Source organism: Protopterus annectens, chromosome 3.part0 (assembly GCF_019279795.1).
Source record: "Protopterus annectens isolate FY-2018-M chromosome 3.part0, PAN1.0, whole genome shotgun sequence".
Classification (NCBI taxonomy): domain Eukaryota; kingdom Metazoa; phylum Chordata; order Ceratodontiformes; family Protopteridae; genus Protopterus; species Protopterus annectens.
The window spans coordinates 1,482,135,265-1,482,207,353 of record NC_056731.1 but is presented as its reverse complement, the minus strand read 5'-3'; positions in this window follow the sequence as shown (position 1 = coordinate 1,482,207,353).

Sequence of the window (72,089 nt, the reverse complement as noted above, 5' to 3'; positions counted from 1 at the left end):
TCCTCCCTTGTTATATCTGAACACAAATTAATCACATTTGGAAATCCACAGCCCTCCCACCCCCCTGCACATGTAACCACCATGAAAAGCCTTTCCAAAGCTAACTATGGCCTCATAAAAACAGAGGTGGCTAACCTCACAGCAGCCATGCAAATGGACACTAGTTGCATGGCAGCTGAATCAAACAACAATGCACTATGAATATGTACACAAATGCATGGATACCACCATACCCAATACAACCAGGACCCTCACCTCCAAAAACAGGAAGCTGATCTTGTGGTCCTCTGCCATAAAGATACTGTACAACAGAAGGAGGGAGCTAATATGGAATAAGGTGAAGTCCCAAGTCTGGAAATAAACCCTTATCAGCCTCAATTAAAAGTTGAGATCCCTCATCAAATACTACAAAGTTAGCTATAAAAACAGAATTAGAGCACATAGTAAAAACAACCACAATGCCTCATACATTTATGTAAAGAATCTCCTTTGCAATCCCATGATTTGTTCTCAGCTACTAGAAAATGGTACCTCCCAGACTTAGCCAACAAATAATGCCAATATACTGGATGACATATTGAGTGCAAACTTTAACCCTCCCTTCCCCAAAGGACCAATCACAATACCGGTACACTGCCAGGCACACAGTATTATTGCGGCACAGGTTAAAACACCACTGTCCAAGGCCAAGAATACAGGTTCTATGGGACCTGACAATATCCTTGGCTGTGTTCTACATGAACTACAGGGTGACCTGGCACCTCACCTGTGTGCCCTGTTCAAACACAGCCTCACCTCAGGCTTTGTCCCTACTGAATTGTGCTCTGCTACTGTCACCCATCTCTACAAATGAGGTGCGACTACAGACCCTGGGAAATACCACCCCAACTGCCTAAGTCTGTTATGTGAAGCTATGGAATGCATCACCATGCACCTAATAAACAGGAATATGGGAATCTGCAGACTTAGGATCCCACACAGTTTACTTTTGTGAAGGGTAGGTCACACCTGCTCAATCAACCTGGTCAACTTCTTGGCATCTGTCACCTGAGCTGTGGATGAAGGCAAGGTGGAATATACAGCCTACCTTTATCTGGCCAAAGCCTTTGATAATATTCCCCACTCAGGAATCATGCAAAAACATATTAAGCTAAGTATTGACCCCTATATCACTAGGTGGGAACAGAGGCACAAACACAGAGTAGATTGGACATACTACTGTCATATATCGAGACAGTTGCATATGTCACTGCATTTGTTGTAACATCCTTTATGAGGAATATGATGTTGGTAATACCAATAGATGTGAGTATTTACTGACTGCATTCCCGAGAATCCACGACTGATTTACCAAGGATACCAACTGTCTGGGGAACAGACAAAACATAACAGGCAGACATGTGGCCAGTCTGTGGACAGCGTGCCAGTGGATAGGTATGTTAGAGACATATCACTGTGAGTTGTGATGTCACACACTAAATGCATGTTCACACAAACCCTGTCAATCTATGAATCCACCATGTGTATAATAGCACTGATGACATAGAATCTATTTGGAAATCTGGGGATATGTCCCCTATGTTGGTTGGCTGTCTCTACATGTCCTGTCATGTGACGTATTGCCACCTACTGTATGTGATTCTGTAGGTCACCACCTCTGTAATGTCCCTCATACAGGCAAGGAAAAGGGGTAAGGCCCACATTAAGGAATGTCCCATATGTTGCAACTACCAACAGTGTCCAGGCCTACAGCACAATACAATGTGGGCACCTACATACTGGTATGGCCGTAGCAATACCTGACATCTGCACATCTGTATAGAGGACAGACAGAAAGTAGATAGCCAACAGGTTATGCAGTAGGATGAATGTTTTGAAAGATAGACATCTGAAACTGAAAGGTATGCCATTACTACATGACAGCTGTCCTCAATGACATGTCCAAAATACATAGTAGTCTACAGTTAATGTCAACATATCAGATCAATATCCAATAGGAGATACATATAAACATACAGCTCAAACACCAAGAACAAGATAGTCAGTACTCAGAGCCCAACTTTGCATGCAGGGGAGTATGGTTCCAGTATTACAATCTGCAATCTACTCTTACTTGGAAAAGCACTGTTAAAAGTACTAACATCATGATACAATATGTGTTAAACTATTTTTGTCAACCAGTGCACTGTAGCTGGTGTAACATGCAAGTGTGACTGCATATAACCTGGGATACTACCCATGTATGAAACAAATACAAAGAAAAAAGATTGTGGTACTACCCATGTATATTCTGGTGTCCTGTACAGTATATTCACACCCCTTGCTACTGTAACAACAGCACATTGAAGCATGCTATGTACAGGGAATTAAATACACTTATTAAAAATGTCATTACCTTGTTATTTTATCAGACTGGAATGTGATTACTGGTTACCAGGGCTAAGCTATGATTAGCAGGTTTAAACATTGCTTAAATGTAAATGCTAAGCAGATTTGCGCACTGGTAAGTGAAGCCTACATGGTGAAAGTGCCTATTCATTTAACCGTATGTTAGCACCACTTGCTGTCAAACAAACCCACACAGACATGCCCAAAGCTGCTTAAAACTGCCTTAACCCCTCTGTATCCAACAGTCCTTTTTCTGCCTCGCAACAAAACAAACAGCCCTTGTAGTTCTTGAACCTAGGATCCTGCACATCATAGCCAATGCAATCTACCAGTGAACCACCTCCACTGTACAGCTTTAGGATGTCTTCTCAAACATACCCTTCTTTACAGCCAGTTTACAATAGGGAAGAGACTGTGCAATTAGGAGGGAAATGGTATCTATAAATATATATGAATAGAAACATACATAGAGAGAGAGAGAGAGAGTGTGAGATGTAGGGAGATCCATATATGTGTACAACAATATATAGATATATTACCAATAAATACTGAGGTGTACATGGATTCTGCAGTCATAACTGTATTGTCCCATCTGCATGGGTGTCATGAAGTTCACCACTACTGCCTTAACAAGCATGAATTTGGAGAAATGTTTTACCATGGTTTCCTTAATGGGGGGTGGGATGTGGATATCTAGGGTGATTAGCTTATAGTCGGATCGCACCAATTAGGAGTTGACTTCAGGTGTGGAACACCGGTCACTCATGTTGGTAATGACTAGCTCTAGGATATTGTTGCCCCTGGTGGTGTTGTGGATAAGTTGATCCAGGGCATTGGAATTTATGAATTCCAGAAAGTGCTGAGTGAAGGAGTTGGTACATGAGTAGTTTTCCCAGTTAATGGTGGGGTAGTTGAAATCGTCCATTATTAGGGTGTTTGGTTGAACCCTAATATTTTCCAGTATATCAAGAAAAGAGGAGTGGGAATTCTGGGGCATGGTGGGGTATCTGTAGCAAGCTATAATTTGGATTGCAGTTTTGCCCAGAGTTAGTTGCACTAGGATAACCTTGGATACATTATGCTGACCAACTAGCCTGGAAGTGTGGATATCCTTAATGAATATGGACACACCTCCGCCTTTGGTGTTCCAGTCCAGGTTACATGGACGAAAAGTATGGTATGAGTTATAGCCTGGTAGTGCAGGGGTGCTCTCTGGAGCCTTGAACTAAGTCTCAGGCACTGCACAGATATCGATGTTCTCCATTTTAAGGAGTGCCTCAAGTGAGTGCATTTTGAGATTTAGACTTCTAGCATTAAGTAGCATTACCGTCAGTTTTTGCTTGCCTGTTCCTGTTACAGTGGTGAATTTGTAATATATATATAAATATATATATATATATATATATATATATATATATATATATATATATATGCATACATGTCCCAAAATGTCCATACAAACATATGCTGCTGATAGACCACCCACAACTCGGGCAGCATGCATGCACAGTTGGATACAAAAGCAGCCATGACACTCACATCTGCCCCCCACCCCCACAGTCCAAATAAATGAGTGAACAGTACACTGCTGCAAAATCATGATAGGTCATACGCAATGGCCAGATATACAACAGCCTCTTAGCAAAACAAATACAGTGTCTGAATATAGCAAAAAAAAATACAACTAACCAGTAATTCACACATGTTTACTATACTCTGATGTCTTGGGTAAAACCTTCAAGGAGTAAAGCATTACCAGAAATACATGCCTTAATTACAAGAAGCAATTGACACTTAATTACATAACTGAATACACAGCCTCCAATTACACTCCTCATTTAACCCCCTACGAGATAAAGTATCACAGTTAATATTAATACATTAAGAGTCTGCTCATAACAATTATTTATGAATGTTTCATCAAACTGAGGAACAGATTTTTTTCAAACCCACAGTACCTTGGGACCCACTACTGTCACCATGTAGAGATTTATTCAACTGCACGGCTATAGAACTGTAATATTTCTTATCAGTAATATGTCTCACTTGTTCTAACAGTCTAGTTTTAAAACATGTGTTACTGTCCTCCACATAAAATATGTTACAAGGGCATCTAACAACATTCTCTATACACCAACCTCTTGAATGTAGAGACTTCAACATGTTTCCCAGCCATTCCCCTCAGCAGGAATTACAACACTATATAATGACAGACCAGTATGCCTATCCACCTACTACTGTATGACATCTTGACAAAGCTTGACATAATTGGTGGACAGAGTCCCAAATACATGGCCGTACTTGAAATATTGCTGTTATACACTGAGAAAGTTGCTGGTGTTACAGGGTTCATTGCATCATATATTTTCTGAGGGATATAAAGTCAGAAAAACAAATGGATGTTACCATCTACACAATGTAATCACCAGAGTATGCTACTGATTTGTCAAGGACAACACCTGTCTGGGGAACAGCCCATACATAACAGGTTAACCTGTGGCCATTATGTGGATGGCCCTACAGTTGAGAACTATGCAGACAGAACTTTATCAGACTGAAACCCATGCAGAAATAGCATGTATAGACAATCCCTGTTAAACTAGCAGTATTCCAAACATATAACAGCAATACTCACATTCTGCCCCAATTCTTCAACCTTCTCCACCATTTAGTTGGCTTGTCTCCACAAGTCTTGCTGTAAAAGGTAGTAGCTCACACAACTCCAGGATGTCTTCCTCACAAGTAAGGGAAGGGGCCAATGCCCACATGGAGTACTCATTTATAGGAGTGTGTTACCATGACATTGGCTATTGGAAGAACTACACAGCTGCTCTGCATGCAATTAGCAAGTGGGAACCCCAATAGGTGCACAGGCCTTTACCTGTTCATGAGAATCACCTACAAAAGCCATGCTGTCACCTATTCAAACCAGCGCTATCCCTGTAGAGCACAGGGAGAGAGAGAGAAAAATAGACGAAACGTAAAGTATAAAAGAATAGAAAGAAAAATGTGGTTGGAACATGTAAGCAAGTAATTGAATGTAGCACTTGATCTGTAATAATGGGAACTATGATTTGGAAGAATATATGTCCCAACAGGATTTGCTGTACTAATGTCCTGCTAAACAGCTGCTATGGCCATAGCAACTGGCCCTCTCTGCAGTGGGAAATATCACAGACATACCTCTCAACTGTACAGATCTTCATAGAATGTCCACATTTTACTATCATATATTTTTGTCTGTTCCTCTTGAAATCTGTACTTTTTTGGCAAATAGCTGGGGATTGAAGTCATCAAGTAATGACAAACACTTGAATTTAAGACTCCACATCCTTAAAAAATATTCACTGTAATGCAAAATGTGTAATTTTATGAACTTCCCATGTTTGTAACAGGAATATTTAAAGTCTGTCCCTATTTATCCCCCATCATTTTAGGCTTTCTCCAGATGTGATGCTCTGAGAGGTTGTGAGGTAGGATCACAGCTCAAGAGCCTGACTCACCCTGGGAAAGGACAGCTCATGTATGACAACTGAAGGGGTGTCTGTCAAACAGTTGTGACTGTGCCACTGCTAGGCCAGTTAATGAGATGTTTTCCATATCCATGTTACCTGTGATTATGAGTATGACATGTTTGCCTTGTAAAGCTGAGAGACATGTAGAGGGCATGTGCATAGTAAAGTACTATTGCAGACATGTGTGTTGAACTGCATGTGATATATTGAATTAATAACATTCAACTGTACAGTGTTCTGCTAGACAATAAGCACATTTGTGACTGATATCTGTAGTTACATACACATATATCTGTGTGATGTCAGCCAAACCATTGGCAGGTCTGTGAGCAATGACATTGTAACATAATAGCCTACTTATGACAGTTGGACATCCTCCAGGTTATCACAGTGATTTCAAACCCTACTGTGCAATCAACATACTAATGTATGTTGCAGCTATATTAATACAGTATCAATACTGATGTCCCTTTTGACACTCATTTATGTGTGCCATTGTCCAGACATACTGCTGTAACAGGTTGAGAAGTAAGATTAAGCAGCATGACTGTAAATACAGTGTGCCATACTAACATATGACATAAAATGTATACCAGGTATCCCGTGAGCACATGTATGTATGCATATGTTCAGCTGGAAGGCAGAAAACTAATCACATGGGTTTCAAGCAGTCAGGTAAACAGGTTGTGCATGTTGCACGTGTGTAATATCAGTGTCAGTGCATACAACAGATATAAATGTGTACAGCTACTGGTTGTTGCATTGCCTTGACACTGATATGGGTACTAGAGTTGGCATGACTATCAAGTATTAATCAGAGAAGTGTCCACCTGTTATATGACCCTCTGTCCATGCCTACCACTACCAGCTATATCAACACCTATATACAGTTGATATCACAAGTGTACACACCCCTGTTGGAATGCCAGGTATCTATGCTGTATGACAATCAGGCCACAGAAGATCATTTCATAATGTTTCTCATCTCGAATGTGACCCCTAACCTGTACAATTCCATTGAAATACAATCAAAGGTGTTTCAAGGAAGGTGAGAAACTATTGCCAAGTGAAGATGTGCTATGATTTTAGAGTCCAGACCAAGACGGATGAATGCTGTAACCATCTCGAGAGGTACATACACAACATATCAGTTTAAGGGTGTGCACACTCATTCAACTGGCTTATTGTACTGAGTATTATTTCCATATATTTTCACAGACCAGATTGTTATGTTTACAATTGAATTGTACAGGCTATAAGTCACACTACAGGTGGGAATTGGTATGAAATGAGTTATTGTGGTGTCATGTTCCAATTGCACAAATACCAGGCAGTGTATCGGGGTGTGTACCCTTTATATCCACTGTAGCTATATGGACACAGCAGTACCTGACCTGTATATCCAGCCTCCACCAAGGTAGAGTAATCCCCTTTGAAGGACATCAACCATACACAGACCACGTGAAAGGTTGCCACATTGGCTGTAAAGGGACACATAGGTGCAGGCAACAGCTTGGAAGCAAGTCCACCTATATCTGAGCAAGCATGTAAGCTAACAGGTGACTTCCTCTAAGGCTGACTATGACTATATATCCAACATATCCACATCACCAAGGACTATTGCAACTGTGTCTCCACATATGCTGTAAGTCTCAGTGGAAACAACACAATTCACCCTGTACTAGATGTAAAGAACACCTCATACACACATGCCATGGATATAGGCAACCTGCATCAGACAGGTTAGGTGGGAACATCACCACCCTGTCCACCCCAGTTGTACAGGGGGATATGCACATCAACCACATTCCTCCCCTCAGCAATGGTGAGCATGTACATATTGCCTACTGATGGTAACAACAGCATATCTCCATGGGACATAATAACATCACTGTCTGCCTCCTACATGAACCCAGGCATGTGCTCACAGCTCCATCACACACCACAGTCAAACACAGACCTGCCACCATCCACAAACCATCCACATGGATGACACCCACTGTCAACCCTCTACACAGAAATGAATGGAGAAGGATTATGCAATCAAGTGTCCAACATTGGGGGGAATAAGATAGCTCAGGGACAGGCGTGTAATACAAGCTGCTATAACCACGATAGCTTGGAGGGTTTTGGTGTAGTGTGGATTATTTAGGTTCATAGGTTTATAGGTTCATACTAGGCTATCTGCCCTAGGGCATTTATAAGCCTAGCCAGAGTGTGTTTGGCTTTCACCACCCATTTTAAATTAATTTTGCTATGCCTTTTTTTGAGGTTAGTATACTGTGCCTCTGTCTAACAGTGACACAGAAGTGATAGCCGGGGTAAACCTACGATCTCCCATCCAATTATCAAGATTCCTCTTGAAGAGAGTCAGTGTGGGACTCTGCCTAACCTGGACTGGGATTTTATTCCAGAGTGAAGGGAGCCTATGGGTTATGAATCTGTCCCTCCAGCATGTCCTATTTATTTCAGTGCTGAGGTTCAAGTCTCTCGAGCGCGTAGCTCGATGGGATTTGGATTTTCTGAGGTGCAGCATGTCCATTAATTCCGGCTTGGACATGGCTTTATACGTCAGGCACAGATCGCCTCTGAGCAGGCGGTATGCCACTGAGTAGAGCTGGAGTTTCTTTAATCGGGCAGCATATGGCATCGGTTTGAGCCCTTTGATCCTCTTGGTGAGGTACTTTTGGGGTCTTTCCAGTTGCTGCAGGTGTCTGGTAAGGTACATCCCAAAAGGGGCATTGTACTCAATTATGGGACTGATGAGGGATGAGTAAAGAGGCACGATGACCTCCCCTGATCTAGATGTGAATCCCTTCATGATTAGGTAGGCTATATAAAATGTTTTTCTAACCACTTTGGCCATGTGGTTGTCAAATGAGAGATTGCTATCAACTTGGGTCCCCAGGTCCCTAATGACTTCTTCTGTACTTAATGGATTACCACCTATGTAGTAATTTGTGGGCACTTTGTTTTTGCCAAAGGGGATGACTATACACTTTTTGGCGTTTAGCTTGAGGCCATGGCTCTGGCACCAGTTGTCTGTTTCTATGAGGCCCTTTTGGAGGATGCTTGTTTTGGCGGGAGATTTGATTATGGCGCCCAGTTTGCAGTCATCTGCAAACTTGGTCAGCCACAGTCCTTCCGTGTTGGCCTGTACCACCGAGAAATATATACCGAACAAGAGAGGTCCCAGGACTGAGCCTTGTGGGATGCCACTTGTAACTGGTTTGGAGTCTGACATGGCTCCAGCAATTCTAACCATGTGAGTTCTGTCCTTGAGCCAGTTTGCAACCCATCTAGTGACATGGGGTTTATATTTAAGCTGGTGAGCTTATCTATAATGACCGAGTGGGGTATTGTATCGAAGGCTTTTGTGAGGTCCAGGTAGGCTGTGTGGACCACCTTCCCCTCGTCAATGGCCTTGGTGACTGTTTCAAAGAAATCAACCAGGTTTAAGAGGCAGGATCTGCCCTTAACAAAGCCAAACTGGGTAGGATCTAGTGCCTGTAGGTCCCCAATATCTTTATTTATGAGGTCCATGATGATCCTTTCCATAGCTTTGCAGACCAAGCTAGTCAGGCTTATGGGGCGATAGTTTCCAGGATCCGTTGAGGCACCACCTTTGTGGAGAGGGACCACTGTTGCTGTACGCCACTCTTTGGGTACATATCCTGTAGTAAGGCTAAGATTGAACAGTAGTTTTATGTTTGGGTTTAGCTCTTCTTGGAGTTCATGTAGGGGCAGCCGGGACACCATCTGGTCCCATTGATGCTGTGTTTTTGCTTTGGAGAGGGCGGCTCTTACCTGAGCATCTGAGATGTCAGGGGCAGCACTCTGTTGGGATAGATATTTGCCTTTTGGTGGGGGGGGGGGGGAGTTTGCACTGAACCTGTCAGCTAGGATGTGGAGAGGGGGGGGGGAGAAGTTTGCACTGAACCTGTCAGCTAGGATGTTGGCAATGTCTGTGGGCTCGGTGTATTTTTTGTCATTTTGGACTAATTCTGAGCATATCTGGGAATTCCCACCCAGGTTCCTAACATAACTAAAGAAAGCCTTGTGACTATCCCTAGTGTCCTGTGCAATTTTTCTCTCGAAGCTAGCCTTAGACGATTTTATGAGTGTCCGTAGTTTTTTGCTAATACTGATCAGAGATGCCTTACCTTTTTGGGATTTTGCTCTATCATGTAGTAGCTTCCTCCTTCTATTGTATAGTTTGTTTATGGCTGGGGTCCACCAGACAGGACGTCCGCCTTTGGAGGATTGGGTCTTGGTTTTATTTGGGATTGCATGATCCATGCATTCCTGAAGGTGTTCATAGAATGCGTTTATAAAGGATTCTGCTGTCTGGGCCGTATTTTCCACAGGCCTTGGGGCTTTGAAGGATTCCGCCTCAGTTTTGAGGCATGTGAAATTTGCTTTAGAGAAGTTTTTCACTGTGGTTTTCTGGGCAGGGGGTGGGGTCGGGATGTGAATATCCAGTGAGATTAGTTTATGGTCTGATCTTACCAGTGAGGGATACACTTCTGGTCTGGAGCATAGTGTCCCCATGTTGGTGATGATCAGGTCCAGTATGTTTTCCCCTCTTGTGGGAGTGGTAACAAGTTGTTCCATAGCATTTGAGTTTATAAATTCTAGGAACCTTTGGGCTAGGGTGTTGGAGCTAGAGTAATGCTCCCAGTCTATGTTTGGGTAGTTGAAGTCACCCAATATAATGGTGTTTGGAGAGCCCTTCATATTTTCCAGTATTTTCAGGAAGGCCGACTGGGGTTCCTGTATTTGGGAGGGTGGTCTGTAGCAGGCTATAAACTGGAAGGCAGTTTTACCCACTGTTAGTTGCACATGGATAGTCTCTGATGCTTCGTGCTGTGCCACCAACCTGGAGGTGTGGGTATCTTTGATGAATATTGATACTCCCCCTCCTTTTGTGGTTCGGTCCAAGTTTTGGGGCCGAAAAGCATGGTATGAGGTATAACCTGGTAGTGCTGGGGTGCTCTCGGGAGCCTTGAACCAGGTTTCTGTTACTGCACAGATATCGATGTTCTCCTTGCTAAGGAGAGTTTTGAGTGCATGCATCTTGAGGTTTAGACTTCTGGCGTTGAGTAGCATTACTCTAAGTTTCTTATCCCTTGTGATACCTATGGAGGTGGGTTTGTCTTTTGAGCCTTGCCTAAAAAAGGCACTATGGGGATAGCAAGAGCATTTGCCAATATCCAAAAGCCCAGGGGTGACAGGTGCAAGCTGTCCCTAGCGAAGCATCGTGGCTTGTCGAGCATGTCATCCCAGGCTGACAGGCATTGGATCCCCTTTGAATGACACAAATACTTAAGCCTATTGTTGAAATTGATCATCTTGTCTTCATATTGTGGCATCATTTTTGGTGAGGATAAGATGCTACTCAAGGTCAGGGTCATACCGGCCTGGGCTACATGCTCAGAGAGCTCCTCTATGTCTCTTTTCATGTAGTCTAGGGAGGTAGGTCTCAGGTCATTCACACCAGCATGGACAATGACTGAGTCATATTTGTACTTGCCTTGGAGTGACCTGAGTGCTTGTGTTATGTGGTGGATCCTAGCGCCCAACAGGCAGCTCACCGTGACCTTCTCCTTGTTCAGCCTGGTGAGCGGGACATCAGTGTGCCTGACGATAGAGTCACCTATTACAAGTGTATCAGGTGTGTTGTTTAGCCTTAAGGGCTGTGACTGTTCGGCACACTGGCTTTGTGAGCTATGTGTTGCACGTGTTTTGTTTTGGGTAGCGGTTGCTTGGGTGTCTGCTTTGGAGGTCTCTGCTGCTTAGGCAGATTTTTATTTAGAGCCTCTGAGTATGTTTTTGTGTGTTTATATGTTTGGTTTGTTGTCATGGTAGGTCTATGTGAGACTGGAATTGTAGTGAGTGTGGTTTCCTTCTTCTTCTGACTGGTTATGCCAGTATTGAGTTGAGAGAGCTTAGCCTCCAGTTTGGCTATATGGTTGCATCTCTCACATGTGTTGGAATTTGTTGGGAGGAGGAGAGGGTTGTCTGTGTACATGAGGCAGTTGTAACATTGCCTCAAGATTCCCAGATTCACCAGCTGGACCGGAGAAGAGATTGACAAGTGACCTTTGGACATGCTAGAATAGTACTGGGAATTCCTTTATAATTGAAAAAAAGGGCCAATGGGCAACAAGGTACTCAAGGGGAGTTTGTGAGGGTGTAGTGCTTTTAATTTTTTTAGAGCTGACTTATATAATTGCTTTAGTGAGCAAGTGCCAGGTAACTTAAATGCAATGTGTTACAGGTAACTTAAATGCAAAAATGACAAACAGTAACTTTCTTTCAAGTGAAACAAGGAAATAAGTACAGTAAGCAATGCAGATATCACTAGGGATCCACAGAAGTGCTAAAAGGCCGCGTTTTAGGTGGAATTAGCGTTTCAGGGAAATAAACAAACAACAAGCATTTGCAAGTAATAACTAGTGTTAATGTGCATTTTGACAACCGTATGAGGTCCTGTGACCTTTTTCCTGTTTATGACTTCCAGGTAACATGCAGAGTGCTTGCCTACCAGCATTCTCTGTTGGGGAAACTGACATCATCACCCAATATGTGATTGGACATTATGCCATGTTATTTGTTCGGAGAGCAGAAGATTTGTGGAAGAGGACCACCCTGTGGAACAGTGTGGTCCACAGGTTAAATGATGCCGGTCTGCACAGCAGAACTTATAAGCATGTACAGCATCGGGCCACCGACCTCATCTGCCATGCCCATCAATGGGCTGCTGCTGTAGCAAGGGACCTGCAAGCCCCCACTGACACCCGTTGAGGAGCTCCTCACCAAACTTGAGGCACATGCTCAACACACAAGCCATGATGCTGAGGGAAGCATTGTGGAGGTAGGTTGCACAAACACACACACACACACACACACACACACACACACACACACACACACACACACACACACACACACACACACACACACACACACACACACACACATGATGAGAAGCATGCAGGTAAGGGCCCAGTGGGGATTAGTACACTAATGTATTAGACATACATGTATCTGTATTGTATCTACATGCATGTGTCATACCCGATTGCAGTTGTGGATGGGGTTTTCTAATGCACAGAGGTGCACATCTATGATGAAAACAGGACATTGTGTATCATTGTATTATTTTTATTTTATTTTATTTCCAGTTTGATTACCGGGGAAGTCCACTGGGCTGAAATGACCCATTTTCAGTTGAGGCCTGGGGAGAAAATCTACAAGATGCATAATATAGTTAATATACAAGTGATACATATGTATAAAATATAAAATACAAAAAACAAGTTACAAATGAAAACATTTGGTGTCATGCTATTTAACAGAGTTCATTGAGAATGAAGTTGAGGGTTATACAATTCCATTTGAGGAACACTCTAATGTATAGAGTTTGACAACAATGTATGTATGAAAATGAATAAAAAGAGAAGACAGAATAAAGAAATAGTGAATACACTCTATTTATGCACATTGAAACAGGGTTGCTATTTACAATATTTACAAGGTTGAATCGATCAGAGTATCTATAGGAATTGTTGAGAGCATAGAGAGCCCAGGAAATAGAGAGAGAACACACTGGGAGCAGAAAGCTTAGCTTGGATTAGGTAGGGTAAAGGCAGGTACATTTCCACTTAGAGGACAGGTGTTTGAAAAGCAGGCTTTGAAAGTTTTCAGAGTTTGGTATAGATCTTAGAGTAGATGGAAGGGAATTCCATTTTTTGCCAAGTGAGTAAGAGAGAAGTTGGCCAGAAGGACATTTAGGTTTGTGGATAGCAATTAGATTCTGATGTTCAGATCTTAGAGTTCTGTTGGGTATGTAGGGGGAAGGAGATTAGTTAGAACAGGACATTCTGTTGGGCGAAATATGAGTCTATGAGCAGTGGTAAGTTGGAGGTAGTCTAGTTAGTTAGGGAGTTCAAGCCAAATCAGGGATTGTAGGGTAAGTCAATGATGGGTATAGTTTTTGGAGTTAGTGACGAATCTGGAGATTTTGTTATAGCATTTTACTAGTCTGGAGGTGATAGTGGAGGACAGATTGGTTAGGAGAGGGGCTCCCTATAATAAGGAAGGAAGGAAGAAGATAGGTTGTGGCCAGAGTATGCCTAATAGAGTTGGAGAGAAAGTGATTGTTCCTGTACAGCATGCCTAGCTTTTGGTGGGTTTTCTTGATATTTTGTTGAATATGGATATCAAATTTGAGGTGTTCATCAATGGTAATGCCAAGTAGTTTAGTGGAAGGAACTATTTCTATAGGTGAATTGGTATGGCTGTAGACTTTGAAGTTGTTTTTGTCATAGGAGAGGATCTTTGTAGGAGGGAATAGTAGAATCTTTGATTTATTTGCATTTAGAGGTGGTTTTGGCGCATCCAGTTTTCAGTTGTTGAGAATGCAATTTGGGTTTTATTTAGCAGTTCAGAGAGGTTTGAGACAGAGCAGACTAAGGTTGAATCATCTGCGTTTTGAATGATTTTGGCATCAGGAATAGCAGAGTGAAAGTTATTGATGAAGATATTAAAAAGCATGGGGCCAAGAATAGATCCCTGTGGTACTCCAGTTGTGGTAGGCAGAAAGGAAGAGATGGAGTTCTTCCATTTGACTGCCTGTGATCTATCTGATAGATAATTGGAGAACCAGGATAAAGTGTTAGGTGAGAGATTGGTGGTAGAGAGACGACAGATACGTTGCTTGTGGGACACAGTATCAAAAGCTTTAGACAGATCAAGTAAAATGGTAGAAACTAAATGTCCTGAATCTCGGGCTTGATTGACAGTTTCAAGTAAAGAGAGTAGAGTGGTTATAGTGCTATGGCCTGGGTGGAAGCCATGTTGGGTGAGAGTGAGAAGGTTGTTTAGGGTCAGAAAAGGCATAAGTTGGAGGTGGATGCATTTTTCTACGATTTTGGAGATTGGTAAGAGCAGTGCAATAGGGCAAAAGTTTGAGATGCTGGTGTTTTTGCCTCCTTTGTGAAGTTGGGTTATTGTTAGGAAATGTCTTGGTGAGGTTAGAAATAGTTTTTATGAAGAATGAATTAAATACAGAGCTTAGTTCAAGGTCAGATTTACTTGGGTCAGGACGGGGGTTATTCTTGGAGCCTGGATTGAGAAGAGAATTTATTGAATTCCAGAATAGTTTGGAGGTTTTATTAGTATTGGACTGGAGTTTGATGTAGCAGGATTTTTTTTTTTGTCCTTGGTAATTAGTTTTTTTGCAAGGCCAAGCAGCTGTTTATATTGGAGCAGTGTAGTGGGCAGTTTATTGTTTTGGTAAAGTTACCATATTTTATCTCTTTGGTGCATGATCTTTTTTGTCTCTTCGGATAGCCAAGGAACTGTTTTAGTTTTTATCCTTTTGTTTCTTAGACGAACAACGGCATTTAGGGTATCTAAGAAGACAGAGTTGAAGTAATCTATAGACCTGTCGAGAGGAAGGGTGTTTAGAATTTGCCAGTTCATCTGTTTGAAATTGTTTGAGAAAGTAGTGCGGTTGAAGTTAGTGAGGTTACGAGTGTGGATGTATCGATGCTTGCGTGGGGAAGAGCTGGTTGAGTAAATTATGAAGGCTGGGAGGTGTTCACTAATGGTATCAGGAATAGTGCCAAACTTGGTTATTTTTTGGGGATCGGAGACTAGGATGCAGTCTAAGGTGGATCCAGGTGGATTTATTTTGTTTGGTTGGGTGATGGGGAAGATTAACTGAGAGAAGTTATAGAGGTTAATGGTTAGGGAGGGAGAGTGGCAATTGATTTTGCTCCAGTCAATATTTACATCTCCTAGGATGTATGTTTCATAGTTAATTCTAGTTGAGGCCCATTGGAGAATTTTTTCAAGTGTAGAGATATTATTACCAGGTGAGATATATAGGGCAATAATACAGATATTTTAGTGTTTATTTAGTTTTAGTAGTCCAGCGGTTTGTTCAGTATTCTGGAATTGGGGAATTTGAATTTGTAGGGGAATTATGGTAAGGAGATTAGAGTAGACTAGGGCAGAGCTGTTACCTTTTTTGTTTAGTCGGTAATTTCTGAGACTATGAAATCCTGGGGTAAGATCTCAGAGTCAGAGATGGGGGGTTTGAGCCAGGTGTCAGAGATGGCTAAGATGCCAGGTTGGTTATGGCTTAACCAAGCTTGAAATTGGTGAACTTTGTTGTTAAGACTTTGTGCATTTATATTGAAAATCTTTAGGGTGTTGTGGTAGGAGGGGGATGATAGATGGTGGGTGTTGGCAATGGAATGAGTGGGACCAGGGTTAGGATGAATATCACCAGCTTGGACTAGGTTATTAAAGGTAATATCCTTTAGCCAGTCAAGTTTACTAGGAATGAAATTTGGTGGTTTTAAGGTTAGAGTAGGTGACAGTGTCCTAACTTTAAAGGAGAGGATTTTAGGGTGGAATAAGTGAAGAGTGTTGGGCTGAATTAGATATGAGGAGATAGAGTGGAAATGGAAGTAGGATTGAGTGTGAATGTGTGTATGTATGGTAGTTGTCTTAGTAGGTAATTTTGGGCAAGCATTAGAGGTATATGAGCTATCAAAGTATAGGGGAATTAGGAGAAGGGAGAGGAGGCAAGGGACCTGGAAGGTGTGATGACTTAAAAAGAGCATGTTGAAGAAGAAATGGAGAGAGATATATGTAGGTTTGTGGAAAAGGGAAGGCTGACTAGGAAGAGAGGTTTTAGAAAGTGATGAAGGTTTTTATAGAAATTTAATTAAAGGAGGAGGGGACTGTAATTATATGGGTGGTGTGCAGATGAAAGAGAGTGAGAAGGACCAGCAGATGGGAGGGATTAGGTGGAGGGGCAGCTATTGGGTAATTAGGCTGGGAGGGAGGGGTCAAGGAGGAATAAAGCTAGGTGTGCTGGGGGTGAGTGAAAATTGGGAGCAGGGTAGGGGAGTGGAGTGAGCCCGAAGGGCGAACGGAGTGGGAAGAAGCAGAAGAGGTAAGTACAGCATAAAAAGAATCAGTGAATGGCAGTTAAATGGCTGTGGTAAGAGGATTTGTTCTAATGTTTTGGGGAAGGTAATGCACACTGACCATTACTGAGGGAGGTTAACATGGAGGGAGATGATATATGCAGTTGTAGAATATTAAATTCAACAGACTTTTCCGTAGAAAAATAACTTAACATGATTAAAGAGTATGAGTAGGGTTTACTTTGGTAGATGCTGCCACTTAGTGGTAGAGGGAGGAAGCAAGCAGCAAGGGTAGTCTAAACCCATCTGTAAATATAGTCTTAGTTATGGAGAACAGGAGGGGAGAGGGCATATGTTCTATGGTAGGCTGCTAGAACGCATGCACGGGAGGGCAGACTAGCACAATAGGTAGTACAACAAGTACATGTGTAATTAGTAGTGAGCAACATACATTTAACACAATCTTGTTGGGAGGGTCCTCTCAGCAGTAGCGTTCTGAGTACCAGGCAGGCTGGCAAAGTTAGGGTGTCTTCTGGAGGTGGCTGGAGGTATTCCTTTTGCTGTGAGGCAGGGAGGGACACCCGGGACGGATTACTGTAGAAGAGAGAGAGAGACAACACTTAGATAGGTAAAGTTGTAGGTAGTTAGAAAGGGGAGGGAGGAAGGCAGTTGGAGAGCAATATATATAGAGAGAAGGTTGGTATTAGGAAGCACAGAAAGTAGATAGAGGTTAGAGTTAGATGTAGCTAGAGCTAGGATGTAGAGGGAGAGTGGCTTTAAGGGAATATCAGTATAAAGAAGCAGGTAAAGACTAGAAGCAATACAGCTTAGGCAATATAGGTTTCAATCTTTAAAGACAACATTCACTATCAGTTCAGCTTTGTGTCAGATACCTTATTCTTTTAGCAGGAAAGGGCTAAACAGCAGTAATGCAAAAATACATTCAACAATGAGCAAGGAGAAAGTAACACAGTCACTACCTAAATATTCAAGTTAGTACAATATAATATGCAGAACAATATCCAGGACAAAGTGTAATACTTATAAACTCAAATGGAGGGAGAAAATCAGCTATGCCGATAATTGAGCTGTAAAGCTTGCAGTAGGACCTTATGTCCACCTTAAGAAAAAGCAGGCATCCAATTATGCATATTAGTTAGCATTCTTTTAGCAAAATATTATTTAGAGTGGGTATCTGGACATAATTTAGCAGACATGCTGCATCCATCTTGTAACAAGGCCACATGTGAGTCTGCTGACAATAACTCCCTCTCACAACAACCTAGGACCCTCTGGTCTGCATATGGGACAGAAACCTGAAGCTGTTGAGTATGACATTGTTTGGTTGTTGCCTGGCAATACCCCAGGCATGTGAAGTGCATGCAATTTACCATGCAAACAACCATCAGTAATAGCAGTATTGCTTTATGTACTAGCTACATTGCTTGTTGTGCATGTTCACACAGTGATCATCACTGGGGCCTATCTGATGTGAATTCAACATTCCTGTAGCATACCTCACAACTTGTCAGTGCCAAGACATCTGGATAGAGGCCAGCAAAATGGGCAGGACAAATGGCCTAAGGTAGGGTCATGCGTGATACATTAGTGGTATACAGTGGATATAAATTGTGTACACACTCCTCTTAAGATGCAAGGTGTTCCTGTTACATACTAATTAGGACCACAATATGACAGTCCACACCTCTTCCAGTCCTTAAGTTGACCCATAACAGTAACAGTTCACTTGTAAAACCAAGCTTCTGGACTCATGTATTGCACCTACAAGGCTGGCCACCAGTGATGGCAGCAGATGTTGTATCAGCATGATGTTGTAGTCAGGTATGATACCTCATTCTTCCATATGTGTCAGTACACTCACTGTGGCCTATTTGGCTATAGTATCACATACGTAGGCATTGTTAAGGCATACAGATCACTTCTGACCATGGATAGGTTGCAAACATATGGATATTCCAGACACATCTGTACAGAGGACTGTACAATGGTTTAACCTGCTGCATGTGAGATAGATGCTGTTACCACACTATATAAAGTGAAGGCAGTGGGAGGTGGTCACCAGCCATGTATGGTATACACATCAAAATGGTATGAGCCACACAAGATATGATCTTCACACACACACACACACACACACACACACACACACACACACACACACACACGCGTGCACACATGCACACACACACACACACACACACACACACACACACACACACACACACACACACACACACACACACACACACACACACACACACACACACACACACACACAAGCAGTTGCTACCATTAGGATTTCAGCTCCTGCCTATCGAGCTATTCTTATCATAGTGCTATGCAGTGATCAGCTGCACCAAAGAGCTTATACATTTCCACCTGTTCCAAAGGTACTTATACGGTGGATGACATCACCAGGACTACTAAATTGGAGTGAAGGGAAGTGTAAAGAGTATTACACAGGTAAAAAATGGTATAAGCCAGACAGTACAAGATTCACGCACACATACATACATACATACACACACACACACGCACACACACACACACACACACACACACACACACACACACACACACACACACACACACACACATACACACACACTTGCAGGCATTGGGACTAGAACTCCTGCCTATCTACGTATTTTTACTATAGTGTTATGCAGTTACCGCACATGCTAAAGAGCTTACTGAACTTTCACCTGGCCAAAGCTACTGATAACATCATGCTAGTTCTTCCTGTCTTGCACTTTAACTTGCATTATGACTTGGCACTTCACCAGGTTATTGTATCAAGAAGTGTGGCACACCTGGGGGCCACCAGCAGTACTCGTTCATCACAGATGTAGCCCCAGTACTTACTAGTTATGTCCACCCCTCCTGGCATGTTTGAAGGGCAGTTATCTGTGCTCTCACCCATTAACCTGGAGCACTTGTCCATTCCGAGGCACTGTTGCAATTGCCTCATGTACACAGACAACCCTCTCCTCTGAACTCCAAACACTCAGACCTGTGAGGGTTACCTATATATCACCCAATGTGGACATATGCACTCTCCAGCAAAGACTGGGCTAGCAGGTCAAGAGGATAAAATCAACACCTGCACCTTACCATATGGAATATGTAGCTCTCCATGACACCCGCTTTGACAGCCATGGCATATAGTGAAAAGCCACACACCACCTTTCCAGAGGCACTCAATGGACATTTACTCAAACAGCACAGGCCAGCAAGACAGACACCCACTCAGACACCATGACATGGCACATGCCAAGGGACACATATTTAACCTACACAGTGTTCACCTCAACCTAAGCTCCTAAGACTAACCACCTTGCACAATACAGTGATCATGGGTAACTCACTACTGAGATTACACGCATATCCCACTCACTAAGTTGAATATGGAGCAGGTGACAGGAAAATATCTACACATGTCAGCATCCAACACATGACACAGCCAGTCATGGCATTCCACAACAGCTACGAGTATCACTCTGTATCCATGTGGGTGTGAATGACTTGGGACACACCTCCCTGGACTACATGACAAGAGTCATAGTTGAACTCTCTGATTAAGTGGTCCAAGCAGGTGTGACAGTAGCCCTGGGCACTGTACTGCTGTCACCCAGAATGATGTTGCGGTACTATCAACAGATGATTGATTGCAACATTGGCTTACATGTTATGGGTCATTCTCAGGGGATCCAGTACCTCTCTGCTTGGGATGACATGATTGACAGAACCTAATGACTTGCCACAGATGTCCTACATCTGTCACTGCTGGGTTTCCAGGTACTGGCTAAGTGTCTTGCCACCCCCATGATGCCTTATTAGGCAGCGTTCCTAATGTTATTAGCACCATAACAGTTACACATGTTTGCAGTCTGAGGGTCATGCTGCTTAACAGTAGACATCTAACTGTCAGGATGCAGTCGTTGGACTGGAGGACACATGTCTGCTGTAATGGAGAGGTGGTTCACAGCAGCAGACAGCAGACCTGCAGTATCAGGCTATGACGCATTTCACAGCTGTCAGCCCCCAAACATGGACCACACTACACCTCCACAGGTGGTGTTGTCTCCATATTCATTATGGCTAGTAACACCTCCAGACTAGGATCCCATCATAATGCATTGGAGATAGTGCCAGTACAACAACCTTGACCTGTGTTGGATACTTAAATATGGGACTGTTGCCCATCCCCAGATGTCAATCCCTGCATGGTGAGATTCACACAGGTTGTAATCAATATGGAACTCAACATGTCAGCCACACCCCCCCCCCACAAAGGGAACCACCTTGCAAAACATCTCCAAAGCTGACTTTGCAGTCATGAAAACAGGGGTGGATGTCTTTACTGCACCCAGGGCAATGGAAAATAGCTGCATGACTGTGGAATCATACACATAGACACTGTACAAACAGGTACATGAATGCATGGTACTAGCCAGAGCCCACAGAACCCAGTCACAGTCCTCCAAACACTGGGAGACAATGTAATGGTCCGCTGCCATTACTAAAGTGTACATCAGAAAGAGGACAGCATTGCAGAGAAAGGTGGTGTCCCATGACTGTTGAACTCCCTTATTAGCCTCAGACACAACTTTGGATCCCTCATGGAATCCCCTACAGGCATCTATGATGGCAGACATGCAGCAGGCATTGACAACAGTCACAAAAGCCTTTGATAGTTACATCAACAAACACCACAGCATTAAACACAGGTGCTGCGAGTTACTGCACAATGCTAATACCTATCTTGAGACAACAGATATTGGCCACAGTCTTGGCAACACATTCAGCGCCAGTTTTACAGCTCTCTCCCCCACAAGTGAAGTGATGACTGAATGTGTTCTCATATGCTGTATCCCATTTCCATTCTAGGTGTCTGTTTGTCACCAGGATGTGGCCCTTCAGCAAGACCATGGGTTATGGCAGTGTGGTAACACATCCACCATGTCATAGGAAGGGTACAGTATGTGCACGGAAGTCCCCGGTCTGTAACACAGTGATTGCATCTGCCTCACAGATTGTAGGGCTGAGGGTTGTATGTAGGTATATGTTGATTTACAACCTCTGTTGTAGAATGGAGAATGGTATGTGTTGTGGTTTGGACACGCCTCCAATTGCTAATAACCACAGCCACAGGGGATATTCATCAACCAAACACACTGAGATTACTGTTAACACACACACACACACACACACACACACACACACACACACACACACACACACACACACACACACACATACTTGCCAGTACTGAGAGCCATAGGTTCATTGCTTTATAGGTGTGTAGTAGCTGAATGGGCCTGAAGGATCACCAAGGCTAGCCCAAGGGAATACCCTGGCATCGGGCCACATTAAATTAGTCCCCAGTGTGGCTCAGGAGTATAGTCACTGTAGTGGTCTCCAGGGTGGGTATCGTATTCCCCATCCACTGATCCAGATTTTTATTGTGCATGGCCAGTGATGTGCACTGCTTCACATGTATGTGATTTATATTCCATAACATGGACAGTGTCTGGGTTGTGCACATGTCCCACATGCATGTTCCTTGCAGTGTGGAAGTGTGCTTGAGGTCTCTGGGGCATGTTGTGTGGACAGATTGGCATCTTCAGAAGTAGCATTCCTTACCTTGTTTGCTGAGACCTGGCTATGTAACTGAGGTAGCGATTGCACCTACATAGTCAGTATGATAAGGGGATTCATTATAGTTATTGGCATCTGTCCATAAAGGGCATGTGTATAAGGCATGGTATTCCCTTTGTGGGGTACATTTGCAGACTCTACAGTTGTTGCAGGCATCCACTGTGGAACATGGCAAAAGGGCCACTGTATACATTGATTGGGCTACTGAGGGGATGGAACAGGGTGCCATGTCCTTTTACTTGTTGGATAACACACATTCAATCAGGAGATGTAACACATCAAAGTACTTTATGATGTCAGTGGCACTTGTTGTCAACAGGTATGTAGTCCACTGTAATCACACCATGGGTACTCTCTGTGAGGCAATTTGCAGGAAAACTACCAATATAGTGGTTGCTGCCTAGCCAAGTGTGTTTGTGTATGATTTGTGGGTGGAGAGTGGTCTCTGAGTATTAGAAGGGTTGGCTATATTGTTCATTAACCCATACTGTCACATAGTCATTGCACATGGAACTAGACATTTAGGGCTATGGATTGTCTACACCAACCTATATGGTGTTTGACAACTGTTGGCCTTGTAATGTGGACATTGGGACATATACTCGGTCCTCAATATAATAATTTAGCAAAACCCACCTCCCAAAGGATCCTGTTATTACACAATAACACCAACACCCATACAGGATATGGATGACACATACACACACACTTGCCAGTACTGATTTTCAGACCTCTATCAAACTATATATTGCTGCTACAGTGTTACACATTTATCGCTCGTGCCACAGAGCTTACAGCATGTTTTTTTTCCCAAGGTACTTCTAAGATGAGGAACATCACCAGCCCTTGTAAAAAATGGCATTAACTGATGTAGTGGGTGAGAGATTTCACAAAATGCTTGGCAGGAGTGACGTTTAAACCTCTATCTAACTATGTTTTCAGACCATTAAGTTACACATTTACCACACGCACCACTGACCTTATATAGTTTAGGGTTGCCAACTGGTACTTCTAAGGTGAATGATATCTGCAAAACTGCTAAAGTCAGGCACTGAGAAGTGTACTGGGTGTAAATGGGGCCAAAATATATGTACTCACACAAACTATTGCCAGGAATAACATTCAAACCCCTACCTATGCAGTTATTGCTACTACATTGTTCCACATTTATCGCACATGCCACAGAACTTACATGCTGGAGAAATGTACAAAGGTATCTTTAAAGGTAAGTGACATCAGCAGCAGTGCTAAAGGAGTGGTAAGGTATGTGTGATTTACCACAAAATCAAGTCTCTACAAAGACACTCTCTCACACAAACACTCACTTGCCAGGACTAGAATTAGAACTCCTACCTAACTAGTTTGCTACACTATAGCATTACATAGCTATTGCAAGCACCACAGAGCTTACATGTTGGAGAACTGTCCAAAGGTATCTTTGAAGGTGAATGACATCAGCAGCAGTGCTGAAAGAGGGACAAGGATAGTTTAGTGAGTGTGAATGACCTCAACCACATTCATCTAGAAACACACACACTCACACACAACTTTACACGTGACAGGACTGAGATTACAACTGCTACATGGATACTTATTTGTACTGTAGTGTTACACAATTATCACAAGCACCACTGAGACTATAGGGCTAAGGGCGAACCAAAGGTATTTCTTAAGTGAATGACATCAGCACATCATGTGATATAGGCCAATGGGATGTGTACTCAGTGGGAAAGGCCTCATAATGGGATTCTTTCTGTCGCTGTCTGTCTTTCTCTTCCCCATGTCTCTATGTGTGTATGTTTGACATATATTATGTTGGCCTTAGATATGTGTGAGTATTCCTATACAGTGTGTGTGTGTGTGTGTGTGTGTGTGTGTGTGTGTGTGTGTGTGTGTGTGTGTGTGTGTGAAGTATCAGTGGTGTACAATTTGGTGTGTGTGCACAGACAGCTGCGAATAACCAATATCTGTAGTCCTCTGTGTTGTGAGACATGGGCTTTATTTCTCTAAGTGTAGGAGCATGCTCAGTATGACCTTCTATACTGAGTGTGTGCATCCATTCCAGGGAGGGTTGGACTCCAGTTCAGAGTTCTGTGTGCTACAGCTACACCTAGCAAACTATTTCTGCAGGATATCTGTATATAGGTTGCCAATATGAAGAGATAATGGGCATAACATATGGGGGATACTGTAACTATTGCTGTCTGTGCTGCTTGTGTGACATGCTTGGTTGCAGCATAGAGTTTCTGACATATGTACTGTTTTACACTGTGATGTGTCATGTCATCAACTACTGGCAATTATCATTCTTTGCTCACAGTTATTTACCAGGGAAATAAAAGATGAATGAAGCTGACACCAATATTCTGAGGCATATAGACTACACATTCTGGCACACAACTGCAATTGTGGAAGGGTAGCCACAGATAATAGATTGTTAGTTCTGTGTAAATGGTCAAGTACCTTGTTAGTATTCTGGCTGAGGATCCCCTCCTTGTGCTTTTCTTAACTGTACGGAATGGCCATATCCTGCTGGGGCCATAGCTCTCAGCTGTACAGATACATGCAGCTTATGCAGAGACAGAATTTGTATAGCTGGTCAGTTTACCTTCACATTGTGGTTTACAAGCAGTTTTGTGGCTATTCATTCATGGGTTTGCAATCAGGGAGTAGTATGGGCGGACATTAGAGTTTCAGACTTCACACACTCCATGACATCCATGCTTCTACACTCCCCCTATGTTATCCTCTCCTCTTCCTAACATTATTTAAGCAGTATCTCAGAGGTATTCCTATAGTTGGGTCTTTATCCTAGTAGTATTTATGGCCTGGTCCACAGTCCTTGCAGTAGGACATCACATGGGGAGCCACGCTATTGGCATTTGTCAACATGGCCTTGCATTTTTTTCTGTTTACTGTGTTAGATTGTTAGTTGGGACCTCCTGACATTCCATACAATGGCACTATGGGTGAGGCATGGGCCTTTGCCAAAGGACTGTAGACCATTTGAGAGTGCTGCAGGCATCTGTTACTCCATTTCTATGTGGAATTGTGGTGGGGGGGTGCACACCTGCAGACTTTAAACATTTGCAATGACTGCACTGGTATTTTGATTATTCTGTTGATTTCCATTTCATATTGTATTGTGACCTATCATGCAGAAAGGAGGCATATCAGTAGCGTACACATGTTAGATCTTAATGGCATAAATTTCAGTTTCAGATATCTTGAACTAGAATGCAACTGCCAGACCTGTTGCAGTATGTCTGTATAGGTCTGGCAAGGGGCTGCTCACCATTGCCATCATTTGGGGGCCTTAGCCCAGCCTTTCATTTATGGTCATCTACACCTGTCCTGCTGGGTGAGGCTGGTGGTGGGTAAGTGACCCTCATTGCCATCCATGTGTGTGACCTATTGACACCCACAATTATTTGGGCTATAACATGTACTGCGGTGGGAGCTGTCACCTTCTGTAGTGCTGCCTAGTATGTTGACACCAGTATTTGTTGTAAATTTCCTGCTGTTCCTTATAGCTGTCTGCTGCTTTCCCATTCAGCCACTCAGTTCCCTTTCATGCTTGCATCCATATCACACACACAACTATGAAAACATACTACTCCATTCAGTAATTGACAGGAAGGATGACTTACCTTGTTGCTGGACTAGTAAAGAGGATGGTGCTGGAGGACTGACTATGCTGGATGCATGTAGTGCACTTCCTATAGATGGTAAAGCACAGGTAGTGTCATGTTTGGCATCCCTTTTACTGTATGTGTGAGTCAGAGAGAGATATCAGTCCCTGGGTTCCTACAGTGTCAGTGTATGTGTGCTATGCATTGCCTCTTTGCCAAGGCCTGGGCATACTGGGCACACCTCCTTCTGCCTACAGGAACAGGCTCAGGATGTTCCTCCTCCAAGTCCCACTGTGCCTGTGCTGGCCTTGGCAATGGTGGTGGGCTGTGTGGCCCTGCCCCGCACTGTTCCTGCTGCAGCTGTTTCCGCAAGATCATATTGTGTAGCATGGCACATGCTATGAACATTTGTGTACATGTAGCTGGAGAGTACTGCAAGGCTCCACCTGATATGTCAAGGCAGTGGAACCGTGACTTGAACATCCCAAGCACATGCTCTACAATGATCCTGGTTTGTGCATGTGCCTCATTATGGTGTTCTTGTTCAGGATTGTGTGAATTTCTGATGGGTGTCATCAGCCACGGCTCCAGTGCATAGCCAGCATCCCCCACTAGATGGCCATATGGGATGTCCCCAATGGCAAATGCCTGATACAGCTGTGAGCAATGCCAGATGTGGGAGTCGAGATAACTTCCAGGGCTGCCAGCACACACATTCATGATAATGCCCTGGGCATCGCACATGACCTGGCAATTGATGGAGGGGAAGCCCTTGCAGTTTATGTAGACCCTACCCCGCTCACTGGGTGGTGCTTTGATGTGGATGTGTGTGCAGTCTATAGCATAAACTACCTCAGGGTATTCTGTTATATGGTGGAAGAGATGCATATTTCTGGTCAACACCTCACAGGTGGTAGGGATATAAATGTACTCATTGGCATGTGGTGTTATGTATCCAGAAACTGGTGGAGTACCCTGGATGCTGATGCCTGTGGTATCCCCATGAAGTCACCAATTGGTCTTTGGAAGGTACCTGTGGCCAGTATTCTTAAGCCTAGACTTCTGTGTGTGAGGCATGGCCGGCACAGCTCAACGATTTGCTGCAGAATGTTCCTGCCCACCCTATAGTGCTCCACTATCTCCAGCTCATGTAGGCCCTGGTAAGTTACCCTAGGCCTGTACACTCTTCTCCTCCTCACTGTGGGTCAGTTCTCAGCATTCTCCTCCTCACCACCCTCAGTCTCTAGCACATATCGATGGAGTAAAGCAGCAGCAGCCTCAAACATTTTTAGTTTTACCAGGTAAAAATCCCTTGTCTGTGTACAATGGTGGTGTAGAGTTTGTGGGAAAAAACAGTCTGTAGGGTGTTTGCATAGTTTATAGTAGTGTGCTGGGCTGCTGCATGTGTATTTGGCTGATTCTGAAACATTCCACCTGCCAGCTATGCTAGTTCTCCTGGATTGCCTTCCCACTGCTGTTTCCCCTACATCCAGTTTGAAAGGTGTTTGCATAGTTTATAGTAGTGTGCTGGGCTGCTGCATGTGTATTTGGCTGATTCTGATACATTCTATCTGCCAGCTATGCTAGTTCTCCTTGATTGGCTTCCTACTGCTGTTTCCCCTTCCCAGTTCCTCCCTATTTAAGCCCCAAGGCGTGCTGTGCATACCTAGTGCTCAATTTTTTTTGTTTTCTTTCCTTTTTTTTTTTTTTTTTGTTTAAATCCCGGTGCGCAGCACTCACACACATTTAGGCTATGTACACAGTACTCAGGCACATCTGACACACTCCCTTCCTTAGGCCACAGAGCTCCAATGAGCTTACAGCAAGCATGACACACAACCTTATGAAGTCATTCAGCTCTTACACTTGCACTGTTGTGTTGCTGCACCTACACGGTTAGGTACAAGCTGACACTTTGAAGAAATTTGTGATTCATTATAACTACCCTTATTTGCATACCCCTGTGAGTAGGTTGTTAGTTACTGCACTAAAATGGTCCCTTTCCCTTGACAACCAGTGCTCCCTAGTATTGTTTACATTCTGAATGTCACTGAGTATAATGGCAAAATGCAGAATTAACTTAAAACTGACTTTTCTAATTTTTTTTTTTTTCGGCACGATCACGTTTGCGTGCCACTGCTCTAAGCTTAAATGGCCAAGATCAGCCAGAAAAAAAAGTTTAATTTAAAATAAAAATAAACTTTTGAATGTCAATGGCCTTATATTTGACCATTGGCATGTGTGTTAAACATAATACACGCTTTTACACGAGCTGTCATGCCTCTGTTTTATCAGATGCAGAAATGTATTCGGTTACTAGCTGCATACATTTCTGCACTGACATTGTTCTAGCATGGAGACCTGACAGCTTGGTAGATCACAAAATCACCTCATTTGCATGGTTTTCACCAGCAAATGAGGTGATTTGCATATTTGCCAGTTTTCCATGATAGAACAGTGTAGGGCTGCTCGTGCACGTGAAAACGGCACTTTCCGGGATCGCTCAGCAGCCATTTTCCATGCAGGAGCTCCTACACTGTTTCTGCATGGAAAATATCCATTTGTGAATCCGGGGGAATATCTGTGTTTTTGTTACAATGTGTAATGCATTATCAGGTGTGCTAGTAAATACTGTTAAAAGAATTGGCCAGTACTGTTGCAAGATAATTTTTTTCTAGGTGCTTAGGTGTTAAACCTTTAATATGTTATAGAACAGGTTGTACTTTGGTTCATTTATTGGTTCACAGTGATTTTTCAGTATAAACAATTTTCTATTATTGCTAGCCAAATGCCATCATTGGGTACTACTCAGTGTGGCAGTTACTCATGTTGTAGATCACTAGTTTCTGGTTTTAAAGATTAATGAACTTCACCTTCTTTTTAAGGATTCATTTTTGTGATTCTCGGGGGGGGGGGATGTTTATATTTTGAAATGTACTTGTAATCTTTATTATACTGGAGAGACTAAAAGGAAATTCAAAGAAAGGCTTAGGGAAAATGTTAGGGATATAAGAATGGGAAAATTAGAAAGTCCTGTTGCTGAACACTTTGCAGAATGTCATAATAAAAATGTTTGTGGGTTATGGGCATGCATATTATTTCAAGTGCACATATGTGATGTTTAGTGTTGATAGTTGCAAGACTTATAAAGAAACTTTGTGCATATTGAAATATTCTAATTTGTTACCTTATGTGTCAAACAACGAAAAAAATGGAAATAATTAAATTGTTTTACTGATTGATTGTTTTATTGACATTTCTGTATAACTGTGCAGTGTGGTTTTATATCTCACTTCAGTTGAAAGCTTTTTGCCATGGTGCTAGAAGTGAGTCTGTGCAATAAATATTAGTTTGCTGTTACTCTGACATTTTATTTATTAGTGAAGCTAAACTGGCCACATTCAAGCACTCAGGTGTTGAGGCAGCAGTATGGACCTTTGGACATCAGCTAATATTACTCATTATGGTGTTACTGCTATGTTTCAGAGGCAGACAGCAAAGGTGAGAGAGAAAGACAGATTATCAAAATAATGAACAAGATCTTCTTGACAATGTTTGTAGAAGGAGGTCCTATTCAGCTGAGAGTTACAACAATCCAGGAAGGCAGTGGTTGCTAAAATGAAAGTGTGAGCATGGCAGCATAAGTTGAGTTTGGAAAACCAATTAAAAAAGATGACATTGTTCCTCCAAGCATGTAAGTCCAAAGGTTCTGGAAAACCACTCCATGGATCAGATAACCCTGGTGCATAGAGGTTTTTGCCCTGCAATACCCTAGATGACCTTGGTTCAAGTAGTGACCATGGCACTTGAGGTGGCACTAGGAATGGATTGGAGTGATGTGTCCTTGTATTAACACATTGTCATTGTGATGAGTTCTTCACAGAAATGTCCTGTCCACCAAAATGGACAAGCTTCTCAGTTTTAAATATGATTTCCATTCTCAAGTATATACACTGTAAAATGCCAGTGAAATAAGTTGAATTATACATTAAGTTATAGTATTTAATTTGCCAGCTCCATTTATGTAGTTATTTTGCTAAATAACACTATTGTGTTAATACTGCTACTATACATCCTTCAGCAGTACATTAAGAATCCTCTATCTGCTATGTGCTTTATCAGTGGCAAACAAAAACTACAGGAGATTTGACTTCAGAAAACATATAGAAGAGAGAAATGATGAAACTTGAAATAAACAATTTCACAAGATGCCACTGTGACTAGGCCCAATTGTCACTGATAATACTTACAATTCACTTTACAGTGACAGATTAAGTTTGAAAAGTATATCATCACTTCTTGCATCCAACTACATAAAAAGAGGAGCATTTCAAGTGCTAATTGGATAAAGTAATTAATTACAAAACATGTTAATTTCAAGAAATTGTAGTTTATAGTGTGTATATGTGTGTATATGTGTTTGTACATTTATATGTATGTGCATATGCGTGTGTGTGTGTGTGTGTGTGTGTGTGTGTGTGTGTGTGTGTGTGTGTGTGTGTGTGTGCGTGTGTGTGTTTGTGTGTGTGTGCACTTGTGTCTGCATACACACACGCACGTTTGTTTTCATGTCTGTTCATGTGTTTTGTGTTTTTAGAGGGTCTTAAATTTAAATCCTCACTATCAGCTGACCTATCACCATTTTCAACATTCTAAGTAAATAGCATGCAAGCAAGCGGTAGGACTTTCAATTCCATGCACTTTTTGCATACCTGGAAATCATTCTTGGGGATCTTTGTTCAATATCTCTTTCTAATCCTTCTAATGTTTCCTCATTCAAACTGTTTTGGAAGTAGTTACATTTGTTGTTACTCACTAATCAGTATGGCAAATGGTTAGTCATATTTATTTATTTAGTTTATTTGTTTTACATTTGTTGACCAGGGAAGTCCGGCTTGGCAGTTTTCAGTGGAGGCCCCAAGAAAAAGCTCCAGTACATGCAGTACAAATAAAATCTTTTAAGTTATACAATATCAATAATGTCAGGCAAAAGACAACTAAAATATATTTTATATTGTCAAAATTGATAAGGTAGTAACTATACATAAAGTAGTAAGGCCTCTTATACTAATTTATTTTATTCCGATATAGTTAAATAATCATGCAGTAAGATAGTTGTCACAATACAGAGTACCAATTTATTTACAAAGGATGGAAAGTAAAGGGTTTATTTAATTATGAGATACACATGAAATGAGTGTTAAAAGAGTTAAGACAGGCACAGGTAGAAAGTGGAGTAGGTGAAGATAAAGTGATAGTAGAGGAGAGCTGAGATATAGTAGAAGAGAAGAAAGAAGCAAAGATGTTATACTTATCTTGAAGATGTACAGCTACAGAGCCTGGATTTAGAGAGGTGTTTTTTAGACGTGTTTTGAATGCATGTTGGTTTTTGAGTAGCCGGAGAGCATGTGGGAGATCATTCCAGATGGTAGCTACTATGTTTGAATATAAGGAAACTCCTGATGCATTCTGGGCTTTAGTGACGGATAAGGAGTTTGTCTTTAGAGTGAAGAGCTTTGGTAGTACTGACGTTAGAAACAGTGTTTACTGATTTAGCACTGCTGTTGTGTTTCTGCTGTTGATTCAACTGTGCTGTTAAGTGTTCATTTTACATTTTCTTGTATGCACAGGATAATTGGCTGTTAAATATATTGTGCATGATTTATTAACTGGTTTCCAAACAAAATTATGGCACTGTGATGTGTTAACTGTTGAACTATTCTCAAACTGTTGCAGTAGCATCTATTCTCCTGCTATCTATTGTTTTTCTCCTGCTCTCTCCACTCTATTTTCAGACCTGTATCTTTTAGCACCCTCCTATCTCCTAATTACGTCCTTTAACCTACCTTTGCCTCATTCTACTAGTTTTACCTTCACTTCTCTCTTTTCACAGCACACTCGGGCAACTCTGGAGTCTACAGCTACCACCCCACCCATACAGTCTAAGAAGGAATCAGTACTGCAAAACTAAAACAAGGATATACATTTTGAGCCTGAAGCACAAGGTCAGTCCACCCAGGCATTCTACATGTATGTGTTACAATAGTGAAGCTTTAACATTAGCAGTGTTACTTAGTAGTTCTCAGTGTGCTAATAATATGTACTGTTTGAGCCTTGTGTCCTCCCCCCAACTTGTGCAGTAATCATAACTGTCCACTAGACAGTATACACTTAATTCAGATCCTTCCTATTCTCTGTGATTAAAAATAACACTCAAGCAGCCCTTTCAGTGTTGTTTGCCTTAGTTTTGCATCACTTGAGCCCCACTTGTTTATTTGCATTTCTATAGATTCCCCTTCATTGCTAATGTATCTCTCTACTCTAATTTGTGCACAAACTGGCTGCTAATAAGCAAGCCAATGTGAAGACACACTCCCAGAATTAAAAACCTTGCTGTCTCATCTCTCCTTCACTTTCCAGGTAGAGTTTGTATTATTACTCATCACATCTGAGGTCTTCACTGATAGTTTTCTACTGCTTGCCTCTCTGGTTGTGGCTGGTTTCTGACCACTCTGTTTGCCTTGTGGGCTCACTCCACTCCCCTCCCTATCCCCAATTCCCTCCACTCCCAGTGGTCCTACCTTTATACTTCCCTAACTCCTCCCACACCCACTTTCATCCATTCAACCCACTTCCCCCCAATATTGTAATCCTCTCATATTTCCTAACCTCTCCCTTACTCAGACACAATATACTCCCCACCTTCAATAATCACTAACAAGTGTACCTCCCCCACTCACTTACTTCCTGCTCTCCAACTATTCTTCTCGACTCTTTCATTATTCCCACTGCCCACACTCCTACCTCAGCCTAGTAATAAATAATCCAGATAAACTGAAGAACCAATATTCTTACACGGAAACTCGATCAGTCCAAATCAGTCCAACCAAGGAACTTCTCAAATATACCATTTATTAGACACACAATTCACAATTGTAGACAAGTTGACCTAGGTTTCGTTTTGAACTTATACAGACTTCATCAGAACTAACACATCATACTGAAACCACTTCCCTTTATAACACTCCCAGGTTAATTGATTAATTACACTCCCACAAAATTAAAGACACATACCCATCAGACCATACATATACCTAAAAACATATATAAGCTAAAACCATAAATAAAAACATACTATAATATTACATAAAAATAAACATATAAAAATATGTAAGATAAAATCAGTACAAAATGAATAATAAAATATTTTGATTTGTTAATCCAACAATATAAGTTACAAAATGTCTAGATAAAAACAAATGTTAGGGCAGAAATTTTAGCCCAGTATATATCTTAACTTTAGTAATGGGGCTAAACTAATATGGTCATTAATTCCGGGATAACTAGTGGCATTTAACCTTATTTGCCACTTAGTTTCACTAATATCTAAATGGACATCCAAAATATGCCCTTGATTATCCTTAATAACTTGCTGAATAATACAAAATTGGAATTCGTGATTTATATTTATCTTAATATGTCTTGCCAGTGCATTAGTATTTTTCATATGTTTAATGTCCAGCAAATGCTCCCCTATCCTTTCTCTAAGTGTACGACAGGTTTTTCCAATATAAAACGCCGGACACTGATTGCACTTAGCTAAATACACCACATTTCTGCTATAGCAATCATAATGTCTATTAATAAATATAATTTCTTTCCCTAATTTAATCCTATTTCCTGATGTATGAATATACTTGCATTTATTACATCTGCCACACTTAAAATTCCCAATCGGTCTACAAGACCTAGATGTCAGTTTTAACTTACTACCCTCTAATAGTTTTTTAAAAGATCTATCTTTTCTATATACATTAATGGGAGAGGCCCTTAATTTACTATATACACTAGTATCTAATTTCAATAAATCCCAATTCCTCTGTATTATCCTCACCATAGATTCCGTGTCACAATTATATGTGGTTATAAAAAACAAACCTTCCTTAATTTTATTTTCCTTTTCACTTCAAATTCAACCAACAACTCACCTATGTCTGTACCATTTTTTAATATGGGCTGATAAATCCCTCCCTTTCTTTTATCTATAATCTCCACCTTAATAGCTTGTACCAGGGTCTCGGGGTAACCTCTTTTCAAAAACATTCCTGTAATAAAATCTAGTTCCTTTTCAAAATTTAAATAGTTATTAACCATTCTGGCAGCCCTGACCATCTGCCCTTTAATTATAGCCCTTTTCTGGTGGTCAGGGTGCCAGCTCTGATATTCCAAATAAGAATTGAAAGGTAGGTTTTCTATAAATATTTGATATAAGACTCCTTTTATCATTATCAACTGTCAAATGGACATCTAAATAATTTATTTCAGTATAACTATAAACAAAGGTAAATTTTAAAAAATCGACCGAACTGTTAATATATTCCAGGAATGCTTCCAACCTCTGAATGTCACCATCCCAAATTATAAAAATATCATCCAAAAATCACATATATTTCTGGATGAATTTATTAAAATCACTTTGAAACACATATTCTTGTTCCCAATAGGACATAACATAATTTGCATAAATGGGGGCACACGCTGCCCCCATTGCTACTCCAGTAGCCTGCTTATAGTAGCTGCCCTCAAAAACAAAAATTGTTGTTTAATACCATGTCCATAAGGGATACAAAACATTTATTTGATCCTGATCAAATGACCCTATCTTATTTAGCTGATTCTCCAACCATTCTAGCCCAATACTATTAGGAATCACTGAATATAAATTACAAACATCAATAGTAAGTAAAATAGTTGAAGGGCCTATTCTCACATCATTTAGTTGGGATAAAAATGCCATGAGTCCTTAGTAATGTAATTGAACATTTTTAACCCCCCTTGGAGATGAAAATCTAAATATTTACTTATAAAGCAAGTTTTATTCCTTTTACCATCCACAATCGGTCTGAAAGAAACATCAGTCAGACCCTTGTGAATTTTAGGAATGCCAAAAATATTGCTTATTACTGGAAAATTATTCACCAAATACTCAAAATCCATTTCAGTGATTTGTCCTTGATAAAGCATATCCTTTAGCATCAGGTCGATCTTTGAATAGGCCACATGAATTTCATTTAAAGTTATTTCTTCATATGCTTCCTAGCCTAGTAATCTCCAGCAGCTTCCTAGCCTAGTAATCTCTACCAGCTCATCTCACATCTACTTATACACATCTCTCATTCTACATCATGCTCCATCTCCCCACCTGTTTTCTCACTTCAGCCTTCCTCATATCCCTTCTTTGCCCCTCCTATACCTTACTATCCTCTCTGTCTCCTCACACTCTTTACCACTACATATAACTTCTTCCTCTGAAGCAGTCACCTCCTCATTCCTTCTCCACCATAGCCCGTAAACTATACCCTCTAAATACAACTCTCTTCTAAAAATTTAAGCTCCCTCCAGTACCTTTCTCTACTAACCCACTTCACTTCACTTCACTGACAATAGTAGACCTTTCTTCAACTACACTCCCAACTTACCCTCCCTGTTGTACCTGATCATCCTTCTTTTACATCTAGTCTCTCTCTCTCTCTATTTCTAGTGACATCCATCCTAATCCTGGTCCTACTGTCTCTACCACCATCTGCTCCTCTATATCACCACAATCAACCTCCCTCAAAACCATTCACCAAGCTACAATCAATACCCAAACTATTTGTAGTAAAATACACAACTTACACTCCTGGCTGTCACATAACCATCCCAATGTATTAACTGTCTCAGAAATCTGGCTCAATCCTCATATCAAAGATACTGAAATTCTTCCCCCTGGCTAGCAAACCATACAGAATGACAGACCTAAAAAGAAAGGAGGAGGGGTAGCCATAATTTATTCCTCTTCTCTAACAGTCATGCCATACACTAACCCCACTCCTAAATTCTCTCCTGCTGAACTATTCATAGCCTTCATAAAAATCAACAAACATAAATCTTTATGTATAGCTGCCATCTACATTCCACTTGGTGATAACATCACATTTTTGAAGACATTCTCTCATGGTTCTCTTCCAACATCAAAAATGAAACATTCATTCTTGGTGATGTAAACATCAACTGGGCCACCATCTCCTCACAATTTCCAAGCAAAACAATTAATCTCTTTAACTTCTCCCAGCTTATAAACTACCCTACCAGACCCAATAAAGATGGCTTCTATGGCACTACATTAGATTGGATCTTAGCAACTCATCCCGACCTAATCTCAAACAGCAGAATTATACCCAATCCGATTAGTTATCTCCTACCAGCCTATTCCCTCCGGTGTGCCTCTTCTTTCCAAAAACAGCATCAGTACATTCAAACTTGTAATCTCACCAGTTTCAATCCACAGGCATTCTCCAACTGTTTGAAAAAATGAATTGAGCCCCCTTAAAGACTCTGCCTCTGGACAGTGCAACTAATTACTTCAACAAAACCTTCCTAGACTTACTAAACAGCCTAGCACCTCTTAGAACAAAAAGAATAAAAGCCAAAACTGTTCCCTGAGTATCAAATGAAACCAGAAAATGAATCCACCTCAGAGATAAATGTTAGAAGCAATACTAAAAAAATAAGTTAACAAAGTCTAATCGAATTCAAACAACTCCACAACTCAGTGAAGAAACTAATAAGTAAAGACCATAAGACTCATTACTCCAAACTCCAATCAGAACATAACTCTTAAGCCCAAAAAGTTCTGGAATTGCATTTCTTCTCTTCTAAGCCCTGGTAGAAAAGACAATCCATGCCCTAACCCAAACTCCCCAGACCATGAAATTGCATCTAATTTCAACACCTTTTTTGTTGACTGCATAGCCAAACTAACCACAAACTTTCCCATCTTCTCTCCCTCTCATAGTTCCCCATCCACTGCTTTTCCTTCTAATGCTCCACCTTTCAGTCTTAAACCTATCCTCACCAGCAGCATAACAAAACTCCTCCTTAAACTAAAGCATTGCTTCAATGCTCCTGATAATCTACCGCCATCCTTCATTAAGATGGCTGCAGATAGCATTGCCCTCCCTATTTCCATCCTTATCAACAGGTCCATCCAAGAAGCCTATGTCCCCTCACTCTGGAAGAAATCTTTTGTCACCCCTATCCACAAAGGTGGCAATAACACAGACACTACTAACTTCCATACTATAACTATTCTCTCACCTCTTTGTAAAATCCTCGATAAGTGCATTCTTCACCAACTCTTGCCATACATAGCACGCAATCATCTTCTTACCCCAACACAACATGGTTTCAGGCCTGGCCACAGCACTACCACTGCCCTTCTGTCCTTCCTTGATACCATTAATTGTGCTCACAACTCTGGGAAAATCATATCCACCCTTTCCTTAGATCTCTCCAAAGCATTTGACACTGTCTCACATCCTCTACTCTTATCTCAACTTTCTTCCCTCAGTTTCACTCTATCCACCATGGACAGTGCAGTGGTGCAGCGGTAGCATTGTCAACTCACAGCAAGAGGTTCTCCAGTTCAGTTCTTGGTTGGGGTGCCTTCTGTGTGGAGTCTGCATGTCCTCATTGTATTCGTGTCGGTTTCCTCTGGGTGCTCTGGTTTCCTCCCACGTTACAAAGACATGCATCTAGAGTGTTTCTCCCTGGGCCTCCACTAAAAATTGGCTTTGTTCCAAGTTGGACTTTCCTGGTAAACAAATATTAAATAAATAGCCTGGTTTACAAGCTATCTCTCCAGTAGACAATAAGCTGTTAAATTGAAAAATTCTGCTTCATCCTTTCTCAACAATCACTCTTGCATCACCTACGGCAATATTCTCGGCCCCTTACTTTTAAATATTTTCATTAACAGCTTTCACAGATCCATAGGTAATGCTACACTGATACAGTATGCTGATGATTTCACAATCATCTGTATAGCAAACTCTCCCTCCACACTCCTTCAAAAAATCCAAACAGCCTTCTCCAATACAGAAATTTGGATGCTAAACAACCATCTTCGTCTTAATGCTAACAAAACAAAAATCATGATATTCTCTCCTTCGAGCAATTTCACCATAGACAAAAGCTTCTTTAAAATAAAAAGCCACAATAACACTCTAATCGATATTGTACCTCACACCAAACTACTTGGAGTCACCATTGATGAACATTTAAAATTTGATATCCACATCCAAAATAATATCAAAAACCCACCAAAAACTAGGTCTGCTGTATAGACAAGATCACTGTCTAACCATTTCTACCAGACATACTCTAGCCTCCACCTACCTGCTCCCGCCTCTGATGTATGGTGCACCTCTACTTACTCATCTCCAACTCAGACAAAAAAAACTGGAAGCCTACTATAACAAAGTCTGTAAATTTGCTACAGGGTCCAAATACTCCACCCATCACTGCCATTCTCTCCACTCCCTAAACTGGCTTGAGCTTCCTAATTACCTGAAATTGATACAACTCAGCAATGCTCACAAACTCATATTCAAACCTTCCATCTGCTCCTCTCTTTCATTTGTCTTAACCTCTTACCTCCCCAGTCATACTCTTAAATCTGAAAACCAAATCTTCCTTAAAAATCTATAAACCCCTTCACCCTCCTGGCCAATTACTTCTATTGCACACCTTAGCTAAACTATGGAATTCTCTCCCCTCTCCACTGTACTCACAACCACTTTAATTTCAAATCTCTCCTCCATTCTTACCTTACCTCAAACTGGGTCTGTTCCTGCTCCATTCCCACCTAAATTACTTTGTTGTCTCTTTCAAACCTCCCTTCATTCTCATCTACTTTCACCTCTGATCACTAACATTTTTGTTAGAACAAGCACTAAACTCGTGTGACTTGTACTTTTAATTATATTATCTGTATTACTTTTGACTTTATCTATATTTTAACATTTGTGTTTTTTAAATGTATACTCCTTAATTTTGTATTTGTATTTTAAATTGTATATTTATGCTTCTGTATGCTGTATATTCCATACTTTACTTATGTTTTATTCTGTTAACTACTATTGGAGGTTTTCTCCCCTGGCCTCCACTGAAAATGGGCCCTGCTTGGCTCATTGGACTTCCCTGCTCATCAAACTGTAAAAAAATAAATAAATAAGATGAACCATTTACAGGTTGCCTGTTTGCATTAGAGACATAGGTGCCAAACCAGGGATGAATTTCCAGTTCCAACTGTCCAGGTCGCACTTGAATTGGGTTAGGGAGAAACTCTACTTCACATGGATTCACTGAACCCACAGACATCACCAATATCCTGGCAGACAGGTTCAGTGCAAACTTCTCCACCCCCTCCCCCCCAAAAGAGCAAGTATCTATTCCGGCAGAGGGCTGCCTCCCAAACATCTCTGATGCTCAGGTGAAGGCTCCCCTCTCCAAAGCAAAAAACACTGCTTCCATGGGACCAGATGGCATCCCAGGTTGCATCCTACATGAACTCCAAGAGGAACTAATCCCTCAAATAAAACAGCTATATAATCTCAGCCTCACTACAAGATATGTGCCCACAGAATGGCGTACAGCAACAGTGGTCCCACTCCACAAAGGTGGAGACGCTACGGACCCTGGAAACTATCGCCCCATAAGCCTGACTAGCTTAGTCTGCAAGGCTATGGAGAGGATCATCATGGAGCTCATAAACAAAGACATTGGGGACCTACAGACACTAGATCCTACCCAGTTCGGCTTTGTCAAGGGCAGATCCTGCCTTTTGAATCTGGTTGACTTCTTCAAAACAGTCACCAAAGCCATAGATGAAGGGAAGGCAGTCCACACAGCCTATCTGGACCTTGCAAAGGCATTTGACACAATACCCCACTCGGGCATCATAGATAAGCTATCCAGCTTAAATATAAACCCCTATGTCACAAGATGGGTCGCAAACTGGCTCAAACACAGAACCCACAGAGTGAGAGTTGCTGGAGCCATGTCAGACTCGAAACCGGTCACAAGTGGCATCCCACAGGGTTCTGTCCTGGGACCACTCTTGTTCGGTATATACTTTTCCGAGGTACAGGCAAACGTGGGAGGACTATGGCTCACCAAGTTCGCAGACAACTGCAAACTGGGTGCCATAATCGACTCTCCAGCTGACACAAACATCCTTCAAAAAGGTCTCACAGAGACAGATAACTGGTGCCAGCGCCATGGTTTAAAGCCAAATGCCAAAAAATGTATAGTCATACCCTTTGGCAAAAACAATGTGCCCACAAATTACCACATAGGCGGAAACCCATTAAGTACAGAGAAAGTTATTAGGGACCTGGGGACCCAAGTTGATAGCAATCTCTCCTTTGAAAACCACACTGCCAAAGTGGTTAGAAAGACCTTCTACATAGCCCACCTCATCATGAAGGGTTTCACATCTAGATCAAGAGAGGTAATCGTGCCCCTTTATTCATCCCTCATCAGGTCCATCATAGAATACAATGCCCCTTTTGGGATGTACCTTACCCGACACCTGCAGCAATTAGAAAGACCCCAAAAGTATCTCACCAAGAGGATCAATGGTCTCAAACAGATGCCATATGCTGCTTGGTTAAAAAAACTCCAGCTCTACTCAGTTGCATACCGCCTACTTTGGGGCGATCTATGCCTGACATACAAAGCTATGTCAAATCCAGAATTAATGGACATGCTCCACCTCAGTAAATCTAAATCCCTTAGAGCCACACGCTCGAGGGACTTGAACCTCAGCACAGAAATAAATAGAACTTGCTGGAGGGACAGGTTCATAACCCAGAGGCTCCCTTCGCTCTGGAATAGAATTCCAGTTCATGTGAGGCAGAGCACCTCACTGAATCTCTTCAAGAAGAATCTCGATAGGTGGATGGGGGATCGTAGGTTTGTCCCAGGGATTACTCCCGTGTCACTATTAGACAGAGGCACAGTAAACTAAACCTTAAAAAGGACACAGTATACTCAAATCAAGGGGTGGCATAAGCCATACAGAATCAGGCTAGGCTTATAATTGCTCCAGGGCAGATAACCTAGTATGAACCTATGAACCTATGAACCTATGAGGAGCCCATTGCATAGACAGGGTAGTCTCTGGGATAAATACCTATCTCTGCAGCAGGTCCTATTTATATCATAAGCAAGGTTTAAGTCTTTAGAATGGGTAATTCTGGTACTGTTTGTTTCATGGACATGCAGGAGGTCCATCAGAGTGGGGTCTAACAATGCCCTGTATGCCAGGCATAGATCTCCCCTCAAAAGCCTGTAGGAGACAGAATACAAGGATAGGGCCTTGAGGTGGTCTGCATAGGACATATTACTTATGCCCTGTATTCTTTTAGTGAGGAACCTCTGTGGACATTCCAGTTGTTGGACATGCCTGGTTAGGTACATACAAAAGGGGGCATTGTACTCATTGATAGGTATAATGAATGCTGAATACAGTGGAACAATGACTTTCTTGGACATAGATGCCATACCTTTGTTTATACGTTGCGCACCATAGAATGATTTCCTCACATACCTTCCAACTGTCCCAAATTACTCGTTTTTTACCGAGTTTTGGGGTCCAAAACTGGGGTGCCAATATTCCTGAGTGGCACCCCTTCAATTCCAATTTTTTCACTGTGTTTTTATTAAGTTTTCGTGCTTTGTCAGCCTACATCATCCCACGCGATGACTTCAGCTCTGTCAGGGCTACCATCCTATCAGAATTGAGCTCGCGCACGTATGCGCACATATTTCTGGCTCAAAATTGAATACTTTCCGAGTGGGAACGGATTGTTTGCTGATGCTCGCACCTGGCTGATCATGAGAAGTGCTCGTTTATGGATTATTTATTAGCTCCTGGCTGCTTGTTTGTAGATTTAAGAACGATCATGAATTAGTGAAGGCTCGGCAGCTGCTGCAATGCAGATATATTATTGCCTGGCTGAAAACAGAGACAAAGTAAGGTGTGTGTGTGTGTGTGTGTGTGTGTGTGTGTGTGTGTGTGTGTGTGTGTGTGTGTGTGTGTGTGTGTGTGTTTCTGAAGATACATTTGCTTTTCTGAATGACAACCCATATTCTCTTAATTTTGAAAATAATTACATTTTATTTCTTCCAATCTGCTTGCATGATATTTATTGTAATTATTTTATTCTCTAAGCATCATTCATGCAAATGGAATGTATTCTCATTTAGAAATACCAATGAAACAAATTATTTTTTGAACATTTAAGGCAGTTTCCTAGCTATAAAATATAAATGCTTTGCAGAAAACGATTATGGTGATACCAAGAAGACAGTATTTTCCTTTAATTTTTTATTCAATCTTTGACCCATCTCAACCAAAATTTGGGTTTCAAGGACAAGTGTAAATGCAGTATCTAGAATATATATATATATATATATATATAGAGAGAGAGAGAGAGAGAGAGAAATGTGTGTATAAAATACACACACACACACATATATATATATATATATATATATATATATATATAGATATATATAAAAATTTAGTATACCTAATTACTAGTATGTTTTTGGAAAAAGTGAAGTATCCCGAAAACACCTGTATATGCAGAATCTGGCACAGCATGCACACAGATAATGAATGGAGTTGATGTCTGAAAACCTTGGAACTGTGATGCATAGGCCTTAACTTTGGAAAGTGGATGAAACAACAGGAACACATTTAATCTTAGCCAAGTGGCAAGCTTTTTAAGGGCATGGAGCAGCTAGCTTTATTGGACTGCAAGCCAATGTAATGATGCAAGGTTTTCTGGCACTGTCTTGGCTAAACAAACAAGGGACTTAAGCCAGATACTGGTTATTATAATTGACACATGCATCGTCTAATAAAAATATATCAAAATAGTCATTTCGGCAGACTTAATCATAAGTGTGAATCAAGAATTTATTATGACCTACTCGCATGTACTTCGTAATTGGCAGAACTGAATTATAAAACATGTAACAGAATGTATTGTTTGTATGCATGTGTGTGTGTGTGTGCATGCGTGCGTGCGTGTGTGTGTGTGTGTGTGTGTGTGTGTGTGTGTGTGTGTGTGTGTGTGTGTGTGTGTGTGTGTGTGTGTGTATATACTCACGCTCAAACCTTGTACCTTGGCTACAGGGTAAAAAGAGCCTTTATGCTAAGAGGTTGAGAGCTGTGGTGAGAAGTGAGAAATTAATTCACTAAATGGCAGCCATTAAGTTTCAGTCTTCCTATTTTTCAGGAAGCTGCTGGTTTGGCATAGTGACATGTTGTTCTGACCCTAGTGCATAGGGTCCTGGGTTCAAAGCTTGCCAATGAAGTGCATGATAGTAACCCAACATTTTATTCTAGCAACTTTACAAAATTATACAAGCAATGTTTAAAATGTGTCCCTGGTAAGTTCCTAGCAAATGCTTGTTTGTCCAGGTTTTTTGTCCTAAGAGGTTGAGAGCTTTAGTGAGAAGTGAGAACTGAATTTGTATTTCCCCATTATTGGCTTTTTCCAGGTTTTTTGTGCTAAGAATACAAATACCAAAGATGTGTGCGAAATAAATGTAACCAAATAAAATAAATCTTTGCACAAGAGAAGTAGCCAAATAAGGGCACGAGTCTCTGTTGTAGTCCAACTAGTTTATTAACCATGGAAACCAGGGCAAAAAACAATAAGCATAAACGCTACTAATACACAAAGCATTTTTGTATGAACACTTCATCAGATGCTATCCCTAAAAACAAAAAGACTACAATATATACTCTTACTGATTTGAACAAATTGTCAATCAATTAACAGCATCAATCAAATCATTTTAAATACATTTAAATATGTTTTTTATGTTTCTTTATGTTTTTTAATTATTTAGGTTAGCTTTCCAGACCACAGCCTCTACAATTTTTATTTTAATTTAAAATTAAAATTAAATTTAAATAAACTTAAATGTAAAATACATGGTGATAACACATTTTGTTCTAGCAACTGTACAAAATTATACAAGCAATGTCTAAATTGTGTCCCTGGTTTTTGACCTTTTGCCCCCTCCCAAAAAAACTGAAAGTGAAAATAAGTGTGAGAAGCTGTGCAAGATGCCTATGGCTTACACTACTGTCATTCTATTTATAGTGTGGGTGTGGAAGTAGATTTTGTATGATGGAAATGTTCTGAATCGGGCAGTTTTGTCATTATTGATTCATTCATTTTGTTTTATTGCCTACAGAACAGTAGCCTACTGGAAAAATGTTCAAACAGTAAATTTAAAATGTGCTCTGCCTAATAAGTGTGTTGTATTTTGCAAGGAATATAATTTAATAAAGTCATGAAGGTATATCAAAGAAAAGAACACATGTATGTTTCTTGTTTTGTGTGCAAGAGGCCAATGATTTGAAAACAGTGCAAGGCAATCTTTATCCACCACTGGCCAGATGCATTTTCTTTGGATGTGGTGCGGGTTTCAATGCTGTTTCAAAGAATGTGAGTTTCAAGGGCAGAGAAGTTTTAATGCTAAGCCTATTTTCATTGTGAGACAGTATTGCTTTGTTTACCAGATGTCTGTTTGTGTTTCTGCATTGTTGTCCTGTAAAATGTAAAAATAAAATCCAAATAATCATTGAAGAAGTAAAACAGTAGGCATACATTAGTGTTTATGGTAAATCGGGCGAAATAGCCAGGTAATGGGACATTGGAATGGCTGCAGGGGGACTCTGGTGCCATATTTTGGTTGTCTGTGCTTCAGTTTGCATTTGAAAGTGGGTATCTTACAATTCCATTGGAGTGGGTGGGATTTTGTAATTATGCATGCAAATTATATGTTAATCAGCGTACAGATTTGTACCTATTTTTCATGGGCCTTGTCCAGATTTTTAATGTTTCCAGGTTGAGAGGTATGTTTCCTCACCACTGTAGACACGTGATGATCAAAGTGTAGATTACTATCTAGGTGTGTCCCTGAGTACCTGACTTCTGGGTCAAATCTAAGGGATGTGTTGTCAATATGATAGTAACCAGGGATGGATGACTTCCCAAAGGACACTATTATGCATTTCTTAGCATTTAGTTTTAGTTGTTTGTCTGTGTCAGCCCCTCCTGGAGAACATTTGTGTCAGTTTGAGATTCAATGATGGCTCCTAATTTGCAATCATCTGCAAATTTAGTCAGTCAGAGATCACTGACATTGACCTTGATGTCTGAGAAGTAAATGCCAAAAAGGAACGGTCAAAGGACTGATCCCTGAGGGACTCCACTTGTTACTGGCCTCTTACTAGAGGTGGACTCACCAATTCTAACTTCCGGGTCCTTTCTTTGAGCCAGATGGTTATCCACCGGGTGACATACGGGTCTGTACCTAACTTCTTGAGTTTAACAATGCCCGAGTGGTGTGGACATACATGTTTCTGCCTTCTTATGTCATAATCAGCACAGCATAAGTGGAATGTTTGGCTAACATTTGGAAACACAGGATTGTCATACCCAACTGATATCCATAAAAATGAAGGTGTTTTTTAATAACAGTTTAGAGGTGTGAGTCAAATTTTAATTTGTCATCAATTGTGATTCCTAAGAGTTTGTTGTTTGGGACCTGTTCAAACAGGGAGTTATTTAATAAAGTGATTTTGACAAGAATGTTGCTTTGGGACAATGTTTTTGGGGTGAAAAGTAATAATTTTATTTTTGGGGTTAAATAGGAGCTGTGAGTTGTCTAGTCAGGTTCCTATGGATGTGAAGGATTCATGAGTAATTTCTTAATGTTTTTATAGGTCAGAGGTTGTGCAGATGTGTGAGGAGTTGTTTCAGTACAGTATTTTGTGTTTCTGAGTTGTCCAGACCTTGCTGAGATAGAAGGAAATCTTTCTGCTTATCAGTGGGAGTGGTAAGCTCTGAGCAGACTATCTATCACTAGAGGAGTGGTTTCCAGCTCAGAAATTGTATTTTTTTGGCTGTTTTGGGATGCTTCTATCCTTTTTAACTTTCTGACTTAAAAACCCTTGTTTGCATGGATTTGTGCTTGTTTTACCTCAACAGATTCTGTTTGGGTATCCTGCAGAGTTCCACAGCAGCAGAAAGAAGAAAGAGAGACTTTGCTTGATCATAAGTACATTATTTTGCTTTCATTAGCTTAATTTTGCTTGCCACACTTTATTACAGCCACTTTTACAAGCTTTGGTATTTAAATTAACTGTATTCTGCTGATTTTTACCAACTGCACTTTATTAAATCATTTTTTTCAACTGCATTTACTGTTGTAGGCTACACACTCAAGTGTGATAGCCTTTTTGTGTCTTAAAAGTGAATTTTACTAGTGCATTTACTGTATTTTTGAGTCTGTAACAAAATATGAAAAAAAAAGTCTATCAACATGCTCGTTTCCCACCTTTTTCTCAAACTAGAATAGTCCAGATCTGAGATTTGCTGATTTCAGGACTGTATTTTGTGTTTCTGAGTTGTCCAAACCTTGCTGAGATAGAAGGAAGCCTTTATGCTTATCAGTGGGAGTGGTAAGCTCTGAGCAGCCTATTAATTACTAGAGGAGTAGTTTCCAGCTCAAGGAAATGTATTTTATTGGCTGTTTTGGGCTGATTCTATCCATGTAAACTTTATGACTTAAAAACCTGTGTTTGCATGGGTTTGTGCTTGTTTCACCTCAGCAGATCCTGTTTGGGTATCCTGCAGAGTTCTACAACAGCAGAAAGAAGAAAGAGAGACTTTACTTGATCATACGTACCTGCTTTTGCTTTCTTTAGCTTAATTTTGCTTGCCGCACTTTATTACAGCTGTTTATACAAGCTTTGGTAATTAATTTAACTGTATTCTGCTGATTTTTGCCTACTGCACTTTATTGAATCATTTTTTCAACTGCATTTACTGTTGTAGGTTACACACTCAAGTGTGCTAGCCTTTCTGTGCCTTAAAAGTGAATTTTACTACTGCATTTACTGTATTTTTGATTCTGTAAGAAAAAACAAAAAAAAAAAAAATTCTACTTGCTCATTTCCCGCATTTTTCTCAAACTAGAATAATACAGATCTCAGATTTGCTGATTTCAGGACCGTATTTAGTGTTTCTGAGATGTCTAGACCTTGCTGAGATAGAAGGAAGTCTTTCTGCTTATCAGTGAGAGTGGAAAGCTCTGAGCAGACTATCTATCATTAGAGGAGTGGTTTCCAGCTCAGGAATTGTATTTTATTGGCTGTTTTGGGCTACTTCTATCCCTTTCAACTTTCTGACTCAATAACCCGAGTTTGCAGGGGTTTGTGTGTCTTGCAGAAAAACTAAGCTTGGGTAAACTATTACCAGTGCCTTAAAGTCTGCTCTTCAAATTTTCCCTTAGATCTTGCTAGCTTTCATCTCTGAGCACTCAAATTAGGCCTTTAAATCCAGCACTTGCCCAGAACCTCTTGCAGCAGTTATTGTAAGCATACCAAAATGCTAGTAGCACTAAAAGCCTTCTATAAAGGAAACAAAAACAGCATCAGTACTTAAAAGAAAGCAAAACAGCTCCAGTACTTAAACAACAGAGCACCTATCCAGGCATGTCTAAAGGTCAGTTCTCTATGCTTTCTCCTTTTAACCTGGTGAACCTGGGCATCCTGAGGCAATGTAGCAATTGGCTCATGTACACAGACAACCCTCTCCTCCTACCTCCAAACACATTCACTTGTGAGAGATGCACTTACATAGCCAAACTAGAGGCCACACTCTCTCTAACCAAGACTGGGCTAGCCAGTCAAGAGGAGAAGGTTAAAGCATACATCACACCACATAGATCACATAGCTTCCCGGATCACACACCGCCACACCTCTCACATAGTAACACAAAACACACACACACTTTCACGGAGGCTCTCAATAAAAATCTGCCCAAACAAAAAAGACCTCCTAGATGGAAATGCAAGCAACCATCTCATTAAACACAACCCCCAGGACACATAGTCCACATAAACAGTGTGCCACTCAGCCTAAGACCCTACGGCAAAACATTTTACCCAATACACTAGTCATAGGTGACTCAATAATAAGGCACACTGATGTCCCACTCACTAGATTAAATAAGGAGAAAGTTATGGTCAGCTGCCTGTCACATGCCAGGATTTGCCACATAACATATGCACTTAGGTCTCTCCACAACAAGCACAAATATGACTTTGTCATTGTCCATGTTGGTGTGAACGACCTAAAATGTACCTCTCTGGACTACATAAAAAGAGACATGGAGGAGCTCTCGGATCTTGTAGCCCAGGCAGGTATGACCCTAACTCTGAGCAGCATCCTATCGTTGCCCAGAATGATACCACAGTACAAGCAGAAAATGATTGACTTCAACAATTGGCTAAGTTTCTGGTGTCCTTCAAAGGGGATCCATTATCTGTCTGCCAGGGATGACATGATCGACAGACCACAATGCTTTGCCAGAGATGGCCCCCATCTGTCACCCCTGGGATTCTGGATACTGGCCAAGGATCTTGCCACCTCTATAGTGCCTTTTTTAGGCAATGCCCTAAAGACAAATTTACCACCATAACAACTGCATGCAAATGCAACCTGAGGGTTATGCTACTCAATGCTAGAAGTCTATATCTAAAAATGCACTTGTTCGAGTCACTCCTTAAACTGGAGAACATCGACCTCTGGGGAGTAACAGAGACCTGGTTCAAGGCACCAGAGAGCACCCCAGTGCTGCCAGGCTACAATGCATATCACACCTTTTGGCCCTTAAATCTCAACCAAATTCCTAAAGGAGGTGTGGACCGAAGCCCCAAAGGTGGTGGTGTATCCATCTTCATAAAATATATGCATACCTCCAGACTAGTTGCCTAACATAACGCATCAGGGATACCTCAGGTGCAACTAACACTGGATAAAACTGCAATTCAGGTTGTAGCCTGCTATAGATCCCCCACAATGTCCCATGACTCCCACTCCACATTCCTGAACACTCTGGAAAGCATTAAGGTTCAACCCTTATACTGAGAGACTTTAACTACCCCTCCATTAGAAACATTCTCAACCTGGTCATTACAAACATGGGGGACTGCTGCTCTACACTAGTAATCAACTACTCCCTAGTTAGATCTGACCACAAGTTAATCACAGTTGATATCCAAATCCCACCCTCACCTCCCATGGAGGAAACCACAGTGAAGAACTTCTCCAAAGCCAATTTTGAGCTTCTAAAGACAGAAGTGACAAACCTTATGTCATCCATGCAAATGGGGAATGGATGTATGGCTACTGAATCATACACCAAGGCACTGTATGAGCATTTACACAAGTGCATGGATTGGGCCATACCAAACAGAACCAAGATCCTGTCCTCCAAAAAAAGGAAGCCAACCTGGTGGTCCCCTGCCATTAACAAATTCTACAGCAGAAGGAAAAACTGTTGCAGAAAAGGGTAAAGTCCCAAGACTGGAAACATTCCCTTTTAAATATCAGCAAAAAACTGAGATCCCTCATCAAATCCTCCAAAGCTAATTACGAAAACAACATTGCTACAGATACTAAAGATAACCACAAGGCATTCTTTAGCTATGTCAAGAATCTGCATGACAATACACAGATGTGCTCTGAGATACAGCACAAAGGCACCACTTATACTGAACCAACAGATATTGCCAATATCTTGGCTGACAGGTTTAGTGCGAACTTTACCCCCCCCTTCACCCCCTAAAGGACCCATCCCAATACCCAAGGAATGCCAAATCCCTAGAATTAACAGCTGTACAGGTGGGAATTGCACTGTCCAAAACCAAAAATACAGCTTCCATGGGACCTGATAATATACTTGGCTGTGTTCTACATGAATTTGAAAGGGAACTGGCACCACACCTGAGTGCCTTGTTCAACCACAGCCTCACTTCAGGCTTTGTTCCCATCGAATGGCACACCACTACAGTCATTCCACTCCACAAAGGGGAAGTGACTACTGACCCTGGAAACTACTGCCCAATCAGCCTTATGAGCCCGATGTGTAAGGCCATGGACCACATCATTATGGACCTTATAAATAGGGATATAGGGAACCTTCAAATTCTGGACCCCTCACAGTTTGAGTTTGTGAAGGGCAGATCATGTCTGCTCAACCTGACAGACTTCTTCAAATCTATCACCAGAGTGATAGATGAAGACAAGGTAGTCCATATAGCCTACCTTGATCTAGCCAAGGCCTTTGACACCATCCCCCCACTCAGGGATCACTGATAGACTCACTAACCTAGGCATTAACCCCTACATCATAAGATGGGTTGCCAACTGGCTCATGGACAGAACCCACATGGTGAAAGTAGCAGACTCCAAATCTGACTACCAGGCAGTCACGAGTGGAGTCCCACAGGGATCTGTTCTGGGTCCTCTCCTGTTTGGCATCTACTTCTCTGAAGTTCAGGCCAACACAAAGGGACTCTGGATGACCAAATTCATGGATGAGTCCAAACTGGGAGCTATTATTGATTCTCAAGCTGATGTAGACATTCTACAAATAGGCCTCAGAGAGACCAACAACTGGTACCAGAACCATGGTCTTAAGCTCAATGCTAAAAAGTGCATCGTCGTTTCCTTTTGGAAAAACACGGTGCCCACAAACTACCACATCAATGGCAGCCCATTTAATTCCCAAGGTGTGATAAGAGATCTAGGGATACAAGTAAATAGCAACCTCTCCTTCAACAACCATGTTGCCACTGTAATTAGAAAGTCCTTCTACATGGCACACCTCATTGCAAAAGGTTTCTCATCCCAGAAGAAAGTAGTCATAATCCCTTTCTACTCATCCCTCATTAGACCCATTGTAGAGTACAATGCCCCATTTGGCATGTACCTCATTAGACACCTACAACAACTGGACAGGCCACAAAAATTCCTCACAAAGTGGATCCTAGGACTCAAACACATGCCCTATACAGAAAGACTAAAAAAAACTCCAGCTTTGCTCCATCTCATATCGCCTACTTAGAGGCAATCTCTGCTTGACATACAAAGCCATGTCTGACCCAGTGTTGCTAGACATACTTCATCTGAAAAAGTCTCAATCCCTCTGCACCACATGCTCCAAAGACCTCAACCTCATTACCACAATAAACAGAACCTGCTGGAGGGACAGGTTCTTAACCCAGAGATTTCCCATAGTCTGGAATAAACTCCCCATTCATGTCAAGCAGAGCACTTCACTAGCCCTCTTCAAGAAAAATCTTGACGAGTGGATGGGTAACAGGAAATTCACCCTAGGGATCATGCCAACAGCCTTGCTTGATAGGGACACAAGGAACTAATGTCCGGCAACAGGATGACTGGGAATATTCTTAGGCTAGGCTTGTATTGGCTCCAGGGCCATTAGCCTAGTACTCACCTATGAACCGACAAAAATGGTGAGCTTGGAAGCAGTGTGTAGATAATTTATAAATATGTTAAGCAGGAGGGGTCCAAGTATGGAACCTTGTGCAATCTTACAATAATCAGTAGAAATGGAGAATATTCTTGCTGCCATTTGACAGCTAGGAGTTAGGTAGCTGTTAAATTAGGAGGGGGAGAAACACAAGGAGGAGAAGAGTTTTAGTAATAGATTATGGTGAGAGACAGAGATAAATGTTTTGGGCAGGTCTAGGAATAAGGATGATACTATTTTTCTGGTATTGCTGTTTTTATTAATGGTATCAGCAAAGTGAAGAAGGGCAGTAGTGGTGCTATGGTTGGGATGGAAACCCATGCTATTTGTAGGGGGTGATAAGAGTGTTTATGGCAAGGTATTAAAGTAATTTGGAATGGATGCACTTTTCTAATATTTTAGATAATGGTGAAAGGATGGCTACTGGTCTGAAGTTGTAATAGTCAGTAGAAGGTCCTCCTTTGTGAAGACAAAGTATGTATACCTTCTTCCAAATGGCTGGGACATGAGATTCAAAATGGTTCTGTTAATTAGTTTAGATATTAGTTATGACAGAGCTTCAGCTGCAGTTTTTAGGAGTTCAGGAGGAAAGTTGTCTGCAGCAGATCTTGAAGTTTTTAGTTGTGGGAGATATGTTGTTATGGTGGAGGTACAGACTGGTTTGATTGAGAAGTGAGCTTCCATATATTTTTGTTGGTGGGGGGGTTGATTTGATGGTGGGGTTGTCTTTGATAAGTGAAGCTACAACTTGAATTAATTATTTGTTAACGTTATTAGCGACTGCTGATGAAGTGTCTTCTTTGGGCGATGTGGGTTGTTGACCTTGGCCTCTATTTAGTAGATTTTGGACTGATGGCCAGAAGTCTTTAGCATTATTTTGGTGTGCCTCCTGTAAGTTAAAGTAGTGGAGTTTTTTTTGTCAACCCTTATACTGTGTTAGGTTTTATTTCTTATCTGTCTGTAGTGTAAAAGTTTTTTTTCCCCTGGGATTTGTTGTCATGCCTTGCTTTCCAGGACTTGTCTCTAAGCATCATTAGTTGCCTACTGCTTTTAGATAACCAAGTTACTAGAATAAGTTAAATTATTTCTCTCTTGATAGGAGCATGTTTGTTCAGTATATTGGTAAAGGTTTTCTTAAATTCAAGGGTGGCTTTGTGCAAAGGGAGAATTTTTAATGTATTCGAATTGTATTGCTTAAGAGTGGAGATGAAACTGTATTTTAAAATTGAATAGGTTACGCACATTCTTGTGTTTGAAGTTTTACTGGATTGTAAACAAGCCTGTTCACAAAACTGGGGAAATAGTCACTTAGCTTGTCAGATAGTATGCAATAGATATTGATATTCTTGGGTTTAGCTGAGAAAATCCAATCTAGAATAGAGGCCTTAGAGGTTGTTTTTTATATTGTGTTGGTGTACTGAGAAAAATCATACAGGTTAATACTGTTAGTGGGGGTATCAGATTCAATTTGGGCCCAGTCTATCTTAGGGTCCCTAATCTCTTCAGGTATATTGGTAGATGCCCAGGATAACATGACCTCTACTATGCTGATGTTATTGCCAGGGGAGAATATATAAGGCTATGATACATATGGTCTTATAAGAGTTTAGCTTGAGTAAGGCATTAAGAATCTCTGCATTATTGAATGAGGGATGCTTTTTATGATAAAGGGATATGTTCAGGTATTTTGGGTATATAATAGCTACCCCACCTAGTTTTTTATTTATTTTTTATTTATTTATTTATTTTTGGATATACAGACTGCTTGATGGATATTTTATCCCAGAGGGAGGATTTCATTTTTTTGTTATTTCAAGGTTTAGCCACATTTCTGTGATACCAAGTACATGGATTGTAATGAGACTTGAAAGCACGCAGTTCAGTTATTTTATTACAGATGCTTCTAAAGTTAATGTTTATAAATTTTGGACTTGTTTTACCTAGGTTACAAGAGTGAGGTGTTTCATTATTAATGGTTGTGTGGGCCATTATGGGAGATGCTATTGTGATTGGACCTGGGTTGGGGTAAATGCCACTCATAGCTGCAGACTGGGTAGGGATAGCTGAAATATACAATGCCACTTAGTTTTAAATTTGTCCTTTGTGACTAATCTGTGGGTTGGATTATTTATGTTTATACACATTTGCTTGAAAATAGGGATGTAAGATTGATTTTGAAGGTTGTGAGCTACGAGAGCAATGGACTGAGCACTGGGCATTACAATGGTGTTGACAGGTATATGATAGTTAGTTATGTGTGCAAGAAAGAGGAGGGAAATGAGTACTGTGAATAGCCTGCTAGTTATAATGTCAGTGTTTCAGTGTTATTATGTCAGTGCAAACAGGATACTGATAGAAGATCAGCTAGGGTTTGATTGGTTGTATACTGGGTGAAAATGGAGGGGTTGTTGAGTTACACTGGTTAAGGAATCTAGCTGATAGAAAGAATAAATCTAGGAAGTAGTTACTAGATGAGTGTAGGGGCAAATTATGGATTGTAAACTTTTTCATGATTGGTAGTAATGTGGTGGGTGGAGATTAACTTAGGATGAGTGTAGAGGATGCAGGGTGGGTGACAATAAGGGGTAGGTAGTTGAACAGAGCAGGCTCAACCAATCAGGTACTTCAATGGAATGCAATTACTCCCCCTGACAGATGGTTTTCCACAGTCAATGAGATAGAATGTTTATGGATACAAAGCAGGGGTGGCTCATGCTATTGGACTGCAGGACTGCAGCCCCATAGCTGTAAAATTGAAAAATGAACTTTTAAAATAAAATAATTAGCTTGTGAGTCTTGGAACGATCTGCGTATATGTGCTCAGCAAGTTCCGGGTTTTCTGTAAATCCTGTAAATCTGGACTGCTGTGTTACCAGTCCAGATTATGAAGACAAGGCATCTGTACACTGAGGCCCAGAAGTGTATGCAGTTTGTAACAGCATAGACTGGAAGGGGATCGGACTGCAACATCGGGATACAAGGCATCACGTACGTGGATATCTGCAGTCATATATGTGGGGGTATGTAGAGGTAGGGAAATATGTATTTCAGTGAAGGTCTGTGTATACATATTTTATTTTATTTTATTTTACATTTGTTGACCGGGCTAGTCCAACTGGATATATTTCCATTTTCAGCAGAGGCCCGGGGAGAAAAGCTCCACATTTAGACAAAAGGAGATACATCATGAGCACAAATGTGTGTGTGTGTGTATGCGTGTGTGTGTGTGTGTGTGTGTGTGTGTGTGTGTGTGTGTGTGAAATGCCTCAGTTAACTATACCTTTTGGCTAGAGTTACTCAGGCTCAAACCCTGTACTTTGGATACAGGTAGCAAGAGCCTAAATTCCCTAATCACCACACTTGTGAAAACTGTTCAGAGTTTTGCCTCATATTTTTGTTCTGTTCCGTTCCTCATAAAATCTGTGGTTTTCTGGATTTTTTTTTAATCAGTGAAGGATTGATTTCACTAAATAATGACAAGCATTTGAATTTCAGACTTCATATTCTTCAGAAAATACATGTTAACACAATACCTGTTATTCTAGCAATTTTCTAAGTTTATAATATCAATATTTGAAAATGTTCCCTATTTTTGGAGATGTATTCCCCCCCCCCCATTATTGCCTTTGTCCAGGTTTTTTTGTGCTAAGATGTTGAACGCTGTGGTGAGAACTGAATTGGTTGTGTCCAGGTGTTTTGTGCTAAGAGGTTGAGAGCTATGGTGAGAACTGAATTTGCTAATTGATACCCATTTAAGTTTCAGTATTCCTGTCTTTCAATAAACAGCTGAGTTGGCATAGTGGTGTGTTGCTCTGACTGTAGTGCACAGGGTACTGGGTTCAAGACTTGGCAGTGAAATGCATGACGATAACACAACATGTTATTCTAGCAACTTTCCAAAATTATACAAGCAATGTTTAAAATGTGTCCCTGGTTTTTGGGCTTTTGCCCCCCCCCCCAATAAATGTTGTTTTTTCCAGATGTCTTGTGCTGCAAAGTTGAAAGATACAGTTGACTGTCAAGTGGATTTTACAAGGCTCTCAGAGCTTCAGGGGAAGAGAAGTGTAGCGCTGCTTATGCTCTGTATGCTTGCATTGTTAATACCATAACAGGTTGAATACTTGCTTTTGATGCAGAAGCTTGTGGGTTCTACTCCCACAGTATGTAGATGCATTGCTGATACTGTATTGTGGTGTACTTTTAAAGGGGGTGGATGCTGCAGTTCTGAGAATTTCCTCTTTGTCAGAGATACCTAGTAACTATGAACCTGTTATCAGTTTGCCAACCATTCCCTATTGCAATATTACTAGTTTATCATTTTTTAATGTAACATAGGCAATTTATTCCGAAGGGCAACAGACACTTTATTTGTAGATGAAATAATGAAATGTAAAGTTGTTTGCTAGCAGCAACCTCTTCATTAGTTACAGATCTCTTTAATGTGGAATTATTTAGATGACTTTTACTTCTGCAGAGATTGTGCATATTTACTGATACTGGTGAATTGTAGAAGGTTGAGTAGACTTTTATGATGGAAATGTTCTGAATTGGGAAGTTTTGTCATTATTGGTGCCTGCATTTTGTTTCATTGTTTATTGGAAAATGTTCAAAATAATACATTTAAAATGCCCTCTAACAACTGTACTGTATTATACAAGGAATATAATTTAATACAATCAGGAAGGTGTTTATTGATTATCTGATCAGATCAGGTATGCCCCTTCCCAGTTCTTGGTCGGATGTGTTCAATTAGGAACCAGTTAAATCAACTGTCTACAAGCGCAAACTTTTTTGTTACTAAATATTTTCACTGATTGAGTCTGAATGCTACTGAAAGTGATGAAGCCAGATTGAAGCAATCACTTCTCTTAGATCTTTGTTTTTTTTTTTGGGTGGGGTACTTATTGTCCACACCTAGGGAGCTAAGTCCATCGAGTAGGATTTCTGCCACACAATTCTGCTGGCTCAACTACACCTTTCAAGTGTCCAAATTTTCACAGAATGAATAGATTTTTTTTTTATTTTTGGTTTGTTCTGCATAAAATTTGTGTTTTTCTGGCAAATCATTTAGGAATTAAATCATAATGACAGACATTGAGTTTCAGACTTCAGAAAAATGCATGCTAAAGCAAGACCTGTTATTCTATCAACTGTCTAAGTTTATACACGAGCAATTTTTAGTACTGCTTGTTTGTTCCCCCAATATATTTGGCCTTGTCCAGATTTCCAGATTTCCTGTGTAAAGAGGTTGAGAGGTACACGCAAATACATTGCTTTATAGAACTAAGTATATCCAAACCTCTCAACTGTCCCCAATTTTGGCTCAAAATTTTGTTCTCCCCCTAATAATCCTTCCGCAAAATAGCAATTTTGGAAGAAACATGGAGGATTTACAATTAATAAATAATTGTAATGATCAGAGTTACAGATTACTTTTATTTCAGAAATGCATGTAGATTCTCTTATTTTATCAGCTGCTCAACTTAACAGTACTAATATTAAAAAAGTGTCCCTTCCCAAGTTGTATTGTGTAGCTATTTTACATTTTTGCATCACATTTTTGGTCTGTTTTTCATAAAATTGTGGTTTTCTGGTAAATTAGAGGCAAGTCATTAAAGATTGAAGTTAGAAAATAATGGCATTCATTTGAGTTTCAGATTTCATACCCTTCAGAAAATTCATACTAATGCAAGACCTACTATTCTATTATCTTTCTAAGTTTATAAGAGCAATATTTAAAAATTGTCCTCATTTTTGGGCCTTTTTCCCATTTCTATTTATAGATTTTTCCAGATATCTTGCTCTGAGGTTGAGAAATATGACAAATGTGTCAGGACCATCAGCCAGAGACATTTCAAATGATGACATACTTGTTGTACCCCACTCCCCCATGTAGTGACTCTGGATGTGTCCATGCAAGGCAAGGAACAGTTATGCAGTGTAAGTGTGCAGAGTATCCCCTATCCAAGGTAAGCACAAATACTACAGTGGCTTTTCATCTGTTCTTGATTTTGCAAAATGTTCTGGATTTCTGTTATATTTTTGCTCTTTGTTTACTGTTGATTTATGCTTCTTATTATTCAGAAAATGCATGCTGTTGCAGTGCCTGTTGCTCTGTATTTACATAGCAGTGCTTTAATGACCATCATGTAAGCTTGTCTGAAATTGTAAGATGCAAGTAAGCTTTAACAAGCATACTGTTAAAGAATTATCAACATTGAAAGTCTTTTTGTTATTGCCATGCAGAGAATATTTACATAACTAGATAATGTATAAGCCTTAGGTATTGAAATGCATAGGAAAGTAATTGTAATAAAGGACAGGATTACAGTATTTTCAGAAGCTCATTGCATTTGTTGGAGACTTGCAGTAATCTTTGTAGGCTTTACCTGTAAACTAAACAGAATGCCACTCTATCATGTGTGGTCCATAACCTGTGCACTAAAGCTTGTTTCTTGTTTACTGTTCATTTTTTTACTTTGATCATGTTTTCCCCATGAAACAAGTAGATAGTTGTTGTCAGGCAGGAGGTCTTTTTTGGATAAGAAACATTTTTACAAGTGTGGGTATCACAGAGATTGCTACTTTCAGCATGTTACTTGGTATTTTTATAAAGCTGAATATAAATTATAATTAGAACTTCAGTGCAAGGAGAAGCAGTTTGAGTTGAGTGCTGCTTGTTTTTTATACTTGATTTTGACTGGCATTCCAGTAATGTATTTAAAAAATAATTTATTTTTTCATGCCGCACAATCATTTTGTTTCCATCTAGATATTAATTAAGCTGTCATGGAGGCAATGCATCAAATATTTTTTTTTTCTTCTGCACTTTATTTTGTCTTTATTGGACTCTCATAATGACAGTTTGGCACCCAAGGCAGTATATTTAATTAAAGTCCCAGTTTTTGTGTTTTTGAGCATAGTCCCACCTCTTTCTTGTTGGACACACCCATTCCCATTGGCCCCACACATTCAGCTGTCTCCTGTAGCCCCCCCCACCTTTGATTTGAAGTCACCAACCACCACTGATACAATGACAAGGTCTTTGAACTCTAACTACTTGAGGTGGGTCACATCATTTAATAAACCAAAGGTGGTATATAATTGATCAGTTATGACATTCTTTTAGTGTTCATTTTCTCACTGCCAATGAGAAGAAGCAAATATGTCACCAGGAAGTTCTATGTTATAGTCAAACTTTTTATTCTTGTCTCCTGCCCTCCAGTCTATAAAATATTTAGAGCAGTTCACATCTCTTCAAATGCTATTACTTATAGATTTAAAAAAAATGTGTACTTCATTTTCAGTTTCTGTCAGTCTCATCATAAAAATATGTAAGATTCTTCTTCTTCTTCTTTTCTTAAGCATGCAGTGACATTGCTCAGTTCTACATGTTGAACATATCACTCCTGAGGAATGATATCTGATTATCCAAATATGCTGTGAATGATCCAGTACCCTTTAACTACTTCACTTAAATAGAACCAATGATAAAGCAAACACCTATCCAGAGACCTAAGCCTGTACTACCATCTCAACACCAGATTATATGATGGCTACTTAATCTAGTGTACAGTATTCCCCATATCTGAAATAAGCAGCCCTTACATATCAAACACAGTATTTTATTTGCAATCTTTAAAACCAGCCTGAATGACTGGATGTGTGATCACAAATTTTGCGGAAGTGATATGAGGAGAAAATGTACTCAGTGGGATAATTTTAAGACCTCATCAGTAACAGGTGATGTTGTTTAGCTTCAGAATGGTCTTCTAAGCTTCTTTGAAAAGGGTACAGGAGCTGTACACAGTGATCATTCTGTTCACACTGCTTATCTTGATCTGGCCAAGGCCTTTGACACTATTCCCAAACTTCTACATTGCCTGCTGGATTGCAAATTGGATATTCAAGAGCTCCCATGGTGTTAAAGCTGATATCTGCCTCTCTGAATGTACGTTTGTAAGTACTTGGATGCCACAGATATCAATCCTAGACCCTCTCCTGTCTGGCATTTATTTTAAAGACATCCAAGCCAATATCCCAGGAGTATCATTGATCAAATTTGCTAATGACTAAAAGCCGGGCTCTGTAATGTGCCATTCCTCTGATACAATATAGCTGTAGCAAAGGCAGAAATTTGTACATATATGGAGTATTGAAAAAAGGCCTCAAACTAAATTAAAAAAGTCCAGCATAGTAACATTTGGCAGAAACATTGTTCCCGATTTATAAATTATAAATGCTACCCATCTTCAGACAGATATAGACATAAGAGGTAGAGGTACTTATGTGAACAGTTTTCCCTTATTTAATTGTCAAGTTTTCTTCATAGTCAGAAAGTCCTTAAATCTGTACCAGTTCATTTCCAAGGGAAGTTCTTCTAGATCCAAAATGTCATCCAACCACTATACTCTTTCCTTATCAGACCCATCAATGAATGCAATGCCCCCTTTGGTTTGTAAAAATCCAAGCATGTCACTCAAATATAATGGCCCCAAAGGATTTCTAACCAAGAAAAGTAAAGTTCTTAAATTTTTCAACTGCCCCAATAGATTAGCATGGCTCTCCTTATACTCACTTACCTACAGGATACTGCAAGGTGACCTGCGTCACACATTTTGGAACATGAAAGACCAGGTCCTAGTTGACCTCCTATTTCTTCACAAAGCCATTGGCTCTACAAACAACTGAATTAAGGAATAAATCTACACCCACAAATAAACAAGACTCACTGGAATAGGTGAAACAGGTGGAATAGGTGACTAACTCAACATATTCCTAGTCTATGGAATAAGTTTCCAGTACAGGTCAAACAATGCACTGCTTTGGCTCCCTTTAAGATTAGTATTGGTGACTGGACAGGTAGATGCAAATGTATACTAGTGTTATCATGCATTGCCCTGTTCAGTTTGGGGGTGAGCACTAAGTACTTGAAAAGGGTGGCAAGAACCTTTAAGTTTGTCTTTGAAATGGTGTCTATGGCTAGGTATCTTATGGTCCCCATGACTGCTTACCTAGTATGTTCCTATGATCCTTGGCTGTAAGTTTGGTAAAAGAACAGTGAACCTATGAGCCTCATTTCCTCTCAATTTATATGATAGGCAAGAATGACACATTTCTACATATACCCAAAGCAGTCTATCTGATGACCACTATAGATATATACTTGTATCAGATAAGTGGGAGATGTAGCTGTGTGATGCCACATTGTGAACATGAGTGCACTAGTCTGCCTTTGTTGTGATGTACGTAACATCAGTCACATGCCCCATTGTAACACTACTCCAGACAAAGAGTGGCCTAATGCTACTTCTCCTGTTTGTACTACACTTCTCTTTAATTATGTGGTGCTCTGCTCAGAGTATTAGTTTTGTTCAGTACCTAAAACATGATTGATTAGTTGTGTGGTAACTGAATCTGCAATGCACACCTACACACCACTGATCTATTAATCACAGACAGAATATGTGAACGGACTGGTACTTTTTAGGAAGGGGTAAGAATCCTGACCTGAGGGAATTCTGAATTTAATGTGCATGCCATTCTTTATATTACATTAATTGACTTTTTATACACAAATTAATGAATTAGTTTCATAGATTTTCATGTTAGATGAATTGGCATATTTCTTACATGTTGTATTGTAACTGAATTACTGATGAATGCTGTTTTTAAATGTATATTCTGTGTAACAGTACTTACAAATACATTAACTTGTGAAATAAAATGCTAGTTATATTCACTGAAATGTGATTGTCACACTAGTGATATAATTGTTACGAAATGGACAACTTCTTCACCACCTAGAGATGCAGTGATCTCAGACTTTGTTATTTTCAATAAGACTGGTGTTGAGTAAAGCACTGCCCAGAATTTTTTTGTTTTATTTTATTGATATTTGTTTTGTGCATATGGTCATGTACAGCCAATCTTGTAAACACAAATCCAGTACAGTGCTCCACACTTGTTATAATAAGGATGGATCCTATAGAAAATGTAAGTAAAGGGTTTGATGGAGACTATTATAAGGAATATTTTGTGTTTACTTTGCAGTGTAACATGTTGGCAGTGTATCATTTTACTGCCTCTCTATATACCTGTTCATGCTCAACATGTGCCTATTGCTTGGGTGAGTCCTGCCAATTCTAGATTGCTCTGTTGAGATCATTATTATAAAGTAGCTTTCTGTGATGTTTATGAGTCATTGGTATTGGGGCATATTCACAAATGTGTGGCATTTATGCACAGCACTAATTACCGTGAGCTGGTGTTTTTATATTTCTACCTAATTTCATGGATTATTTCTAGATATGCATTTCAAATACATGTTTTTGCACTTGTGAGATGTATAATTAATTAATTTTAGGCATATTCTCTCAAAGTAGGTAGAAATCCAACAACAGAAAGTTCTGGTAATTAACCCTTCGTGTAAGTGCTATACATTTCTGAATAACCTCCATTTCTGTAATTTTAATAAGGAGCACTTGTCTTCTGTATTACTGGCTGACTTTTTATTGGTCATGCATGAGCTACATACATGGACAATGAAGTGAAACTGCTAGGCAAAATACAAGAGCTGTTCATTAATGCACACACATGCATATAGACAGATAGTTACTTGTGACAGAAGAACAGAACAGCAATCTGTATTTCTTCTCTCTCTATGTCTCTCACAGATTGTATAACTTAAAAGTTGAATTGTCTCATATTTATTCAGTACGAAAAATGAAGCGAACATATTTAATTGAATCACAGCAACCAGTTGAAAAAGAGTCAGCTTTATTTTATTTTATCTTATTTTGGTTAGGCAAGGCTTTATGAGTATATTCAGCCAATCTCTGATATGCTGTCTGTTTCTTCAAGTTTGCCAGGATACACATACATTAAATATGCATGACTGACAGTGCTACATGAGAGTTTAGTTTGTTTTTAATGTTTTTGCAGAGCATTATTGAATAGTATTATTAATACACAACATTAACATGATAATTAAGAAAAGAAAAACACTGCAAACAACATTAAAAGAAATTTGGCCATCAAAGAGCTCATTACCAAATATAATATCAATCTGTTGGGAGACAACTGTAAGAATAGCCTTGAATTGTTTAAAATTAGGAACATGTTGGGTATCTTAAAAATAAGCAAATTCAGCTTAATTGGCCCAAAATCTTTTCCCATGAGGTGTTAGTCTGCAGATTCTTCTTCTGAGCAGGTGTGTTGATTGAAAGATGGGCAGCTGACATAATTTTCTTGCCATAGTGCAGGATGCATTTACGTAGCTCATCTGAGGTAATCCTTTCTGGGGATTTGTATTGTGAAATAAGTTTGAACAATGACTGCTATTTGCATTATCTAGTCTTCAAACTAGGAACCCAGTCCCACCCCCCCCACCCCCATATTTAAACAAGGCTGGGAGAGCATAAAAATATACTCATATTACTTGATTCAACCACTGGGGCAATTTGTTTAATATTTTTACTCCACAGACTTTTAACAGACAACAGGACAAACATTTGTGTATAACATCTGTTTTACACTTTCTCCAGTAAATAGTATCAATCAAAATAACACAAAATAACTTTTTTCATATAAAAGATGACATACCTGAAGACTAATTATCATCATTTGAAGAATATTCATTTAATCTTCTGAGTCCAATCCTAACTACCCTAAACATGTCACTAAAAGTTAGATTTGTTGTCTGTGTCAGGCTCCTTCAGTAACAGGTATGCTAAAGCTATCCTAATATGTTTAATCTCATTTTGAGTGAGTAGACCATCTCAGCTCTTACCTTTGAAACTATTATGAAATATGGTAACTTGGCATATTCTTTGAGCTTAGAGCTAAAGATGGCATATCTAAAACTCAAATATTTCCAGTGCTCTTTCCTGTGCAGGAAATATTTTTCATTGCAGGTAATGAAAGGAATACATACCTGTTCTACATTAACTGACTATTCTATCATAGAGAATCACTTTCCTTTATTGTTCCACACATTGTTTCTAATGGGAGAGCCACCAACTCAGAGATAGCCTTTTAGATGTAATGCTGAACACCATACAGTGGATGGGGGATAATTCTATACAGCCCATTCCAAGCTCACTGTGTGCAGCCTTTGATATACTTCTGTCTAAGGTGTTTATGCAGAGAGGGAGCATGCCTACGCACACTAGAAGACATATGATTATGGAGGTTAGCACCTTCTAGCTACCCTTTCTAGAAGCATTTCTCACTCCAAAGTCAACAATCCAGTAATGGCTGAAGTTTGTATGTATCTCCTCCAGTCAGGATTCCCAGTCCCATGTGGCTTAGTGGGGAATTAGCCTTGCTTGAGGGAATCTTACATATTTTCCCATTCTAAAAGAACTGTGAGATAAGATTATAAATCTTCTATAACCACTTGTTACTAAGGACATGGGCATGCGACTAAATTAGGACATAAGTAAAAGGTAGAAAACATTTTAATCCCAGCTGCTCTGCTCATAAGTAAGTAGCTTAGTTTTTGCCAGCACTGGAGATATACAAGAAGATTGCCCCTGACATTTTACAGGCTGATGTTTAGCACTGTGTTTAAGTCATGGTCCATCCATACCCCTAAACATTTAGTTGTTGATTTGCACCAAAGGAAAGGTAAAGTTACTGAAAATTTCTCCAACCTTTACATGAAAAGTTTGGCAAGGAATATTTTGATCTTGTCTATACTGGCCTTCGTTTGAAAAGATTTGGGAAATCCAGAGATGATTTTTAAGAATTGCTTCTGAGTCCCAGAGAGAGCTCTGGGTTAAGGCAAATATAAATACCTTGATAGATACTTTGTGGAGCTCCCACCCTGATGTATGAGAAGACTCAGAGAGCATTCTGTCCAGGGGTTCAATTGTTGTTAAGCAGGAGAAAAAAATAAAGATAATTTGTTTTATTTCCTTCATTCATAGCATAGATTTTGTTAAAAATTGAGCTGCCAGTCTTTTAACCAAGGGGATTAAAAACTATCTCATAGTGAAAAAGTGGATTAGTTGACTGTAATACAATATGCATTTTTTTTTTCTTTTCTCAGATTAGTACATCATAAAAGTTAGCTTTTGCTTATGCTGATGACCCAACATGGATAACATAACTGCATGTAGTGGTGCAAATGTGATTAGTGTACTCATAATGCCACGTATCCTCTAATTTTCATTCAGTAAAGGGCATGGAGCATTCAGTGTTCCACTGAGGGTGCTATCTCAGTAGAGTTAGCTACTACCTTACAAAAAAAGTAAGGTTGATTGTTGTTTAAGTAAGAAATAATATGCTATTCTGCTAGTAAAACATGCACTACATACTATGTAAGAAGGATATACACAGTTAGTGTCGGCTACGGTAGTGCAGCAGTTAGTGTTGTCACCTCACAGCAAAAGGTTCTCTTGTTTGATTCTAGCTGGAGTGCCTTCTGTGTGGAGTCTGCATGTCCTTGAATATTTAAAAACATGCAGGTAGGTATGTGTGAGCATGTGTGTGCCTTCTGTGAAGATTGGGTGCCAGGCTGGCAACTCAACACTATAAAAACACCACTGCCAATCAATCTGTGGACTGGTGATCTGCTGTGGTGACCCCTAACCGGGAAAAGCTGAAACACATTGCTTTTTAGTATTATATAACTGTACTTCTGGTACTAATCAGGAGGAGGCCTTTTTATGTCAGTGTGAAACGTTGCAGGTCCAGAACAAGATAAATATTAATACTCTGTGTTGAATACATAACTGGTTTCTAACTTAGTACAATGTGGTATTATCCTTGTGACATGAAAACAAAGTATTTTGCTGTAAATGTTTAATGCAAACTCTGTTTGCTCCAGGGTGCTTGATTAGAAGAGTTATTCCTACGTGAGTCTAATTTGTATATAATAATACAGTGTAAATAAGTTGACACATAAATCTAGTAGGGCAGTCACCAATAATTTCTTGATCCACACAGTTTACTCATCTTCCTACTCACTGAATTATCAGAAGCCCATTACTAAATATTGGTATTATGTCCCCGGCCCTCATATTAGGTTGAATGATGGTGAAATACAATTTTAGAGTCACTTTGGCTTTGTTTTTCTTGAACTACAGATGCAGAAAATTCTTCAAAGGACACATATAAAGGAGTAAGTGCGAAAGACTAGAAAAATAAAGGACACCCAAGAACGGAAAAAAAATAATAAAAACTAAGGCACATATAATAAATTAACCTTTTAATTTAAAATGACAGGGTATAGAAAAAACTCAGGGCTTACATATGGATGTATAGATAACTGATAAAAGACAGCTCTTTGACATTGAATGTGTTGAATCCCCATAACTTAAAAATGCTTCTGTCTTTTGTGTTAGATAGAGCAGTTTGTTATCCAAAGTTGCTGCAGTTATGAGTTTTACTCTTCTGATATGCAGCAACGTTGGAGTTATAAACATAAGGCTCATGGTAACAGTAACATAATCCCCTCCATTGGGGTTGTGGGAGCAATGCACTCCTGCAAAAATATGTTTGTATTTTTTTATACATTTCTATTGATCAGTGCTGTTGGAGTAATTGAATATCATATTTTAGTATATAAAGTGAAAATGATTAGATACTTCTGCTACTTATACTAGTAGAAAATTACTAAGTCCTAAATGATGCATTTTACAGAAATATTTTTATTTCTATCATTGTGATGCCGAATACCTCTTATATGTTATTACCACTGCTGCTCCTCTATAATGTATATAAGTGCAATCTCCATTCTGAATTTATGGACATTTTATATTCCTGTTACCATTATAAGTAAGCTGTCCACTTTACTGTCAGTTAATGAATACTAGTAATCATCTCATGCCTGCATTTTCCAAACATATGTTTTGGAGACATTTCTGACTGGTAATGCAGCACTAAGCTTGGCAGTTTTAAGAAAGGCAGGCTTATTGCTATTAGACACCCTTAAGTCATATCTGCAAAATAATGAAGACAGAGTTATTTTGATTAGGTAGCCTTGGCTCCATTCTCTCATAATACACTTAGTATCAGTTGCCCTGTTATGGTTGAACTACCACAATTCATATGCATAATGTACATAATATATTATGGTTTTATAGGAAGCAGCTGAAAAAAAAGATTCTAGGTCTTTACCACTGTATTTCTTACTGTCAGTTTATGTTCTCCCTACATCTAAGCTTCATGTATCTAAAGATCTTGAAAGTAACATGACTTAATTACAGGTGAACCGATATTATTACTAATACTTGTTCTTTTGGTAGATACCTGTCCTAGTACAAAATAATGCTGCTTTAATAAGGGGAAAAATGCATATACTCTTGAGCCACCACTTCCAAAAAATGCATGTTTACATCTTTTACATTTTTGCTATACTATATGTTATTACAAGGATAATATATCTATTTTCTTTTGTCAGAATAAACTACCATGGAGTATCATGTCTCATCTACTTTAATATGGCATTTGACTTTATAAGCTATTCTCTTATACATTATTGATACAAGAATGCTCTTTTCAACATTATCTAGTGATTCCAAAATGCAAAACTGACCCACCCCAAGTTGCCTTTCTTTTTCTGTTTGTTTTTTAAGGGAAAGGCTATATATTACTTGTACTAGAACAATTGAAAGTTTAATATAGGGAAATATAAACAGCTTGAGGATGTAAGTATTCAGGCAAAACCTGACCTTAAGGTGCTGTGTGATTCCAAGCAAAAAACAACTATCTATCTATGCAATAAAGCTGTCATAAAGATAAATGAATACCGTGTCACCTTCTTCCCTCTGAAGAATTATTTGCAAGGAGTTCACCTACTGAGTACTTTACACTAGAAAATCAAGTAGCCATGAGAGTCAATTTAGATATGCCAATATTAGCATTATGATGCTGTAGAAGTTGTTGGGCCTGGCCTGTCATTCTTTTCTAAAAGCAATAATAATGGTTTGAGGGTACAAGATAAAGTGACTCACGAAGTAGACTGAAAACTAGTCATCACAACTGCCAGTAGAGATTAGCTATATTTCTGAAGAACAGTATTTTTTTTATGTTCAAATGGTGGTTAAACTGTAAAAAAATGATTGAAATAAAGGGGGTTCTATTTATCAGCTTTGACCAGAGATACAAAGGAGATTTGGAACTGCTGCAGAGAAAAGAAAACTATGTTGGAAATAGATAAACACAGTAAAGGTTATATGTTGCAGATTTTGAGAAGAGAGTGCTTAGAATGGTGATTACATTGATCAGGCTAGAATTGTGCAAACTGGGAAAATATTCGTACAGCCTCTGGTCTTATGCTTTTCAGTTTTGGAAATAATGAAACTATAGTCAAAAAGGAGAGGTTATGTTACAGTTAACATATGGTTAGTCAGGCTATAAAAAAATAATTAATAAATGTAGCTAGTATGAAACAAATGTTTGTGAAGGAGTAGATGTTTACTGGAAAATTCCAGCCAAAAGCACAAAGGGAAAAACAATTAAATTCCAGCTCCTAAAATATTGTAAACGAAGAATATGGATTTTTTATTGTTCGAATGAAAATAAGTGAATTGTTAAGGTGGCATCATACAAATGGGTTCACTTCGTAATGTCATGATTTCACAATCTCAAAGCTATGAATATCAATGCTCAGAACTTCGAGATTGCGGAATCTCGAACTGGAAAAAAAAATAAATAAATAAAACAGCAAAACATCCCCTGCACCCCCCCAAGCCCCCTGTAATGTAAATATACCAACTCTGAGATTGCACTACAGTGGAGAGAATGGTATAGTTCCCGTTCCACACTGTACGACAATCTCCATTGACAGTTTTCGAGATTCAGCAATTTTGAAGTTCTGAGTGTTGGTATTCAGAGCTTCGACATTACGAACTGGACCCCATGCAAATATATGATATCAACAGAGGTATAAATACAAGAAAAAATGTAAAACTTATCAAAATATACAACCCTTTGGGGAAATACTATACCTTGTACAGTCCTACATTGTCATGTGCTCATAGGTTTGATTTTTAAGTTTGTGACTTATTCACCTTTTAAATATATGTATATAGTAAGCATACTCTTGGTAGAAAGTTCAGATTATCGAAGTGAAAAAGCTGGTAGGTGTGATCAAAACTAGCTGATCATATACACTTTTTTTGTCTGTGTGAGATCATGGTACAGCAGTGATTGGGGAATTTGCCTTTTCCCCATTGTAGTGGGAGTTGGTGTATATAACTTTCAGGGAGGTATGGGCATGCAGGGTGGTTTAATTTCCTGAAAAAATGTTTTAAAACTTGTTTATATATATATATATATATATATATATATATATATATTCACTTTATATGCTCAAAATCCAGAAATATCGAATTTCAGAATCTCAAGCCCATAAAGTGGAAAACCTAAAACACCGAACACTCAGAAGTGCGAAATTAAAAATCGTGACTTCTATGCAACAGCTGCTATGTTGCTAGTACCCTGCATATTGCCCACTGATAGTAACCATGGTGTGATTGCAGTGGGCTACAGAGGGCATGGCACCCTGTCCATCAGTCCAATAGGCATGTACATGCCGACAGTGCACCTCCCCCATGTTCACCACTGGACACCTGCAAAACCTGTGGTGTCATCAAATGTGACCCACAAAGGACATAACATGCCTGAAACACAAGCCCTGTATGGGCAGATGCCACTGACACCAGGGAATACCGGTATCATGCTATCAATGTAGGTGCAGGGCAAACCTGCTGTCCATGAACAGTTCCCGCCACATGAGGCCAGGACTGGCACATCTGATGATAATGATCTGTGTACACAACATGTGCCAGATACTTCAGGTACAGCTCCACATGTCACTGTACATGCATGTGGGAGATGTGCACATCCCAGACACTGTCCATATCATGGACTAAGGAACACATACATGGCAAACAATGCACAGCATTGGCCACATGCAATAGTCACCCAGGTGACTGGATGGTGAATACAATACCTACATGTGTGGGCAACTCCAGACACTACACCCTTGAGCCACAATACAGACCATTGTCTTGTGGCCTGATGCCAAGGTATACCCATCATCTTGCCTTGTATAGCTGTATGGCACCGTCAACCACAAACACACCCGTGAAACAGTGCACACATGCATGTCAGTACTGGCACCCGTGTCTGTGTGTGTGGTGTATGATGCATATGAACACATTCACACTCACTGCAACCCCTATTGGCATACTGAAGCATGCTGTCTGATGTCAGACACCTCCACATACCCTTTGCACATATAACCTCCATATGACCCCTGTGGTGCATGTGATACCTGCACAGTACTGTGTTGTGGCAATCCCACTAGTGATAAGTTGCATTCCTGGCCCTGCCAAGTGTGGCAATGTGTGTGCGTCCCTGTGAGAGTGTGGCTGTGTTGATGCTGGCACCTGTTCATAAGGGCAGGCATGTGTACTACACCTACCGCATAGTTACTATATCCCTGTTGCAGATGTCACTCACCATCACATATATACATTCTGAGGGCTCCCCAACATGTAACCTATGTGGCGCATCCAATAACTGCATGAACATGTGATAGCACTGCATAGTCATCGAGGGTTTGATACCCTATACTGGTAGTTGAGTGACACAAACATGCGTAAGTTTTACTCTCCCACCCCTCGCTAGCTTTTCTGTGCCTCTGTCTGCCTCTCTTACTCCCTCTCTGGTGGATGTGGAGACTTACACCTACTTTGCTTAGGCAGCAGCATGTGTATTTTAAGTGATGCTCAGGATCAGCTGATGGTCTCTGCACGAATTGCAGCCCTCCTCTAGATGATTGCATGTGGAACAGCTGTAGTAACATTCCCATAACCAATTGCATGGAAAAAACACACCAATATCTAGGAGCATCATGTTGGTGGTAAGCCGTTCATTCACTGTGAGCAGGAACTCGATCTGTTGTTTGGCAAACAGCATCTCAGATGGATTGGGGTTTACCTCTAACAACATACACTATGGAAACTGGCCAACACACAGGAGGGGGATGTGCCTGTCCTGACTAGAGACTGTAAGTGCTGCTATTCTGCATTTGGAGTAATGTTGGTTTAACAGGGTGTGTGTGGGTATGGCTGTCCTACATGTTTACATACCTATCAAGTAAAACACAATTGAGACTATACGCTATCTCAGCTAGGTAATACAGTACGAGTGAAACTGGGCCCGGTCAAGTAACAACATACACTATGGAAACTGGCCAACACACAGGAAGGGGATGTGCCTGTCCTGACTAGAGACTGTAAGTGCTGCTATTCTGCATTTGGAGGAATGTTGGTTTAACAGGGTGTGTGTGGGTATGGCTGTCCTACATGTTTACATACCTATCAAGTAAAACACAATTGAGACTATACGCTATCTCAGCTAGGTAATACAGTACGAGTGAAACTGGGCCCGGTCAAGTAACAAAAAACTTTAATGCAATACACACTATACTTTAGTATAGCGTATATTGCATTAAAGTTTTTTGTTACTTGACCGAGTCCAGTTTCACTCGTACTGTATTACCTAGCTGAGACAGCGTATAGTCTCAATTGTGTTTTACTTGATAGTTATGTTTACATACCTGCCATGTCAGTGCTATGTTAATGAGGGAACACCCATCTGTAGGACCAACTGCAGACTGGCCAGTGTGTGGTGCCTTTTGTTTCAGGTGTTATCCACAGAGCACCTGTCTGTGAACTGCAGAAGGTAGTGTGAGAATTGCAGTATGTAGATGGTGACAGCCGTGAGAGTTATTGACTTCATATCAATCACAGGACATATGGTGCAACAAATCCTGTTACAACAGTAAATGTATGAGGTTATCACAGCAACATGTCAATATTGGCCCTGTGTATGTGCCTCTAGCCACAACCCTGACTACCTTTGTACATATGTCATGCAGTAAGGGGTGCATATGTACTGTACGCCATAATTAGTAACATCATATCTGATAACAAGCCAATGAGATATCAGACTGCTACACATGTAATGTATAGTAGGGGTTATATTTGATGACATAACCTGGACATTCTGTGGTTGTGTGTACAGTACTGAGGTCTGTGTACTTATGGTGATTGTCGATAGCTTGTGTATTGTTAATATGTCCCTTGGCCGGTGTACAGACTGTGGTAGATGTCATTGTTCTTGGTCCTGTTCTATCTGATGTTACATGCTGCTCCACTGTATGTTACCCTATCGGCTTACGTTTGTAGGGCCATACATGCACATGCCCCATACCACAGGCAGGCAGCAGACCACACTGTGTAGCGGCCCAGTATATGTAAGGTTAGTGTGTGAGTGGCACATATGAGGTTGGTGTTGAACAGATAGTCCATATACTGTAATAATATGCTAGCATGCCATATGTAGCTGTGGCTGTGTTCACATTGGTTGTGGTGATGCACTTACACACAGGTGTATGTTACTCTGTGCTGTGGCATGCCTGTAGAGCCTGCTATCTATGTGCAGGTACGCATTCACCTATAGGAAATGTAGGCCAGTGTTGAGCTGGTCTGCCTGTAGCCTGCACAGTGCTTTGTTACATGCCTAGCAGCTTAGTGTACTTACCTTGTGACATGTAATGTCCAGTTACTTTCCAGATGTACTGCTGCCGGGCGACCATAACAGCCATGTATGTCAGACAGAGCAGTGGTATACTGTAC